At 46.6% G+C, this 70,240-nt stretch overlaps 6 protein-coding genes across 6 annotated transcripts in view; 2 read left to right on the top strand and 4 right to left on the bottom strand.

Moving 5' to 3' along the window:
• Positions 1-877, bottom strand: part of LOC101767463 (galactoside 2-alpha-L-fucosyltransferase) — a 2,571-nt gene extending 1,694 nt beyond the window's left edge. The window contains exon 1 of the mRNA XM_012845463.2: positions 695-877. Within this exon, the coding sequence (XP_012700917.2) occupies positions 695-836 (142 nt within the window). The 5' untranslated portion in view covers positions 837-877. The remainder of the gene's footprint in view (positions 1-694) is intronic.
• Positions 878-6,732: 5,855 nt separating this feature from the next.
• Positions 6,733-8,652, bottom strand: LOC101767055 (probable fucosyltransferase 7). The gene is made up of 2 exons (XM_004966714.2): positions 8,427-8,652; positions 6,733-8,337 (listed from the first exon to the last, which is right to left on the bottom strand). The coding sequence occupies exons 1-2, from the start codon at positions 8,614-8,616 to the stop codon at positions 6,866-6,868; spliced, it is 1,662 nt and encodes a 553-aa protein (XP_004966771.1). The 5' UTR covers positions 8,617-8,652; the 3' UTR covers positions 6,733-6,865.
• Positions 8,653-16,158: 7,506 nt separating this feature from the next.
• On the top strand, positions 16,159-18,029 carry LOC101773647 (galactoside 2-alpha-L-fucosyltransferase). Its single transcript, XM_012845193.2, has 3 exons — positions 16,159-16,408; positions 16,565-17,547; positions 17,737-18,029. The coding sequence occupies exons 1-3, from the start codon at positions 16,159-16,161 to the stop codon at positions 17,995-17,997; spliced, it is 1,494 nt and encodes a 497-aa protein (XP_012700647.1). The 3' UTR covers positions 17,998-18,029.
• A 3,614-nt stretch (positions 18,030-21,643) lies between these two features.
• On the bottom strand, positions 21,644-24,461 carry LOC101766641 (probable fucosyltransferase 7). Its single transcript, XM_004966713.3, has 2 exons — positions 23,341-24,461; positions 21,644-23,255 (listed from the first exon to the last, which is right to left on the bottom strand). Exons 1-2 carry the CDS (start codon positions 23,537-23,539, stop codon positions 21,793-21,795), a joined length of 1,662 nt encoding a protein of 553 aa, XP_004966770.1. The 5' UTR covers positions 23,540-24,461; the 3' UTR covers positions 21,644-21,792.
• Positions 24,462-24,623: 162 nt separating this feature from the next.
• On the bottom strand, positions 24,624-28,692 carry LOC101773237 (protein TIC 22, chloroplastic). The gene is made up of 8 exons (XM_004964840.3): positions 28,137-28,692; positions 27,985-28,047; positions 27,454-27,528; positions 26,206-26,250; positions 25,273-25,332; positions 25,125-25,196; positions 25,001-25,036; positions 24,624-24,921 (listed from the first exon to the last, which is right to left on the bottom strand). The coding sequence occupies exons 1-8, from the start codon at positions 28,539-28,541 to the stop codon at positions 24,832-24,834; spliced, it is 846 nt and encodes a 281-aa protein (XP_004964897.1). The 5' UTR covers positions 28,542-28,692; the 3' UTR covers positions 24,624-24,831.
• Positions 28,693-42,801: 14,109 nt separating this feature from the next.
• On the top strand, positions 42,802-52,751 carry LOC101772825 (trafficking protein particle complex II-specific subunit 130 homolog). Its single transcript, XM_004964839.4, has 21 exons — positions 42,802-43,063; positions 43,822-44,051; positions 44,180-44,361; positions 44,597-44,780; positions 44,905-44,995; positions 45,523-45,683; positions 46,128-46,217; positions 46,314-46,475; positions 47,015-47,076; positions 47,239-47,329; positions 47,972-48,123; positions 48,234-48,450; positions 48,583-49,128; positions 49,560-49,772; positions 49,978-50,344; positions 50,424-50,514; positions 50,592-50,676; positions 51,419-51,602; positions 51,691-51,971; positions 52,148-52,238; positions 52,362-52,751. The coding sequence occupies exons 1-21, from the start codon at positions 43,000-43,002 to the stop codon at positions 52,538-52,540; spliced, it is 3,723 nt and encodes a 1,240-aa protein (XP_004964896.1). The 5' UTR covers positions 42,802-42,999; the 3' UTR covers positions 52,541-52,751.
• Positions 52,752-70,240: the final 17,489 nt, after the last annotated feature.

Genomic DNA, 70,240 nt, shown 5'->3' with positions numbered 1-70,240 from the left:
GGTGCCCTCTTCGTCCGCGGCGTGAACCCCAGCGCCGCCGCCGCCTCGGCGTCCAGCCAGCGTCCAGCAGCCGAGCGCTGCTGCTGCTGCTGCTGCTCCTTCCACGCCGCCGTCGCGCCGTCGACGCCCACCTTGGCTTCGCGTTGCCGCATTGCTGCTAGGCCGGTGGGCGAAGTGGCCGGTGACTACCTAGCGTTGCGTTGTGCCAAGGTGTAGCGTGCAAACGCAGGAGCTCCGGCGACCGGTGTCGGTGGGGTCGAAAGTCGGTGGGCCGGAGCTCGAGACTCTCGAGAGTAAAGGGTGGATTTACATGTGCGGCTACATCAAATTTCCTAGTGCGAAGCACATCGATTACTGCTAATCTTGGGAACCGGCGTTGAATCCGCATCTGAGATTCGTCATTCGCGGGAAGAGCTATTGTTAACTGAACTGAGATCTAGACTGCAGACGATTTTAACCTAGTAGTGTTTGACTACCTGCATTTATCACCACGCATATGGTAACGTTCGGCGGTGAGCAACTACGAGAAATTCTGTGTCGGCGGCGAAAGCCCAAGTAGTAGTACTAGCGAATAAACTAGGAAAATGGCAACACGAATCCAGCAGAATGGTCAAATCCCGTTGTACATTTGGGGCTTGATTGTGCATAGAATCAATGCTATGTTTGGGGGAAAAAACGAAAGATAACAGCTTACCTCTTCTGTTTACGAGGCCGAGAAATGCAGAGTCCGGCGCTTCCAGTAGCCGTCGATCGGCGGAGAGGAGCAACAGAAGCAGGGGAACGGAGAGCAGCAGGACGATCCAGGCAACTACGGGGCGTGCCCCACGCTTCGCCATCTCCGCGAAATACTGGCCGATTCTCTCTCCCGATCCGTCCAACCGGCACCAAGCTCGCGAGAACGCTGAGCACCAACAAATTCATTGGGGAAGGGGTTTCAGTACAGGTCAACTGCGTAGGAAAAGCTCTGCCTTGATCGTGTCTTCGTGCCCGGCACTACAGAATGGTGCCCCGAGAATCGTAGGTGCATGCGGCGACGTGCGCGGAATAATGCACCGTGCGTCGTTCTGAAGGTGTTATGCTTGCAGCCCGAGCGTCAACGGTCATTAGGATTTGGGGCAAATGAACAGACATCAAACTGCCGTCGACCCGTCGTCCAAGCAGTGCAGCACAAATCTTGGTGCGACGCGAAACTGCAGCACGCGTCGGCGCCGTAGACGAACGAGACGACAGCAACAATCTCTTTCTTCACTTAATGAGGGCCACGTCAACCAAATTTGCTGAGCAAGAGGCTAACAGACTGCTCCTGTTGTTTTGCCGCATTAGATCCTAGTCTATTATCTTAATACAATAGTGTTAAAAGAAGCTACCACGTTCGCCGAGAGAGTTTAGAAATTACCATATTAATTAGAAAAAAGAAAAAAATATAAACCGTTGGATTTTATGAAGATCCAATGGCCTAGATTGATCCAAAGAGTTAATGTCAAATACGATAAAAATTAGGTTGTTGCTAGAAAAGGAAAATAATAGATATATATATAATAGAAAAGGAATATACAAGTAATAAGATATACAACTCTGTACTTTTTTTTTCATCTCATCTACGTTCGTTTAAGAAAAAAACATCAACGACCGTAAGTAAATAATAGGGAAGCAAACATCCCACCTGAACTGATTTCATTAGCCGAATTGACCAAAGCGCAAAAAGTCAGCAGGAGAGGGGAGAAAGGTTAGAGCTAACTTCTTTTTCCAGGGAGATGTTAAAGCTAAACTGAACTAAAATGAGTACTAAACGGATAGAAGCCATGTTTCTTGGAACATGAAACCTCTCACGTAACTAAATGCTTGGTTCAGTTATGTTTCTCTCCCTTTCCCGTTCCTAGACAACTACAGTAGATTCCTTCCAGAGACAACTACAGTAGAGAGGGGCGACAGGGAGGCAAAACTTGATCTGGGGCCGATTCCGATGGCTCCCCTCTTCTCCGGTAACCTCTCCGACGTCGGAGAAGAAGGGGAGCAGGGAATCGACCGCTGCTTGTGTATACTAGCCTAGGTAGGTGTAGATCTAGGTGTAGTTTGGTTTGGCCCATGGCGACGAGGTCGCATGGGTCTTTTGTTCCTCGGCGGCGGCGACTTCCTGACATGCGACGAGAATGTCTTTACTCCGACGTAGCTCTACCGACGGCATGGGTGCTGCTATTTGGAGGTTAGTGTTTTCCTTTATCCAGGCAAAGGGTGGACTGGATTCCCCTTTCATGGGGCTTCTTTCCGGGTTGTTGGCGACCTCAATAGTTGCAGATTCAATCTGCTGGATCATTGACTTCGTCGGTGTTGCCGGATATCTGCTCGTCCAAGATCTCGACAGTGATGGCCGATGCACGCTAGAGGGGAGATGTCTTGCGGCTACAAGCTGGAGGTCCCGTTCGACGTCTTGGTCAAGTTCTTATCATGGGCAACGTGCTCCTTCTTCAACTTCGGCGGATCCAGAGGAAGTGCGATGTCCAGGAGATCTACGTGAAGATCCAAGGACTTTAGTTTCAAATTAAATTTGATTTCTATCAGGATCTTGTACGCAAGTTTACACTGCGGGAGGATGCGTGCTTAGGACTTGGTTGCAATTTTTAATTCCTCCAAGGTGTTGGTTGTAAGAGCCAGGCTCTTTTAATATATGGGATCCAGCCCCTTCGCAAAAAAAGAAAGAAAGAAACATCTCGTGTAACTAAAATGAATATAATTGCGTATTAATTTTGAAAGAGAAAAAGGGGGTAAATATAATATGTGTGTCAATCAAGCGAGCATCCTAGATTTTTTTAGTTAAAAATAAGCAGCACCTAGGCTTGGCGAGCCAAAAATTAGTCTTTTGCCTTATTATTCTTTGCTGCGCAAGAGTCCTTCGTTAGATTGGTTCGAGTAGCCGAAGTCAAGATCGATACATCACAAATGTAAGGCAATGAGATGCATGTCCGCAACAGCACAACTAACAAGAGAGAGAAGTATGGAACTCATCCCGTTACTGCCCAAAGAACAGGCACAACGCACAAAACAATGCAAAATTAGAAGATGTGACTTCGGTTGATTGATTTAGGGAGTCTGAAATTGATTTCAGCTAAACGTTGGTTCGATTTACCCCTTAACAAGGGGGTGGTTAGATATTTCTTGTGGGGAATATTTAAAGATGAATGGCGACGAAAGGATGCAATGATGAGAAAGAGAAGAACGGAATTTGCTTTGGTTGATCGATTCGGGCGTCTCCACTTGATACATTTCTTTTTTTTCTTTTGAACTGAAAAAAAAACTCAATTTATTTCATGAAGGTTGGCCAGAGCTTAGCAATCATGGATGAGATTCTGAAGCACTAGGATGGCGAGGAAAGAAAGAAAGCTTATGCTAATAAATTGTGTAGGAAACACCACATTTGATGACTTCGAGCTACAATCGCTGTCATCCGCAAGGTTGGAGTGAATCGTTGAATAAACCAACGTTCTCGCCATCCTGATCCAGCGAATGCTAACCACGAGCTAAACAATAGTACACAATATATACTAGATGGGCGGTGTTCTTGTGAGCAAGTGGTGGAGTACGTGTCATGCAGCTTTATGACCATGGGCCGCCTTGCTCCCATGGAGATGGGAAGTGAGGGATGGACAGGGGCAAGTAGTGCAAAGAAATGCTTCTACTCGATCATAACACAAATTGGTATCGCAAAACCTGAATTGAATAGGACTAAAAGCTGAAAAATATGTCCACATAAAAAAGAGAAGATAGCAGGCATATACCAGTGTGCAGCAACCATGTCTATCATCGTCCCCTTCAGGAGATTTTTTTTAATTAAGGAAATTATCCGGTCTTGAACATGTCTACGGTACATCATGAAAGAAAAGAGATAGTGCACGTGAAAGTAAATTGTGAAGTAATACCTCTTTTAACTTCTATACTTTTTAAGTGATAACTTAATTATCATTTCAGAGTGATATACTCCATCATGGAGGCATTATATATAACTACTAATGCGCATTAAACAACTTGTGAATATAATAAATGCATTGTGTTGTGAGTGTTTGTCTATTCAGTGACAACCAATTATCTCCTTCTAACAGCCTTGGAAAGGTCGTACTAGGGATGCAATAGCATCTCCGATCTGGAATGTGTTACCCTGAAGTACCTAAATAAAGAGCTTATGTAAAATATAATTAATTTAAGACATGTAAAAAATTATAGTACCAGAGCAAGAGCATTATAAGATTAATTTGTAGCATCATGGTAAGGCTAATCGATTGCTCAAGGAAACGAATATCCTATTGGTCAGGATCAAGAAGCTGGAAAAGGGCGTGCACATCACAACAGATATGCAGGTAAAGCTTGCCATGATGAATGGAACATGAATACCCTGCAAATCAAGATGGGACAGGTGCATGCCATACACAGGAACCATATAAAGAAGGCAATATAATGACACATCGAACCCTAAGGCGAGGAGGAAAGAAATAAGGCACTATTACTAGCTAATAAAGCCATAAACATAGCTAAAATAGCCTGCGAATATCCAGATGTGGAGGTCTATATTCGTCTAGAACAAAAAAAAAGTCCATTAGAATATCAGGGCGCCTAGGGGAAAACAAGTTCCTTGGAATATTAAGGAGGAGAGTTTCATGTGGATGGACTACACATACATCGAGATAATGATCATTAGCAAAGAACTTGGCTTACTTAAGGTGCGAAAAAAAGGATGGTGCATTAGTAGTTGCTGAAAATGACACCAGGAGCATGACAACTCAAAAAAAAAACTATACAAAAGAAGCTAAAAAAAGTTAGAGAATAAACAAGTATAGGTCTATTTCATTGTGTGCATTGATCAGATGTGAACCAAGATCTTGATCGTGGATGAGAAAATTGGCTTGCTCGATCAAGGCGCAAGAAAGAAGATGGTATATCAATGTAATTGCTAAGGAAGATAATGGGAGAAGAACAACTCGAAAGAACCTACCAATATAGCTCATCACTATGAAAACAAAAGAAAAATGCATAAAGGAAATAAAGTTGCATGTTGTTATTACCTACCACTACAATAACTAAAACCATACTGGCCGCGCTATTAGCACGGACTACCTTGCTAGTATAGTAACGTGGTCAAATTATCATTATCAGTCTATGTGCGTGATACATTTCCTTGTTCTGTTTATTCCTTTTCCTTCTTTTAGTATTTTAGAATGGATCTTTCCGGATCTCCAGAAAAACGCATCGCCCGCCAGGCGCCACATACAACGTCCCTGGAGCCTGGAGGGCGTGGTCGGCGTCGGCATTGGCATAACCAAGCATCTGTCGCAGGCTCGCAGCGATGCCGGGACGCCGCGGAGAAGGCCGCTCACCGCGCGGAGGCACGAGAGGGTACGGTGGAGCCGGACACAAGACTGCCATGGATCGAGAGGAAGAAGGTCACGGCGCTGCCCATCTGCCTCCTCGCGCCCCGCCCGTCCTGACGACCACGGCTAGCCGTAGACGGCGGGACGCGCCGTGGAGGCCCGAATCCTTGTGGCCATAGGAGGCGACCACACGCCCACACGGCAAGGTAACGTAATCCACTCACTTCCGGTTCCGATCTATCACGTCCTCTAACATGCATCTCCTGATGTGGTGTTGAATCTTCCGCATCGCGTGTTTTGGAACGGTGATTTCGCCTGCTGCGAGGAGATCTACTTGGGGTTGGGGGGATTTGTTTTTTTAACATGATCATCGGAGAGTTTTTGTTTGCGGATAGCTGGGCACTGATTTTCCTACGTTCCCGTGTGCAAACTCCATTGCAGAGAAGCTTCTCGGCGGCCTGGTCGTCCCGGGGTTCGACAAGCGATCGAGCCTCAGGCCTCAGCCGGTACCACTCCGCGGTCCCCGTCCCCGCACCTCATCAAGCGGCTGCGGGAGCAGGAGGCGCTGCAACTACGGTGCGGCCAGGGCACGTCCAAGTACACGAGAGCATCGGAGCGGCTCGAGTCCTGGCAAACAGACTCCCCTTACCAAATCTTTATACCGCTTCTAACGAAAGCAAGATTTCGGTATGTTTGTTTCTAAACCTTTGTGATTCCATTGTCTGATGCAAGCTCTATTGCTTAAAAATTTATATTGCGTCCCTAGATCATTTCATATCTGTGTATATTGCCTGGAGAGATGCTTAATGTCATCATCTTGCAATGGCTTGGTGATTTGATATTTTTTTCGCATTACAAGTTTATTGGAGTAGATTTGCTTTCAATAACAGGTTATTTGAACTTAAAAATCATGAGCCTTTTCTTTTAATGTAACTCCCTGTAGTACTCCAAATTTTCTTGTGCAAAACAGACGGGCAAAACCATTAGTGGAACCCCAACTTGTGATGTGGGCTGCCTTCCACGTGGGCTCTGCCTACAACGCATATTAGTGGAGGAGGACATGGTATGGCATCGATGATATAAGTGGCGGAGGAACGCCTAGGGCCAGTAGCGCCATGGCCCTAGGCGTTGGGCTGAATTCCCCACCGTATAGCAGGTGTAGCTACAAGAGGCCTATACCAGCTAGAACATCTTCTCCACTAAATGGCCCTAGGCGTGGGTCTGGCCCAGCTCCACCCTAGATGATGACGGATTAGTGTGTGACATCGGAGACTTGGCCGTGGCCGGTGTTGACAAGACAAGCTAGTGCATGGAGGAGTGTAGGCAAAACTGAAGTGAAAGAATTTCTATTATTCGATTTTTTTTATTTCTACTGATTCCTTTCACTTCTATAACAGGTGTTCTTGTTTTGCACTCTATAGAATACAACTCAGGGAATCAACTGTTGCAAAGAAGGACAAAACTATGGGGGGAAAACAACTGAAGCATGCATCCACGAAGGAGCTAAATCAATCAAACAGCTTGAGACCAGAATCCATATCTTCGCAGTGGCGCAAAAATGGCACATGCACCACCGGATCAAGATCCTGCTCTGCCTGGCAGAGGAGCGACGGCTGCGAATGCAGGCACGGCTCCACCGACGCTGACCTGGAGCAAGCAACTTCGGCCCTCATCGTGGCCCAGTCCGGCGGCATCAGCAGCCATGGTCGGAGCCCAGCAAGTGAGTACGCGACGTACCCGAACGTCGAAAACGCCGTGGTCACCAACCTGTCAGAGTAGCTCAGCATGAAGATCTCGGCCAGGGCGCGCTCGTTGTGCGCCAGCGCGTCCGAGCGTTGGTCCAGGTCGTGGCTCGGCTGGTACACCGTCACGACCTCACCGGTCGCCGTCGCGTTCGTGTAGTACATGCTGTGCAGCTTGTCGTAGTACTCCGGCTTCAAGGAGACCACCAGCACGGCCTTCACCCTCGCCGTGCCGACGGTGCCGTTCGTTGGCAGGGCACCAGGTTCGCTGGTGTCCGTCACTTGTGGCAGAAGCTCATGCTCCCGAATGCACCGGATGATCTGCTCGTACATGACCTCAAATGTGATCGGAAAAGACGGCGAGAGGCGCACCTGAATGCCCAGACGCTCGTCGGCGCCGGCGAGGTACCCAACGTAGAACCTTTCCAGGATATCCCATGCTCGGTTCCCCGGGTGGAAGAGGTACCTGCCGAGGTGGTGGAAAACGGACCCTTTCGCCGGGAACATCCTGTCTAGCTCGCTGCGGTACATCGGCATGAGGAACAGCGCCACTGTGAAGTAGCTGTCCGACCTGAGCACCATCCAGTTGAACCTGTCGAGGACGCGGTGGTCTTCCTCGCAGAACGTGTGATTCTGGAGCCGGAGTGAGATTTGCTCTAGGTGGAAGTAGACGTACGGCGGCAGCGTGCTCGCATTGCCTCCGTCGTCGTAGTGGACGATGCTGTTCTCAAGCATGTTCACGTAGCTCTCGTTTGAGTCGGCCGAGAAGCCGTCTGTGTAGGGGAAGCCAGGCGGCAAGACCCACGAGGTGCCCGGGAACGGCTGGCAGAAGAGCCCCTCCATCTCGGGTGGCTCGTGGATCAGGAGGACGCGGCCGGTGAGCAGCGCGTAGAGGAAGGTGGAGACGATGCTGAGCATCCGGTTGCCGAGGCCCGCGAGGGGAACCCACACAACGTACTTGCACTCGGCGAGGTCGGCGTTGCGGCCGGACATGAGCTGCACCATGGCCTCGCGGTAGTTCGCGGTGCCCGGGCCGCACCGCCGGTGGTTCGCTTCGTACTGCCTCAGCTTCTGGACAAGGTAGGGGGTGACCGGGAACGGCGACGGCTTCCAGCGCCTGGACGCCTCGTACCTGCTTAGGCACGTCGCCGTGTCAAAGTCCGGCGAGAGGAGCCCGCCGAGGAGCCGGTCGTGAGCGCTGCCCTCCGCGTTCGGAAACGACGACGCATTGCCGGAGCCTGCCATTCGGGAAACGAATGGACACGTGAAACGGAGGCCAGTACATTGAAACACGTGTGCTAGCAGCTTCAAGGAACAGAGAAAATACCTAGCAGTTTCATGCGCTGCCAAACCGGCCGGTAATCGGCGGCGATGGAGACGACAGCTCGGTCGCTGAAGAGGAAGAATACGAGCAGCAGCGGCAATGCGATCAAGAAGACGACAGTGACGGTCCCCAGGCCGGACGGCCGGCGTTTATCCGGCTCCGGCGAGAGATCTCGCTCTCTGACGGAACCCATGGCACGCCGACGCAACCTTCGTCGAAATCTAGTACTAGATTTTTGTTGTTGTGGGTTACGTAGGTATCCAGAGGTCAGCCATGGCAGCAGATAAAAATTTGCTAGCTGTGATTCTTGCGATCTTGCAACTTGCATATGGAAATCAGAGAGGTCAACCAATGCAACGGATCAATTTGGAATTGAGAATGTGAGTCAATGAGCGAGAGTCTTTCGGTTGTTTTGATCTATAGGAACTTGTACATGTTTATACATGGATGGTGTTGGATGAACTACATTAATCAGTGACAATGGACAGAAGAAAACGTGTTTTCTGGTGCAGCTGGAAAGCTTGCTGCGTTTTCTAGTACAGTGTAGAAACTACCTATTACACGGCCGAGTGCCGTGAACTCATGGCCGTAGCGGCCACTAAAACACACCCACCATGAGCCGCAATGCCGACCCCTAAAGTCCTAGAAACAGGCATGACTTGACTCTGATGAAACTGCAACCAAACACTTAAACATTGACAGTTAATTACGAAAATTGGTAGGTTTGGGTAAACCCGGAGCATCCGGTGAAAAATTCTCAAATTATAAGTTGGATTTCACCATTATGTATCTCTCGTTGAGACAAGTGAAATGAATATATAGATCATCTAATTTAGACGCTGAATAAGAAAGTTATGATCATTATGAGATTCTAACACTGGAAAACCGAAGGTTCTGATTTTTTCTTGGCAATTCATATTACAAGTATGTTTCGTTATGCACTTGAATTCTCATGGGGCAAGATATAAATATGAAGATATTCAATCGATAAAAAATATAAGTACTATTTCATTTTATCTCTCTACGTACCCTACATTCCATCTCAAACCATAATTTTTCAATTCTTCTTTTATCTCGATGGTGGTTGAAGATGTCCTATAACTGGCCTGCCCATGAAAGATGTTGCCATTAGTTATTGTAACCTTTTGGGGTCTACTCCTGGCGGAAGCAGGATGTCAACCTAGGAGGCTTTCCTTCCTCCTTGTCTTTCTCTCCCTCCTCCTTCTCTTCTTTCTCCTCTCCTTGATCCGCCTAGATCAGGAGATCCGCCTAGATCCGCCACTGACTTCTCCGAATATTTATGCTTAATTGTATGCATATATGTTTATTTATACACATGTGAACTAATAAAAATGACAAGTGTTATTATTTTTAGCATGTTAAAAAGCTGGTTAAACAACGTCATCTTAGAACTTTTGAAAAATTGGATGTTCAAGATCCCATTTCTTACAAAAGATGAAGGCAACAGGCCCAGGAGGGCCTGGCGCCGAGTGCGGCTACCTGTCCCTGAAGGCGACATATGTGCAACCATCGCCTCAAGAAGCACGCGTAGGTACTCGCGATGGGCCGCATGTCAGCCCAATTAATTAGACTGTTTCAGCATGGTTAGTTGCTTCCCTGGACTATTTCAGCGCGGTTTGTTGCTTCCCCACGTGATGGTACAGCTTTTTGAAGTCCTATGCCACTACATGCATATATAGTTTAAGTAGAAAGAGAAGGAAGATTGCACAAGATGATTGTGTAACTCACATGCATGCAAATCCAAAACTAAAAAAAAGCATAAATCTTAAACCGAGCATCCAAATTAAATTTTGATTCCACCATTATGTTTGTGACGACAAAATCTTCAAAATAAGGCTTGACTACATTTTGAGATTATTTTAAAAAATATTTTTTAATATTAAATAATTAAGTTTGGCTAGTCTGAATGACTAATTGAACGTCACGAACAAATGATTATATTCTGCAAACAAATAATTGAACATGATGAATAAAATAATTGTAAATTGCAAATACAAATAATTAAATCACGAACAAAATTACGGCGTAAGACAACCAATAAAATTAAATATCACAAACAAATAAGTTCACGTTACCGAACAAATCATATGAACTTGCATAATAAATATGTATATCCATAGAATAAATTATATTAACTCACGGGAATAAATTTAAGTCCCACGCTAGTCCATGCATATATAGTTTAAAGTAGAAAGAGAAAGGAAGACTGCATAGGTGCATGCAAAAAGAACAAGATGACCATGTAACTCACATGCATGCAAATCCAAAACTAAAAAAAGCATAAATCTTAAACCGAGCATCCAAGCTAAATTTTGATTGCATCATTATGTTTGTGATGACAATATTTTCAAAATAAGACCCCACTTGACTATGTTTTGATATTTTTAAAAGTATATTTTTTAAATATTAAATAATTAACTTTGGCTACTCTGAACTAATAATTGAATGTCACGAACAAATGATTATGTTCTGCGAACGAATAATTAAACATGATGAACAAAATAATTGTATATTGCGAACACAAATAATTAAATCACGAACAAAATCATTGCGTAAGATAGCCAATAAAATTAAATATCACAAACAAATAAGTTCATGTTGCCGAGCAAATCATATGAACTCGCATAATAAATATGTATAATCTTAGAATAAATTATATTAACTCACGGGATAAGATTTATAATCAAATAAATTATATGAACTTACGGAATAAAATAAATATACACATCAAACAAATTTGAAGAACTCATAGAACAAATATATACTCTCATGAATTAATTATACAAACTTAGGGAACTAAAATTTGTAAATTTGAAACAAATTATATTAATTTACGGAACAAATCCATTGTACACGCCGAACAAATCGCTCAACTTTGTAGAACACGTGTTTATACACCTAGAACAAATTATATAGACTCGTGAATTAAAAATTTATAGACTTAGAAGTTAGAATAAATACACCATGAACCTAAAACATATATTGTAATTCATGAGAAAATTTAAATGGATAAATGTATAGGGTGTAAAGGAAGGAGAAAAATTAAACAAAAAAATAAGAAAATGGTAGAGAAAAATGGATAAAAAATGGAGTAAGAAATCAAGAATAAAAACAATGGATAGGAATAAGGAAATCTAGAGGGAAACATAAAAATAATTATTAAGTATTAGTGTTTTATAGCACTGAAATTTAAGTCCATATAGAAAAAAAAAGAAAGGCATCCTATGTACATGAGAAAACGAAGAAAAAAGAAAATATAAAAAAGAAGAGAAAAATAAATTCCTAAAGAAACGAGAAAGGAAAAGAAATGAAATAGAGTAAAATAAAAATATAGTAGTATTATAGAAAAGCATGAAGGAAAAAAAGAAAGAAGCATGATGGTCCGTCATCATATTGATAAAAAATCATAAAAGCAGCCACAAATCATCATGTGGTGCAGTGGTTGTAAGACTTCCTCCATAGTTGAAGGTAGGCGGTTCGAAGTGGCTGCTAAAACACACTCACAATCAGCAACAAAGTTAACACCACCCCCTAGACTCTGAAACAGACTTGACTGAATAGAAGGTACAGGCTCCAACGAAACTAAAAACTATGACGAAACCGAAACCAAACACTGATGAACTTGATGGAGGGTGTCGCGGACGCATGCGGTGGCAACAGCCTTGTCCACCCATGCTACCTCCGCGCAATGCGGGACAAGGTGGAGATGCAGGGGCGGTGTGGATGAGATCACCAAGCTCAATATTTTGTAACACTCCATCTTGACTGAATCCAACTTCATTTAATCATCCACGCTGCTCTTCGTCCGCATATGAGCTTCGTCATTCGTGTGTAGAATTGTTGATAGCGGAGATGGAGCTTGCAGAAAAGTTCACTGTAGACCTCCATTTATCACCACGCACATGGCAACGTTGGGCGGTGAACACAGCTACGAGAAATTCCATGTCTGTGAAGGCACGAAGTACTAGCAAATAAGCTAGAAAAATGGAAATACAAATCTAGCAGGACGGTCAAATCCCGTTGTGCAATTTGGCCTTGATTGTGCCATTTGACCTTGATTGTGCTGCCGTCGACGAAGTCCAGCAGCAGTGCAGCACAAATATTTGTGCGTCCCAATGCGTCGGGAAATGTGTGCCGGGAAACTGCAAAATTAGTTGGGTGCCAATCGTCTAGGGTTCGCGCGTGATACATCTATCACATTAAGCTTGTAGTTTTGCAGCGTATATGTAGTGAGAGGGGGAGCATCAGTGGAGATCACACATTAGGTTAATGAACCATGTATGGAGTATCCTTGTATTGATGGAATGATGGCTTAGTAATATTAGAAATTTCCCACAAGGAAGTACCATTTTTGGAGAACAATGAGACATTATCTCCCTACTCAATATTCATTAGGGGCTCGTTTTGGACCTTGCATATTAATTCTCAAATGAGGCATGCTATATATTCTAAATATTTGAAAAAACAAAACATCAATTTGCCAACTTGGAGGATCCAACATGTTTCTAAATTACTGGCATTATGATAGTAGAAAAATTAACGGAATTGCAATCAATACTTTGCTCATCTCTCTTATTAAGGTCCTGTTTGGGAGGAAGGGGCTAAAGTTTAGCCTAGGCTAAAGTTTAGCCCCCTCAAATAGAGTGCTAAACTTTAGCCCTTTGGGATGTTTGGGTGGGAGGCTAAACTTTAGCACATATGTTGACAAAAGACCTATTTACCCCTACTTTCTCTCCTCTCCTCTACCCCTCTTCTACTTCTTCCTGCAGCAGTGCAAGGATAAGATTTTTTTCTTCCTTCCAAGCTAATTCCATGACAGAAGATGGCAACACTTCTTCCTATGCTGCTCGCCAACCTACTCCTCCTCTGCGCCATGGCGCCACTGCCTCCGCGGCCATGATGCCGCCGCCTCTACCGATCCTGCCGGTCCCGTCCTACGTGTAGCTCGCGTCGTCTTCCACCGGTGGCTTGGGCACGCGGCCGGGCAGAGGTAGCGGCCGTGGTGGTGAGCGGTCCCGGCCTTGCAGGCGGCGGGGCCGGCTGGAGGTGGGGGGCTGGCCGGAGGAGATGGGGTCGGGCGAGGCTGGCCGAAGGCGGCGGGGTCGGGCGGGCGTTGGAGGTGGAGGAGGCTTAGCGCAGTGGCCTGGGCTCGGATCCGACGGCGGCGGCGAGGATGGGGAGCGAGGATCCGGATGGCCGCCACCGTCCTCCTCATCTCCCTCGCCGATGGGGATGACAAGCCCGGCAGCACCGAGAGAGGGGTGCGGAGGCGGCGGGCCGGGCGGAGGAGGTAGGGCCGGACGGAGGCGGCGGGGCCGACGAGGTGGAGGCGAAGTGCGGCGGGGTCAGCGAGGTGGAGGCGGCAGGGCGGAGGCGGCGAGGCCAGGCGGATGGTGCGGCGGGAGGAGAGAGAGGGAGTGCAAGGAGGGGGGCAACAGGGGAAAATTGGATAAGGGGACCACTTTTAGCCCCCTTTAGTCCATTTTAGCACCCCTTGGAGGGGCTAATGGATTATGGGGGGCTAAAGTTTGGCCCCTCCATTTTAACCCTGGTGTTTGGAAGAAGAGGGCTAAAATCTAGCTAAAATGGAGGGGCTAAAGTTTAGCCCCCCTCCCAAACACCCCCCGAAAGAAGTTAACGACATAACACCCCCACCTGCTCCTACCTTACAAGCAAACTAACACGAATAACTCAAATGCCTGCTAATAAATTACTAGCACCTACCACTGCCACTGCTATTCTCAGTGCAAAATTTCAAATTTATGTTTCCAAGAATATCACATAAGAAAGAGAGCATTTACTTTGTGATGAAATATATCACACAATGCATTGTTTCATCTTTTGTTATTTTCAAGACTACATGCAAGATACAAATTGTATTGGAAATACTAGTGTACACATGGTTGCAGGGCAGTCCCAATGGGACATTGATGATAGTTTCTATGTCTATTAATTACCTTGACAACTTAGCTTTTTGCTTATGTGGCAATAAAATTAATGTAGAGAGAGAACACACAACTAAGAAATGGTTTCCTTCTTAGGAAACTAAGTCTTCATGGGAATCAACGCACCAAGAAACCAGAGAAATGGCATTAGGGAGAAACCACCGGTTTCCAACGACCTCCTCTGGATCCAGTGCGCCTGGAACAGGGAGTCCACCAGGCACCAGGCCTCCTTTACGTGCATAGAGGATTTGGTACTAGAAGAGAGAATGATTGGTTGGATTTTTATTTAGACTCTAGATAAAAAAGTTGCATTGTGAAGGATGATTTCTTGATATAATATCCTAAACTATGGAAACTACGATGGTTTCTTCCATTGGGACTGCCCTCATCATCATGAAACTAGTTTCTTCTCTCACTTCATAAATATTGTGTCATGTCATCAAAATTGCCTACATGGCAACTCATTTGTTGCCCATAAGACCTCCAACAAGAATGACAGCTCATTTATTGCTCATAAAACTCCACTGAGAATGGCCTAAGAATTAAGAAATCAATCCAAAGCATTCAATGTCTTGCATCGTATATATAAACTGGACAAATTTCAATGAAAATAATAGTTCTTAATTTCAGTCAAATTGCTTCTAAAATTTCAAATTTAGCGGCTAATAAATATTTGATTGTAGGCGATAACTGAATGAAATATTTCACATACAACTTATTCGTATAATCAAGCACTTTGATTCTCAATGCAAGTAGAACCACGTTCTCAAGACAGGACTCGTGTCCCTTTTCCATTTGAAGATAAGGAGAATACAATTTATATCAACAAGGTATGAGTAATGGAAGAAGCAGGTTGGGGAACCTAAAACTCCATCACTACAATTTTCAAAATGGTGAACTGGTTAGATTTTTTACAAAATGAATATGTCTATCTATATTCAAGTACCAGACTTAGCATGGATGCTTGTATTTTTATGAATTTGTTTTAGGAAGGAATGATACTATTCATTCAATTGTAGGTGATATGCTCGATGGCAGTGAGACGTTTGTAGAGACTTGGTCAATCTAAGATATGAGGTCCAATCTCTCGGAGAAACTCATAGGTCTGAGCGCATTTATACTCTGTCTCTCAAAAGCTAAGTGTTTACAAGGGCTTAAAACAGAGAAAAAAGAGGACACAATCACGCTTAGTGCCTCACTTCTCTTCCTCTTCACCGTTTTCCACTTTCCAGGCTCCTCTTCTGGCCCAGAAAGAAGTGACGCCGACGAAACAGACGACTGAAGCTTCTGCACGCCACCAAATGCTCTTTAGTCTAAACCATTTGCAAATGAGTTCTACAGATAGGTTGTACGTCTAGCAGAACACTAATCAGACCTATCGGCTCTATCGGCCAGTAGTGATAATTTGATTGGATCCGATATACTAGTTGACACTAACAGTAACATGATCGAGATTACCAGTCTTCATAGTTTAGTTGTTGTATAAGTTCTATGTTTCTTCTGTTGTTATTTCTACGGGGTCGTTGTTTGTCCAATCTAGATCTTTTTCTTTATTAATATAATCAGTAGCTCTCTGTTCGTTTAGAAAAAAAAAAGATTATCAGTCCATCAGTTTATCTGCGTGATACATTTCCTTTCTTCTGTTTATTCCTTTTCCTTTTTTATTTCCCTTCCAAAAGAAAGAAGCCATGCCTAATCCCGTGGAAATCTTATTTTAGAATGGGATTTCCGCCGGACCCCGAGAAGAACGCATCGCCCGCCAGATAACAATGTCCCTGGAGGGCGTGGCCGGCATTGGCATAACCAAGCGGCCGTCGCAGCAATGCCCGGACGCCCGGCGCGCGGAGGCACAGGAGGATACGGTGGAGCAGGACACAGGGCCATGGATCGCGAGGAAGAAGGTCACCGCGCTCGCCATCTGCCTCGTCGCGCTGCCCGTCCTGATGACCACGGTTAGCCGCCGGGACGCGCCGTGGACGGCCGCGTCCTTCTGGCCATTGGCGTCCACATCCACGAAAGGTATAACGCAATCCTCGATCGGACTTCCGATCTGTCCCATCCTCCGCCATGCATCGTGTGATGTGGCGTTGAATCCAACGATTCGATTGCAATGTGATTTACTGGCGAATTGTTTAGGATGATCGCCGGAGAGTTTGTTTACGGATAGGCACTGAATTTCCAATGCAGAGAAGCTTCTCGGGGGCCTCCTGGTCCCGGGGTTCAACGAGCGGTCGTGCCTCAGCCGCTACCACTCCGCGTTCTACCGCAAGAACATGGCGCGGTCACCGTCCCCGCACCTCATCAAGCGGCTCCGGGAGCACGAGGCGCTGCAACACCGGTGCGGCCCGGGCACCGAGGCGTACAGGGCCGCGGCCGCGCGGCTCAGTTCCGGGCACCCCAACGCCACGGACGGCGACGACGCCGCCCCGGGCGCCTGCAAGTACCTCGTGCTGGTTCCGTACAGGGGCCTCGGGAACAACATCCTGGCCATGGCGTCGGCGTTCCTCTACGCCGTGCTCACCGACCGGGCCCTGCTCCTCGACCGGACGACGTCGCTAGGTGACATCTTCTGCGAGCCGTTCCCGGGCGCGTCGTGGCTGCTGCCGCAGCACTTTCCGATCAGGAACCTCCAGAACCTGACCGGCGAGGTGCCTGAGAGCTACAGGCACCTGGTGCAGAGCGACGACGCGGCGGCGTCCGTGTCCCGGCGCCGCTACGTCTTTGTCGACCTCGACCACTCCTGCACCTACCACGACAAGCTCTTCTTCTGCGACGACGAGAGGCGGTTCCTCCACCGCGCGCCGTGGCTGCTGATGAGGACGGACGGGTACTTCGTGCCGGCGCTCTTCCTGAACCCGGCGTACCAGGAGGAGCTTGACCGGCTGTTCCCGCGGAAGGATGCCGTGTTCTACCTCCTGGCGCACTACCTGTTCCACCCGACGAACAAAGTGTGGGGACTGATCACGAGGTTCCACGACTCGTACCTGAAGAACTCGGACGAGCGATTGGGCATCCAGATCAGGGTGTTCGACGGGGACACTCCGTTCCAGCACATCTTGGACCAGATCCTTGCCTGCACGTCGCAGGAGCACCTGCTCCCTGATGTGGTGACGCAGGAACCGCCCCATCCGTCGACGACCGGTGCCCAATCGAAGGCGGTTCTGATGACCGGCTTGAGCTCATGGTACTACGAGAACATCCGGTGGAAGTACTGGCAGTCGGCGACGGCCACCGGCGAGGCCGTGAGCGTGTACCAGCCGAGCCACGAGGAGCACCAGCTCTCCGGCTACACGACGCACGACATGAAGGCGCTGGCCGAGATGTACCTCCTGGGTATGACGGACAAGATCGTCACCAGTGGCTGGTCGACGTTCGGGTACGTCGGCCACGGGCTCGGCGGGCTCACGCCGTGGATCATGTTCAGGCCCGAGAACCACACCACGCCCAACCCGCCGTGCCAGCGGGCCAAGTCCATGGAACCGTGCATGCACGGGCCGCCGTTCTACGACTGCCGGACGAAGCACGGCGCTGACACGGGAAAGCTGGTGCCTCATGTGCAGCACTGCGAGGACATGAGCTGGGGGCTCAAACTTGTTCACCCCGAGTGAAAAGTGCAATGAAAATAATAGAACTCTGCGATTCGAACTCCCATGGTATTTCTGCAGATCTGTGTTTCACTTTTTTTAAAGAACGACCCACAAGATAGTTCGTGTTTCATTGATATAGTAGAAAAATACAATACTTACTACAACCTTGTTTCATTGATAATATAGCAGAAAAATACAATACTTACTATAGCCCTGGGTGGTCGTAGGCAGGAAAAGTAAAAAAAATAAAAAATAAAAAGACTCAAGCTGAGAGGCCGTAGGCAGGAAAAGTAAAAAGAAAAAGAAAAAAATAAAAAGACTCGTCCGATTGGATTGGGACATCAACGCGGGTAATCACTCAACTCAAAAACGCCACACCTGTCCGGTTGGATTGGGACGTTAACGCGGCCTACCCACTTCCCTCGCTACAGCGGCACCCACCAATATTTACACTCATTTATTTGCCAAAACCTCCAAGCATGGCCCTATGTTGACAGGGAACCGATAGAAGCAGACTGCACTGCACCGATAAGACCACCTCTATGCGGGACCCTCCACTGTAGTGCCGCTGCAACACCACACTCCACCTGACGGAGTGATACCATCCAATCCGGACCTCTCGCAGGCTGCCTCGCAGTCGCCACCACGATAACACAACGCGCAGGGGCCTCGCCACATCCGCCGTTGGACTCCACCTAGCTCTCATCGCCTCAAAGAAACACCGCACGTAGGGGCCTCGCCTCGCTCGCCATGGTACTCCACGTCACGGATCTGTTTCTTTTATCGCCGTCAAAGTGGTGAGCAATGCTGCCCCGCTCCACCAGATCACCATCGATCAACCAAGCCACCGCCACAGGTCAACTTAGCCTCGTTGCTTCCCCTGTGCAAAAGCCTCCGCCGCCAAGTCAGCAACCTAGAGAAGTCGCTTGCGCCGTCTTCTAATGATGTACCGCACCGGGTAGCCCAGCTAAGCTGAGCAACCCGCCGTGGTCCACTGCAAGCCTAGTTGTCTCACAATGCTATTGGCGCAAGCGCTGTCCCTCGACGCAGTCCCACGCCGCACTTACTATTGTCAAGCAACGCCAGCCGTCGCGGTCCGCTGCACGCAGCCAAAACCGACAACCATGCGACAACCCCTGGTCGCCATCATAACTGCGATCACCTCCACATGGCCTCAGCAACACCCGTCCAGCTTGCCATGCGGCAGAAATGACACCACCAACTGCAACCGCCCATGACTAATGGACCAGCAATACCACAAGCTGAGATGGGTCTCTAGAGATGACGCCTCCAAAGAGGGCATGACACCCATGGCACCGTTGTCGCTCGTCTAGGGTCTGGATAGGATTTTCACCCAGAGGACCCGTGCAGCAGTGTTGTAGCGCAGACATGACGCCCCCAACGGGTAGAACGATGCCCTAGGGCGACGCCGTCATCACCACCAGCAAGAACACCAGCGAGGGCTTTCACCCGGAGCATCCCAATCCTCGTTGCACGCTCACGGCTCTGCACTCCCGGTCCACAAATCATGGCGGCCCATCCAGAGCGGCGTCACCACCGCGCCTCCATGCACCACACTGCCGAATCTCCACCTCCGCTCCACTCCGCCGTACCCCACTCCTCGCACGTGGCCACCGTCGCACCGCCTCACCATCGCGCGTTGTCGGGCATCTCCTCGGTGCGGCGCCACCTTACACACATGCCTCACCGCGCGTAGCCTCCCCCTCGCTGCGCGAGCCCCTCAACACTCTCGCTCGGCGCTAGGCTGTCGCCGCCCGATCGGATTGGGACATTGACACGAGCCTCCACGGGAACTCGATCGGATTGGATCGTCGACCCGAGCCTCCACAAACTCTGCCCGGTCGAATTGGGAAGTCAACACGAGCCACCACACAGCCACCAGCTGGAACCCCTCTCTCCTTTTTTCTTTTTTTTTAAGAAAAGAGAAAGAATAGAAGGAAAGAAAAAAAAGCCCTCAAGGCAGCAGCCACCACCGAAGCCAATCCTCCCTGCCACAAATGCCTGACATCGCCTTCAGGAAGGTCACGACACCGAGGACGCTGTCGATGCCAGCCTAAGCTGGGATGGGTTTACACCCGCCTCATCCGGCAAGGAAGGCCGGTGGCCAAAGTCCACGCGAGAGATGTCCAGTGTCACCTTCAGGAAGGACACGACGCCAATGACACTGCCGACGCCATCCCAAGAAAGTTGGATTTTCACCATGGTGTAAGAGATGGCCGACGCCTCCAGACCCGCCGCCCTATGGTGGTGCTGGTGCACCTTCACACGGCAGCAGCCAACGACGCCACCACGGCGACACTAGCATGCGCCAGAGGAAGCCGTAGTCAGCCATGCCACCACGGTGTCGCCGACACACCGTCGCACGGACTAAGCAGACCTGACCCGGGGCTACACGTTTGCGCCCCCAGGTACAAGATCCAGGCACGCCCGCCGTCAGTAGCCAAAGCTGAGCCGCTGCCGCGTCAACCACGTCGTGGCAGCTGCGAACTCTAACGCTGCTGGAATGGGCCGCGCGTGCTACCACCATGATGGCGGGCCACACCATTCGCGGGTGCTGCTGCCGCCGCCTTGCCACACCGGCCATCGCCGCGAGGCCGGGCCGAGTCAGCCGCGGACACTGGCGCCTCCGCTGGACCATGCCAGACGCGGGATGCGGGCGCCGCCACCACCGTCGGGCAGTGCCAGGCCCCGCCGTGAAGACACTGGCGCTGCCACGAATCCGGCCGCGTCAGCCGCGCCCGCGGCCAGGCCACACCGAGCAGAGTGGCCCCGCACCCGCGTGCGGCGAGCATGCCGCCGCGGCACTCAGGCCCAGCAGAGCATAGATCTGGCATCAATACAAGCGGATCCGGCCTTCCCTGAGAAGGATCTGGCCGTCAGCCATGGTGCCATCGCCGAGGCAAGAAACTAGGAGGGGGAGGAAGAAGGGGCCTGGGCGAGAGGAAAGAGCAAGGTGGCCCTCTGGCCGTCAGCCATGGCACCGCCGCCGGGGCAAGAAACTAGGAGGGAGAGGAAGAAGGGGCCTGGGTTAGAGGCCGACTTTTTTGTTTTTTAGCCCTTTTTGCGAAAGATTCTCACAAATAGGCTCCTAACGGAACCAATTCCAAAAATGGACCCTAAGCTTGGCGCCAAGCTACAACGTCTTGGCGCCAGCCATCCTGGCGCCAAGGTCTATGCGTAGTTGCGTTTCGAACTAAACAAGTATAATTATTCCGATGAGTGTTCAATAAAATGTAGAAAAAAAGGTTCAACACAGGGGTTTGAACTCAAGTCTCTAGGATAAGAAGCCCACCTCGTAACCAGTTGAACCACAACTTAGTTTGCTACACACTTACACACTTCTCGGAATAATTGTACTTGTTTAGTTCGAAATGCGAAGAGGTACGGGGTAGATAGCTCGGCGCCAAGATCTACGGCGCCAAGCTTGGCGCCAAGATCCATGGCGCCAAGCCCCCGCCACATCGGCACCCGCGTCAGCAGCTGCGCATGGACCTTGGCGCCAGGACGTTGTAGCATGGCGCCAGCATGGATGGCGCCAAGCTAAGGGTCCATTTTTGTAATTGGTTCCGTCAGGGGCATATTTGTGAGAATCTTTTGCAAAAAGGGCTAAAAAATAAAAAAGTCGGGGTCAGAGGGAAGAGTGGTGTTTCACTTTTAACAGGTGTTCTTGTTTTGAAATCTGTATAGACACCAATACCATTTCCAACTCAGGGAATCAGCTGTTGACAATTGAAGAAGGCCAAAACACTGGGGGGAAAAAATCAATTGAACCAAAGCATATGTGCAGGAGCTAAATCAATCAACCAGCTTGAGACCAAAATACACATCTTCGCAGTGGCGCAAGAATGGTACATGGGCCACCGGATCAAGATCCTGCTCCGCCCGGCAGACGAGTGACGGCGGCGAGTGCAGGCACGGCTCCACCGACGCTGACCTCACGCAAGCAACTTTGGCCCTCATCGTGGTCTGGTCCGGCAGCATCAGCAACCATGGCCGGAGCCCAGCAAGCGAGTGCGCGGCGTACCCAAACGTCGAGAACCCCGTGGTCACCAGCCTGTCGGAGTAGCTCAGCAGGAAGATCTCGGCCAGGGCGCGCTCATTGTGCGCCAGCGCCTCCGTGTGCTGGTCCTGGTCGTGGCTCGGCTGGAACACCGTCACGACCTCGCCGGTCGCCGTCGCGTTCGTGTAGTAAACGTTGTGCAGCTTGTCGTAGTACTCCGGCTTCAAGGAGACCACCAGCACGGCCTTCACCTTGGCCGCGCCGTTCGACGGCCGGGAACCCGGCTCGCTGGTGTCAGTCACTTGTGGCAGAAGCTCATGCTCCCGAGCGCACCGGGTGATCTGCTCGTACATGATCTCAAACGTCATCGGAAGGAACGGCTGGAGGCGCACCTGAATGCCGAGACGCTCGTCGGCGCCGATGAGGTACCCGTCGTAGAACCTTTCCACGATCCCCCACGCCCGGTTCCCCGGGTGGAGGAGATACCTGCCGAGGTGGTGGAACACGGACTCCTTCGCCGGGAACATCCGGTCCAGCTCGCCACGGTACATCGGCATGAGGAACAGCGCCACGGCGAAGTAGCTGTCGGACCGGAGCACCATCCAGTGGAACCTGTCGAGCACGCGGTGGTCCTCCTCGCAGAAGGTGTGGTTCTGGAGCCGGAGTGAGATTTGCTCCAGGTGGAAGTACACGTACGGCGGCAGCGCTCTCGCATCGCCGCCGCCGTTGTAGCGGACGATGTTGTTCTCAAGCATGTTCACGTAGCTCTCCTTAGTGTCGGCCGAGAAGCTGTCGGTGTAGGGGAAGTCCGGCGGCAGGACCCACGAGGTGCCCGGGAACGGCTCGCAGAAGAGCCCCTGCATCTCGGGGGGCTCGTGCACGAGGAGGACGCGACCGCTGAGCAGCGCGTAGAGGAAGGCGGAGACGACGCTGAGCATCCGGTTGCCGAGGCCCTGGACAGGGAGCCACACCACGTACTTGCACTCGGCGCTGTCGGCGTTGCGGCCGGACATGAGCTGCGCCATGGCCTCGCGGTAGTTCGCCGTGCCCGGGCCGCACCGCCGGTGGTTCGCCTCGTACTGCCTCAGCTTCTGGACAAGGTACGGGGAGACCGGGAACGGCGACGGCTTCCAGCGCTTGGATGCCTCGTACCTGCTGAGGCACGTCGCCGCGTCGAAGTCCGGCGAGAGGAGCCCGCCGAGGAGCCGGTCGTGGGCGCTGCCCCCCGCGTTCCTGGACGACGACGCATTGCCGGAGCCTGCAATTCGGGAAACGAATGGGGATGAGACAGAGGCCCTTACCTTGAAACCGATGTCCCAAGCTTGAAGGAGTAGAGGAAGTACTTTGCGCTCTCACGCGCTGCCAAACCGGGTAATCGGCGGCGATGGAGGCGAGAGCTCGGTCACCGAAGAGGAAGAACAGGAGCAGCAGCGGCAACGCGAGCAGGAAGACTGGAGTGACGGTCCCCAGGCCGGACGGCCGGCGTTTCTCCGCCTCCGGCGAGGGATCTCGCTCTACTTGGATCGCTCTGACGGAACCCATGGCGCGCCGACGGCCGACGCCACGTGTTCGTCGAAATCTAGTGCTGGTTTGTTTCCTTCCGGGTAGGTGTCGAGAGGCCAACCATATGGCAACGGGCAACAGATCAACTTGCTACTAGCTGTGATTCTTGCGATCTTTGCATATAGAATTCAGAAAAATGGTGGTATCATGCATGCGACTACGGCCGCGTAATGGCGCTCCAAATGTCGGGACGGCCTAGTATGATTTGGCTGTTATTAATTCGTAAACAGATATGCCATGAGCTTGGGCGAGTTAGTACTTTCCCCCAAAAAAAATGAGTAGAAGGAAACGGCAATTTTTTTGTTGTTTCTTGTGAACTGATGAAAGAGGTAAAGCTTGAACAGCACCAAGTTTCTAACTTCTAAGTTCTAACATTAGATGACCCAACTAGAAGCTCCCGTTCAAAAAAAGAAAAAAGAAAAAAAAACTCTAGAAGCACCAAGTCGTGATTGAATGACCGAGCTTGATTCCCAGTGACCATGGATGTTTCTTCTTCGTCCACACAAAAGCAGCGGCCAGCGAGTTCCTTGGAATCTGACACTACGGCAAGCAGTAGACAAAGTTTACCTAGAGTAAAACGGACGAGTAAAATTTGACCAAGGTTGATTGGAGGAACTGTAAGCTGGAATGACGATGTAGCTTAAAAAATTCTTGGAAGGGAACTACCGTCCCTGCGAATATGAACCTAGTAGATATTATAAACATCAGTAGTGGATCTACTAGTGGCCCAAGATATTCTGTTTGTTGACCATCTCTAAGATCGAAATGTGGATGAGTAATTACAAGTGAATTCCACGACAATTATCCTCACTTACCCTTCTGTAATTGTAATTTACATCTTCACAGCAACCACGAAAACCAGCATTGTACTTAACGCAGAATGAGTAACAGAATCAAGAGATGAGTTTTGTTTCAGTTTTAGATTAAGATAACATAAGTAGCAAAGTGGGTCTTCTCAGCACATAAATGGCAGCCAGAGGATGCATCATGACTACCAAAAACAGTGCCAGTGTCAATATTTTAGTGATCAAGAACAGAAAGATTATTTTCATAAAACAAGATATTTCAAGGCAATCTAGCCATTGTGATCCGAACTTTTTGTTAGTCTTCCTGGGGAACACGTATTAGTGTTTGTGAATAGAAATAATGCAGAAACTATTTCAGACATATTTTTATCAGTTGACACGAAAATTTTCCCTGACAAAGCTAATCAAAATAAATATTAAAAAAAGAAAGCTAACCAAACTCTGAGCAATCACCGTGGAACAAAATCACGCTGATACTTCATTGATATGTTGGTTGAGGCTCTTCCCAGGGGGAATGAAGATCAAATCATCCCAACCCGAATTTCTATCATTTATCTGCAGAAGAATCAAAAGCCAGGTGGTAAGAACAACAAAGTTAGTACAAGTGCATAAGCAATTTCTATATCTATCCTACCTCCATTTTCCTCAGGACATCCTCCAAACTCCCAACCTGGAAAGGTATAGAAGCATTGAGTAGTTTTCAAGAAAGCTCAGGAAAGCAAAGGGAAAATATAATTATTAATTATACAACTACATACCATAATTTGCTTAGACAAGGCTGACCCTCTTGAAGATTTAGACGCCTTTGTAAGTTCCCTTTCTATGTCTTCCTGTACAAGAGGAAAGTGGTGAAGACCTAAACTAGGACTGTGTACACTACACGATATAAAATGTAGCCAGGCAAACCTTTTGAAAATATATTGGACAGTAGCGCTTCTTCTGCTTTTTCACAACCAGCAGATCTGACTGTACAAAATGGAAGTTTTCATTGTTAAGAATGTTTGGACAGAACAATGGCAGTTAAGATCAGCTAACACACACAAAAAAAAAGTCTAGCTGTGCAAACAACAGAACAAAAAAAATAAGGAATTGAAAAATATTCAAAAAAAAAACTGCAGAGCATTTTCAGAAAAGAGAAAATATTCTGATGAAGCATGCTATACCAAACTCCAATCATCTTGGAAGTTATTTATCTACAATGCTGCTAAATACCGTGCTGTAAGAAATTTTACTTTTCTGCTGTTAGTGTTTGTGTGCCATGTTGTGGTCACTCTTTAAAACCAGAAACCATTTATTTATACAGTTTGACTTAAACAAGAAACAGGGTTATGCTCACTTTTGGATAAAACTCAAAACTTGAGAAATATGATAAATTACCGAAGAAAAAATAGGAAGTTTGATTGCAGACAGAACAGGATGACTACACTGCTTGGCAAGATGAGACTGGAATGGGTGTGCTATTGATTTCACAATAAATAGGGATGGGCAAGTAAATCATTGAAAAAGGTAAACAATTTCAGGGTCTGTCACCATTTTTTTCTCCCAGAGCCTACCAATTAGTCATTAACTTTACCAATAGCTAAGTGTATCAGTAGTTTCTGTAGTCAAGGCACCTATCAAAAAAATTGATTAGTGCATAATCTAACCCAACAGTCACTGGTATTTAGTTTTATAGTGAGGCATTAATGTCATTTACTAAATGCAAGAATGTGTTTCCACTCAATATGCATAAGAACTCATAGCATCCAATTAACATGACTCATGAGAAACAAAATTTAAATACTGTTTCTATATCACAAAGTAAACTTCTTGGTAGAACAATAGAGCCAGAGATATTACCTGAAAAACAGGAACACCATCAAAAGCAGTTAAGCCTGATTTCAGCTGAAAAAAAAAAGGCGATATATGTCACAACGATAATGATTGGCCATTACATTGTATTCAAGTAATAATCTTGGAGACCAGATAATTCACATGCTCTGTACTCAAGGTTTCAAATTAGCTGTAGTCATCAACAAAAGTATTACCTAAAATTACAGGAAGGATTGTAGAACTACAAACGTGCACTATGGAGAATCGCTGTAGGTCAACTAATCCATCCAGGATAATCAGAAAGATTCGACGCCTTCTACTATGGTACTTCACATGTTCTATGTGCATATCTAGTAGTGAGGCATATGGCAAAAGGCACACTGTAGCCTATAGTTGGGTCACTTGATGTTGCTCAAAGTTTTGAAATTTCAAGTGAAATTTGTGGGCAGTCCATAAACTTGTTATGGAGTGCCATCCAGGTCCATAAACTTGGAAAATGCAGATAAGGGTCAAAAATACCCAATTAATTTGACTTGTCAATACGAGATCTCCAATTGACATGCCACACCAGGAACCATAGGGGTATTTTGGGCACTTTGGACCTAGATGACACATTTAACAAGTTTAGGGACCCAAATCTTTTTCAAAGTTGATCTCGATGACACTGCTCATGCTTTTTACTCTTTCTTCAAAGAGAGGTTTTCTTTCTTTAAGTGTTGAAATATAATGAACCAATAAATATGGATGTGCATTTTAGGAATACAGATCAATTGAGCAAAGATTCTAGGCAAACGTATGACAATTTCTAATGCACTAGTAAATTTGCAATTGGTCATGGCCGACCCATTGTGTGTGCCAATAATATTCAAGGAAGTTGATATTAAAATCCTTGATACGTTATGGAAACACGGGCATACATGCTCCATCCCTTTAATTTATAGAAGAAAAAATAATGATAAAGTAGTAACGTAAATATAAATACTTCGTTCCAATTGTGGAGCATATACTGGCATAATTGATGCTTTCAAAAGCAATGGCTTCTGGGAGTACAAGTTTACAGCTATACATAACCTAATGTCGCGGAGGCTGAGGAGGTAAAGAAGGAAGGTAGAGTCTGATTGGTGTCGAAAAAGGTTATCATCCCACTATTGGCTACTTCTACTTACGTCATGATGGGACTATGGGAGAGGAGGAAGGAAACTATAAATAGATCCGACCATCCAAGTTAGGATAACATAATAGAGCAATGAGCCATAAGTTCATCAAAAAGCAGACCTCCAGTGCATTTTTTATTTGAAGCGGGTCAGGTAAGAACCGGAATGCGATACCTTCAGCCTTCAACATATAAACCTGCATACAGAAGCAAATAAGATATATGATTTACATTATAAAAGACAAAAGTGCATCAGCCTGGTCAATGTTGATGCATGCACTCAAATGACTGGAGTTATGGTGGTGCTAACCTAGAGCGTCAGTGAAGCATGAATAGGATGGCTTGTAAGGCAGCCCTAAGCTAGATAAATAGGAAAAAGGCAAGCAATTCCTCAACACTACTAGAATTTGTTAGAGAAGGTTTCATTCCTCAGTATACATTTTCCATAATAAATCTACTTCTCACGTTGATATTATTAGGATGCCTTCCAATAATTACAAAGTTTCTCATGCTTCAGACAAAATCCAAACTCTGAAACACCCTATAAAATTCTTGCAGAAACCACAATATACCCATAGATTATAGATGCATATGTAAAATTGTTCATGAAGTCTGGACATGATTGATCACAAGACAAAACGAGTGAAACCCACCTGATCAAGTGTAATAGGCACTACTTTCGCTCCCCTCCCTAACACCGGTTGCCGCGTCCTCACCTAAACCACACAAGCTCCCAAACCATTAGCGGAAAAAAATTATCCAAAACAAAACGCAACGCCAACAGGGCCGAGAGGATGGGGACTACATGTGAGAGAAGGGCGTTGGCATCCTCGGAACGGAAGCAGAGCAGGCCGAGGGAGCGGAGGCCGGTGGCGGGGTCGGAAACGAGCACGAACTCGTTGTTGGAGTTGCAGACCGTGAAGACGGGCGTGCCGGTGAGCGCGCGCGCGACCTCATCAGGCGCGAGCGCGAGGGAGAGCGACGCGCCCTGGGGCCCCGGCGCGCGGGTCGCCGCCGCCGCGGCGAGGGCCGGGCGCGGGGCGGTGAGGTGGGAGGCCAGGCGGGAGAGGTGGTGGTGGAAGAAGGAGGATGCCGCGGCGAGGGGGTTGGGAGGCGGCGCGGCGGAGGTTGGGGAGGGGGTCGGGTCGGTCATCAGGGTAGCGGCGAGCGGGAGGGAGGAGCGCGTGGAGGCGGAGTCGGGCGGCGGCATCGGGTGGGTCGCGTGCTGCGTCGGCGAGAGGGGGATTCGGTGGTGGCGTGGGGTGCGAGCCTGCGAAACGTCGTGTTGGTCGGCGGCGTCGACGAGGAGCGCCGGGCGCGGGGAGGATGCGGTTGAGCCGAGCCCCGGAAGGGGCTCGCGGAGGCCCATCTCGAAATCAACATTTTAACGTATTATATTCAACATTTTATGAGAGTTGGAACAACATCCGGGGGCCGGTAGGCATCCAGATTCTCGTACAAACATTTCAATTCTCTTTAAAAATATTTCTTGTATGAATCAGAACCACTTTCGTAAAATTATTTGGTTAACTGGCTAGGTTCGGATTTTTTAAGGCAGTTAAAAATAATATATTTACATGAAAAAATATAGAAATCGATATATTAAAAGAAATATTGATCTTTTTAAGTGAAGAATGTTTAAAATGCGATCCATTTTAACTTGTTGCGCTTAAAAAGGACCAACAGAAGTGTTTATATATTAGATGGGAGGTAGGATAACTAGAATCGAAATCACAAGAAACTATTTGGGTAGTGATTCTGATCCGTAATAAAAAAAAAAAAAAGCACAAACACTAAACGTTTCTAGCTGGAACCGTTTGACAACGTTTCTTGTGATTCAAAGCCAGCCAAACAGGACCTCAGAAACAGCATATTCAACATTTTGTAAAACACCATTCAACATTTCGTGAAAAAAAACTAAATTCAACATTTTTCATGATCTATTTCAACATTTGAAAATAATATATTCAACATTTTTGTAAAATAAAAATCAAAAAAATCTTCTTCTTCTCGTGGCCGGCGGCACACGCGGCCAGCGCGCCCGTGAAGCCGCCGCCGACGGCGCGCGGGGTGGGGAGCAACGGTGGTGGGGCTGGGGCGGCGTCGGCATGCTCCGGGCCAGCGGCGGCGTGATCGGAGGTGGCAGCTTGCAGCGCGCGGCTAGGGTTGGAGGAGAGGAGAATCCAACGGACGAAAATCATGAACACGGATATCAAACAGTGGAAGTCATGTAGCTAACAGGCTACCGGAAATTGGCGACCCCCCCCCCCCCCCGGTGCAGGTTTCGCGGTTCGGTTGGTTGAATGGCTGGAAGGTTTCTGGCTCGGTCGGGCCAGAAGCCCAGAACCGCCCTGGGATCATATCATCACTATTCGAATTACGCAAGCAGCCAAAGAATAGCATTCAACCCTTACTATTACCTACGAAGATAATTTAATTTGTGTTGCACAAGTACAATGAAGATATATAACAAGTCAAATATTACAAAAGCATATTTTACCTAAATTCTTCCATACGCATGAATTGCAAAAGAATGGAGAAACAATGGTGACTTGTGTTAAATCTTGTGATAATCTTTGAGACAAAAGTATTAGCTCCACTAATTTTTTAAAATGTTTTCGTTAACTTAGCGAGAGAAGACTGGAGACATGCAAGAGTCGGAGGAGAATTCCCGGATGAAATCCTAATAAATATATATAGACAATATAATGACCATTCCAAAATAAGTATACGTGTATTGTGTTTTCCTTTTCTTGTACATTTGATGTATTCCTTATACTTCAATTCATATTGACCATATATATAGAGGTCACCCTCCTCGTTAGGGTGTGTGGTGTTTTCCCATCTACTTCTCTACATGGTATCACGAGATTAGATCATGAGCCTCCTCTCCCCGCGCCTTCCTCTTGATCCGCGCAACCCTAGGCGGCGCCCCCCTCCCGCTACACCACCGCCACTCACCCCTCGACCTGCACCTCCCCAACCGGCTGCCCATCGGTCATGCGCCATGTCCTTCGCCGACTCATCTGTGTCCGGCGACACCGCCGCTCCTATTGCTAATCCTGTGCCGCCTCCTGGACCGCCCTCTGCTACCAACGGCGTTGCATCTGTGCCGCCACCTGGCACCGGCGGCTCCTTTGGCGGTGCGCCCCAAACTCCTCCTGCCGGCGACGCGCCCGGCAACGGCGGCGGCGGCTTCATCGTGTACCCGGCACCGCCACCTGCCATCCACCCCTACGCCACCGTCTCCGTCAAGTCTCACGTCCTTGTGACGATGACGATGAAGTCCAACGCCTACTCTAAATAGGCGTCCTTCTTCAAGTCCACGTGCGGCAAGTTCGTCCTCAAGTCACACATCGATGGTACGGTGGCGCCCCATCCTCAGGACCCCGACTGGGATCAAGTGGATTGATACTCCCTTCGTACCAAATTACTATTCGTTTTGACTTTTCTAGATACATAAATTTTGCTATGCATCTAGACATAATATATACATAATATATATCTAGATGCATATCAAAACGAATTGTTCTTCGGGATGGAGGGAGCAATGTTCAACAAATATCCTAAGTACAATTATCGTACTCTTTTTCTACTACGAGTCTTTTTGAAGTTTCTCATAAAGATTCTAATAAGACAATATAAAGTGCAACTAATAAGTACAGTATGTGCAATTTTTTCTTCTAATGAACCGTTTTCCCTTCAGTTTTCAGAAGAAGTTTTAATGAAGCATAGATATTGTGATAATCAACCAAGGGAGTATTGTAAAACAACGTGACTCAGTCTCTGTTTCTAATAAAAAAAATTGAGAATCCTAGCAAAGAAAAAAGAACTAGAAATTTGTAACGACCGACCCCTAAGCCTTTCCAGTTAGTCTTGATCGCGGCCCTTAATCCTGGTCGTCTGTCTTGTTGACCGAACCTAAGCGCTCAGTTTTCCGCCAGGTCCCGACCCCTAGATCCGACCCCTTCCCGCCTCGCTCCTTTTCCGATCCCGGCGAGCTCAGCCCACCGTTGGATCCTGCTGATCTTCCTCACCCGTCCGATCTATCCACCGGTGGACCCGCGAGATCTTTTCCAGATCCCCCGCGCCAGCCGCACTCGAGTTGCATGGCCGTCCCAGAGTCTTCCTGCCGCGTGGCTCGTCTTCTCCGACTCCTGCCGCCCAGTTTTGTCTCTGGCAAGCAACAGAGTGGGTTCCCGCGCCCCCTTTTTCCCCAATAGCAGCGGAAGCCCTCTGCACCCCTTTCTGCAGAACCTCATCTCCCGCGCCCATCATCACGCCACCAGATCCCGGCCCCAGAGCCCGATGTCGCCCGTCTTTTCCGTCCCTTTCAGCCACAGTTGCTCCTGCTCTGTGTCGCAAGTTTCTGGGCTCAGGCGAACCAGTGTTGCTGTTGAACTAACCGTCTAAGCTAACCCTTGCATTGCATTCATGTAGAGCTGCACCTCGCCGACGGTTTCTACGAGCTTCACCCGGCGCCAGAAGAAGAAGCTGTAGCCGAGCTCCTGCCCTCCGAAGCCGAAGTTGCCCCCGAAGTCAAGCAGTTCCCATCCTCCTTGCTTGAAGGCAAGACCCGGTTGCATGAAAGTCCTATGTGTTTTACCAGACTTGCGCATGCCTTCTGTATCATGCTTGTGCATTTACGTATAGGAGTTGTGTGAAACCCTAGATGCATGACTCAGTGACCCATGATCTGAGCACTAGCTGTTGGACCGAGTAGCTGCATTGCTTAACCAGGAAAAACGGTAAAAGCCGAGTGATTTCCTGTCACTCGCGAGTTATAGGAGTTGCATTTTTACTCTCCTGTTATAACTATAAGGACGATGGACGGGGCAGGGTTTTGGGTAACTCTTTGGTGGTCGGATGGTCGCCCCGTCTGTTTATGAAATTTGCTAAGGCCCGACAGTGGTGGTGTTTGTGATCAAGTGTTTGAAAGTACTAGCCTCATACTTAGTATGGGATGAGGAAGCCTAGTACCGGATTGAACCTAGACGTGAGCGGTCGCCCCATTGTTCTTGGAACGGAGTTTCCCCTGCTGGTTGTCGCACGTGGTGGCAAGCGTGGTCACAGGACGGCAGAGGCCGAGTCTGTGGAACCTTGCACCAAAGGAAATGGGCCCGACACGGGTTAGGGGATTGATGGGGAAGGCCGACACAAGAAGCGACCTCCGGGTGCGCAGATGTCGTGAGGCTAGGTTCACCATGCATGGTTAAAGAACTCGAATCGATTCGTCTGCCTCTCACAGTTTGAGATTGCTTGATCGCTATGTCACCCTGAGTAAATGAGGAATCTGATGATGGCAATGTTTGTTGTTATATCTTCACATCTTGTTTGGCTCTATGATTGCTTAGAATAGGCCGCACAACCTAGATTGGTAAATGAACATAGAACCTGAGCTAAAAACTGAAATAGGGTTACTTAGTGCTTTTGGCAAACAAACCCCTCAGCCAAGAAGCCTTGCATGTCTAGAAGGAGGAGTAGCCCTTACTCGTATCGGTTAAGTCTTGTTGAGCTTAGTAGCTCAGCCTTGTTGTGGCTTCTGTTTTCAGGTGAAGTTGCTGCGTCCGACCCCTCTCTGGTTGGTGCTTGGTCGCCCCAGCTCCCGCCAGGCTGGACGGTCGAGTGGGACCCCTCCTCGGACGGCGAGGAGAGGACTCAGTGATGTTCTGGCTGGCCTCGCCCAGGACATCCGACCCCGACGAAGTCTTCCGCTAGTGTTTTCTCTGTTGTTCTTTTGAATTTTGTAAAACTCTGATGTTGGACTTTATGGTTGAACTAAAATGGGTAAAACTTGTTTAACTCAGTGGACTTGTTGTATTCTCTGTAACCACTCACCTTCATGTGGGTTTGCTAAACTCGATCCTGTTCAAGTGGTTAAATCGGATGAAATCCGACGGCACTTCGTATTAGCTCGGTTTAGGCAGGAGTGTCGCATGTTAGACGGCTTAACCTTGCTTAATCAAGCTAATCCGAGGTAGTTCCGCCACAGCTGGTATCAGAGCCGTGTTTAGCATTCAGAGAACCCAATGAGCCCTAAACACTTCTTTGAAAAGGATAAAAGTTGCAAGAAACTTTTGAAAACCTCGTACGATCATTAAGGATGACTTAGTGCGAGAGGCTCTAGGGGATTTTGGGGATGTTTTAGGTGACTAATAAGTACTTGGTTATGTTGCTAACTCTTCCAGCACTTCGCCACGTCTATCATACGTGTGCCGAGTTCCGCATCGTGAGTATGCGAGGGTTGATAGGGAGCTCCATTCAAAGGACCCTATCTTCGCGGTTGTTTTTCGCCCACGTCTATTATACGTGCGCAGGTTCCGTATGTGTTCCATACAAAGGTTGGTACGGTTCGATTCCAATGAACCTATCGGCACGGTTGTTTCGCCACGTTTGTCATACGTGTGCCGATTCCGCATCACGAGTATGCGAAGGGTTATATGGTTCTATTCGGAAGGAACCTATTTCCATGGTTGAGTGCTGTCCATGCAGCCTTAAACGCATAGGTGCCGTTCCTATAGTGAGCGGTAATGTTTGGGAACGCTTTCGTGGGTGCTGGCACGAAAGGTTCGTGTGTGGTGTTTTCTGCAGGTTGCTAACCGCGCTCGTTAAGAGACGTTGCTAGAACCGACTAGTTATTATAGGGAGAGACGTATTGTTGCCTTGTCACCGGCGCTGACCGCGTAAGACCCAAAGTTCGGGCAATTGTTTTTGGTTAGGAGTAAGGTAGGCCGTGCATGCGTCATATCTAAAAAGGTTGTACGGTCCCTTTTCTCAGCAGCAACCCTGTCCGAAAGAGTTCTTTTGATCTAAGGATTTCTAGTTTCTCTTAGTTGCTCTCGGTGAAACCCGTCTGCTTTTCTATCCGACCCCTGATCCTTGGATCTATCTCACGTGGTTTCGGTTTTCTTGGTTCCAGATGGCTGTTCCCGGACATGTTGTTTTTGGAGTGGACGATACCTTCCAGTCAACGTGCCTGCATTTCGAGGGGTTTCCCGCGATTTTGTGGGATACGCTGAAGTGGTTTGGGTATCAGTCCCCGACCTTGTATGCCGGGCGGTTATATATGGAACAGGGCATTCAGACGTGCCAGGTGCAAGCGTTGGTACCACCTCCCCTTGCACGGCCCGACTGGCCCTCTCTGGGCATAATAGCCTATGGTCTCGCTTCGGAAGACACATGAGAATCCGCCGCCCTTCAGTTGCTCACCCAGTTCTGTCAGTTGCACCCCGTGGAGATCACGCTGGACCCGATCGGTCTCTTCCCCGTCAGGAGTCGGCTGGACCCGGCCTGGCTTGACCGCGTCGGGAACATCGAGGTGTTCGCCACCACCTGCGCTATGGTCACCATCTCCACCAACGTCCGGTGCATGGCCGCCCTCTACAGGTTGATAGAGCTTCAGGGAAGAGCCATGACCCTCTTCGCCTGGACGGCAGCAGATACCCACGGTCACCTCCAGGCAGCAAGAAGAGACATGGTAGGCCAAACTTACCAGCTGATCCAGCGTGGTATCCAGATCCACGATATGCAAGATCGGATCTCCGAGCTAGAAGGAGAAGTCGCCGACCTCGTGGACGGCATGATAGAGCTCTCGGAGGAAAAGATGGAGGTGGAAATGGAGCTAGCAGTCGCCAATGCCCACCTGGAGGAGCACCAAGCCGAGCTCGAGGATATGCACGCCCTCAACATGCAGCTCGAAGCTCAGGAGGACCCGGAGGAAGATGGGGGAGCGTCCAGCATGGACATAGAAGAAGATGGCGCCCCTTCTCCGACTCATAGTGTCCATGGGTAGCTTAAGGGTTCTCAGGGAACCTTCTTTCTTTTTGTTGTACTCCTCGGCAGCCTAGATTTTGGAAAAGCTGTAATAGGTTAGCCTTGAGTTGAGTACTCCCTGTGTTGAAACATCGTTGTGTATAAAGTCAACCCGGTGCATAGTTTTATCCTTTTCGTATGGTGTGGATGCTAGGGTTGAGTAAGTTGCGCCGTAACCCTATGCTGTTTTCGGGGAGCCTGTTCAGTTGGCCAACCCTAGTTTGCGAGCCAGAGTGCGCCGACCTTTGAGGCAGTCTCCGCCTCGTCCGACCCTTTTTCAAGTACGGACCGTGTCCGACCCCTTGGTTTGAGAGGATCAGATCCTAGGAGTCTGTATGTGGCATGTGTTGCCTGAAGTGGAGTACCAGGTCAAATAGAGGTTACCTGTGCCGAGAATGGGAGGAATGTGCTTCCTCTATGAGGACGTGTGATGCACCATTGGCAAGAGTCGCATTAAGGGATTTAATTCATACGTTCCATTTGCTGGAGTACACCTAAGGTTATGAAATTAATGGGGCGTTAACTCTTGCAGATGGCGCACCGTACTAGGTCTAGATCTGTGCCCAGTGGTAGTAATCAGCGACAGGATCTTCCCCCGCCCCCACCCCCATCGCCATTGGAGGCAATCCTAGCAACTCAAACCGAGCTGCTAAGGCATCTGGTGCAAGGACAACAACAGCCACATGGTGGAAGAGCACAGCAGCAGCCGCATATCGCGCGGTATGAGGACTTTCTGGGGACACAGCCCCCGCTGTTCCAAAAGACACAAGAACCGCTCGACGCTGATGCATGGGTTCATACGATCGAATCCAAGTTCGAGCTCCTCACCGCTCCGTGCCCCGACAACAACAAGGCGCGGTTTGCAGCTCAGCAGCTGCGTGGATCCGCACGGCTTTGGTGGGACCACTACCATGCCATGCTGCCGGCTGGCCACGTGGTCAGCTGGAACGAGTTCAAGACGGCGTTCAAGGCGCATCACATTCCCGAAGGTCTCCTGGAGCGTAAGCTCAACGAGTTTCTGGCCCTCACCCAAGGAACTCGGGATGTGCTGCATTACGCCCAAGCTTTCAATGACCTATGCCGTTATGCTGGTTATCATGCGGACACAGACGAGAAGAAGCGGGACAGATTCCGCCGAGGACTGAGCTTGGAGCTCAGGGAAAGGCTGAACCCCATCAGGGTGGACACCTACAACGAGTTGGTCAACCTGGCCATCTCTCAGGAGGACTGCATGCAAGCTCTCAAGGCCGACCAGAAGAGGAAGGCCTCTGTGGCATTTCCGAGTCCGCCGACTCGAAGGTTCCGGATGATTCCTCCACAAGCCCCTGGCCGACCCCAGCAGTCAGGGAAATGGATCGCCCGACCCCCGCCGGCAACAACGCCTCGTTTTCCAGGCTTCCAGCCGCAAGTGCCCCGGCCGACCCTACCAACGCCCCTTCGCCCGACCGCCAGCAATCGTTGTTTTACCTGCGGCAATGAAGGACATTTTGCAAAGGACTGCCCCAGGAACAAGAACCAGCAGCAAGGTCAGAACCCCGTGGCAGCCAGAGGAAGAAGGCCCAAGGTACAAGTCCGACAAGGCCGACTCAACTACACCAGCTTGACCGAACTTCCCGAAGGTGCGCCAGTAATGACGGGTACTTTCCTTGTTTTAAATCAAGCTGTTGTTGTGTTGTTTGATTCGGGAGCCTCTCATAGCTTTATCAGGGATAAGGCAAGGGAAAGATGTGGGCTAAGTGTCGGTCACACTAAGGAATCCTATGTGATCGCCACTCCTGGAGGAAGGATAACGTCGGATCAGGTCGTTATTTTTGTGCCTCTCCAACTAGGCCCCACCCTCTTGAAGGAAAACCTTATCATCCTTGACCTAGAAGGCATAGATGTCATCCTTGGTATGGATTGGATGGCCCGACATCATGTTGTTCTAGATACATCAGCCCGATCTCTTTACATCAGCTCGCCCTCTCATGGCAGTTCTACCCTATCCTTGACCCATCCTGAGTCTTCGACTCCTTGTGCTTACCCTCTCTTGGGAGCCCGTCTAGAAGACCTCTCTGTTGTCTGTGAGTACCCTGATGTGTTTCCAAAAGATTTGCCGGGTATGCCACCTGATAGAGAAGTGGAGTTTTCCATAGAGTTGATTCCTGGCACAGCCCCGATATCTAAGAGACCCTATCGGATGCCACCCGCTGAGTTAGCCGTGTTGAAGACCCAGTTGCATGATCTGTTGGAAAAAGGTTTCATTCGACCCAGTACATCATCTTGGGGTTGCCCCGCCCTGTTCGTGAAGAAGAAAGATGGCAGTCTACGTATGTGTGTGGATTACCGACCCCTCAATGCGGTAACAGTCAAGAACAAGTACCCACTGCCACGTATTGATGTCTTGTTCGATCAGTTAGCCGGAGCAAAAGTGTTCTCTAAGATCGATCTTCGTTCTGGTTATCACCAAATAAAGATTCGACCTTGCGACATACCCAAGACAGCCTTCTCTACCAGATATGGACTGTACGAGTACCTAGTCATGTCCTTTGGACTCACCAATGCACCCGCCTATTTCATGTACCTTATGAACTCGGTGTTTATGCCCGAGCTGGACAAGTTTGTCGTGGTGTTCATTGATGATATCCTAGTGTACTCGAAGGACGAGGAAGAGCATGCCGACCATCTTCATATAGTTCTCCAACGGCTGAGAGATCACCAGCTTTATGCAAAGTTCTCCAAGTGTGAGTTTTGGTTAGATAGTGTCAAGTTTCTGGGACACACTATCTCCAAGGACGGTATCGCCGTGGATCCCAGCAAGGTACAAGAAGTCATGGAATGGAAGTCTCCTACCTCAGTACACCAGATCAGGAGTTTCCTTGGACTTGCAGGTTACTATCGGCGTTTCATACCGGATTTCTCCAAGATAGCTAAGCCGATGACCGAGTTGCTGAAGAAAGAGGTCAAGTTTGTGTGGGACACCAAGTGTGAAGAAGCTTTCAAGACCCTGAAGCACTTGCTGACCACCGTCCCAGTTTTGGCTCAACCCGACCCCTCTAGGCCGTATGACGTATACTGTGACGCCTCTGGCACTGAACTCGGATGTGTTCTCATGCAAGACAGCCGAGTCATTGCCTATGCCTCACGTGCGTTACGACCTCATGAGCTAAGCTACCCGACACATGACCTTGAGTTGGCAGCAGTGATACATGCCTTGAAGATATGGAGGCACTACCTAATGGGAGCTCACTGCAACATCTACACCGACCACAAGAGCCTCAAGTACATCTTCACTCAAGCCGACCTCAACATGCGTCAGAGAAGATGGTTGGAGTTGATAAAGGATTATAAGTTGGAAGTGCACTATCATCCTGGCAAGGCCAATGTAGTAGCCGATGCCCTCAGCCGCAAACCCCATTGCAACTGCTTGCTGTCGACAGCCTTCACCAAAACCCTGTGTGACGAGATGGGAAAACTAAGTTTGGAAATTGTTCCTCATGGAACCCTTGGTCACATCATCCTTGACTCAGTTTTGGAGGACCGAATTCGGTCAGCACAAGTTAAGGATGAAGGAATAAAACGGATCATCAGTAGGATCTCAGTAAAGGATGAAGGATATAAGCAATTCCGTCAGGACAAAACGGGAGGTGTGTATTATGGAAAACCGACTAGTAGTGCCCGCCGACCCCGAGTTAAGGAAGCAAATCCTAGATGAAGCTCATCTCTCCAAGTTCTCGATCCATCCTGGCAGCAATAAGATGTACCATGATCTTCGTCAAACCTTTTGGTGGAGTGGAATGAAACCCGAGATAGCTCGTTATGTTTCAGAATGTGACACCTGTCAACGTGTCAAGGCCAGTCACTTGAAGGTAGCAAGAACCCTGCAGCCGCTACCTATTCCCTCTTGGAAATGGGAAGACCTCAGCATGGATTTCATAGTTGGATTACCCCTTACAACTCAATGGTATGATTCCATCTGGGTTATAGTGGACCGTCTGACCAAGACGGCACATTTCCTTCCTGTTCGCACCACCTACACAGTCAAGCAATATGCAGAGTTGTACCTCGACCGTATAGTTTCCCTACATGGTGTACCCAAGACCATCGTCTCTGATCGAGGAGTTCAGTTTGTAGCACGCTTTTGGGAGCAGCTACAAACATCTATGGGCACCAAGCTCATCCGAAGCTCAACGTATCATTCTCAAACCGATGGCCAAACCGAGAGAGTCAACCAGATTCTTGAAGATATGCTAAGAGCCTGTGTTATCCACTACGATAAAAGCTGGGACAAGTGTCTGCCCTTAGCAGAATTCTCCTACAATAACAGCTATCAGGCCAGTTTGAAGATGGCAACGTTTGAGGCCCTGTACGGCCGGAGATGCAGGACACCCTTGAACTGGTCCCAACCAGGGGAAAGACAGGTATATGGCCCTGACTTAGTGGCAGAAGCCGAAGAGCAAGTGACAGAGTGGGTTCCCGCACCCCCTTTTTCCCCAATAGCAGCGGAAGTCCTCTCCACCCCTTTCTGCAGAACCTCGTCTCCCGCGCCCATCATCACGCCACCAGATCCCGGCCCCAGAGCCCGATGTCGCCCGTCTTTTCCGTCCCTTTCAGCCACAGTTGCGCTGCCCGGTCGCCGCTACACGACGATTCCTCCACCGCCAACCCCGACCGCGGCCGCGACAGTTCCTTTCCCCGCTTTGTCAGACGCCGCCCGACAATCTATTGTTCCGCGCTCTCTCCCGCGCCCGCGTCCGCCTGTCTTCTCACCTGTGCGCCCTCGATTCTAGCGCCGTTAAACCGGTCGCTTCTATCACCTCTTCCGCACGACGACGCCGGCTTTCCGCCAAATCCCAACCACCAGTCTACCCGCTCCTACGCCGCCCTGACGGCAGAACGCAATGATCGCTGGCGTCACCCCCGGAGTTCTGCAGCACCGCCCTGTTTGCTCAATCGCCGCCACGGCAGAGCACTCCATTGCTTCTCCCCGGCCTTCGCGCCGCTCCCCTTCTCTCTCTCCGCGCCGTTTCCGTTCCTCTGCTCCAGCAGCTATAAAAGGAATACCCCCGTCGCCGGAGTTCCCTCCGCCTCTGTTGCCTTCAGCTTCCTCTAGCTCCCTGCTCAAGCTCCTAGCGCCACCCACCCAGTTCTTGAGAAGTTCTTCTCCCAGTTCCCTCTCAGTTCCTCCAAGTCACCCAGCAGCTTGCTCCTCCGTGCTGCGAAAAAGCTCTCTTGTGATCCGCAAGAAGCAGCGCCGCCGCCGGAGCATCGCCAGTTTTAGCCCTTGCTCGAAGCTTTAGTCCCTCCGCCCAAGTCTGCTCCTTCCCGACCCCACATTTTCCTTTCAGGAAGAAGGTGAGTTGCCGACCCCAGTCCGCCTCGCCCGACCCCTCCTATCCGCCCGATCCCAGTTCCATCTCGCCCGACCCTGTCTGTTCTGCCGACCCTTATCCGCCTCGCCCGAGGGCTTGGCTGTGATCTTTTCTTCAACTCGAGGGTGTATGTGTAAAACTTGGGAACCCTTCAGCGCTTGCATCTAAGGACCCCTAGTTATCACATCCTCTAGTTCAAGGATCAGACCACTAGTTCCTTCCTACCCTTACCTTTTGTTTATCATCAGCTCTCGAACCACCATAACCTCCTGCTCTGTGTCGCAAGTTTCTGGGCTCAGGCGAACCAGTGTTGCTGTTGAACTAACCGTCTAAGCTAACCCTTGCATTGCATTCATGTAGAGCTGCACCTCGCCGACGGTTTCTACGAGCTTCACCCGGCGCCAGAAGAAGAAGCTGTAGCCGAGCTCCTGCCCTCCGAAGCCGAAGTTGCCCCCGAAGTCAAGCAGTTCCCATCCTCCTTGCTTGAAGGCAAGACCCGGTTGCATGAAAGTCCTATGTGTTTTACCAGACTTGCGCATGCCTTCTGTATCATGCTTGTGCATTTACGTATAGGAGTTGTGTGAAACCCTAGATGCATGACTCAGTGACCCATGATCTGAGCACTAGCTGTTGGACCGAGTAGCTGCATTGCTTAACCAGGAAAAACGGTAAAAGCCGAGTGATTTCCTGTCACTCGCGAGTTATAGGAGTTGCATTTTTACTCTCCTGTTATAACTATAAGGACGATGGACGGGGCAGGGTTTTGGGTAACTCTTTGGTGGTCGGATGGTCGCCCCGTCTGTTTATGAAATTTGCTAAGGCCCGACAGTGGTGGTGTTTGTGATCAAGTGTTTGAAAGTACTAGCCTCATACTTAGTATGGGATGAGGAAGCCTAGTACCGGATTGAACCTAGACGTGAGCGGTCGCCCCATTGTTCTTGGAACGGAGTTTCCCCTGCTGGTTGTCGCATGTGGTGGCAAGCGTGGTCACAGGACGACAGAGGCCGAGTCTGTGAAACCTTGCACCAAAGGAAATGGGCCCGACACGGGTTAGGGGATTGATGGGGAAGGCCGACACAGGAAGCGACCTCCGGGTGCGCAGATGTCGTGAGGCTAGGTTCACCATGCATGGTTAAAGAACTCGAATCGATTCGTCTGCCTCTCACAGTTTGAGATTGCTTGATCGCTATATCACCCTGAGTAAATGAGGAATCTGATGATGGCAATGTTTGTTGTTATATCTTCACATCTTGTTTGGCTCTATGATTGCTTAGAATAGGCCGCACAACCTAGACTGGTAAATGAACATAGAACCTGAGCTAAAAACTGAAATAGGGTTACTTAGTGCTTTTGGCAAACAAACCCCTCAGCCAAGAAGCCTTGAATGTCTAGAAGGAGGAGTAGCCCTTACTCCTATCGGTTAAGTCTTGTTGAGCTTAGTAGCTCAGCCTTGTTGTGGCTTCTATTTTCAGGTGAAGTTGCTGCGTCCGACCCCTCTCTGGTTGGTGCTTGGCCGCCCCAGCTCCCGCCAGGCTGGACGGTCGAGTGGGACCCCTCCTCGGACGGCGAGGAGAGGACTCAATGATGTTCTGGCTGGCCTCGCCCAGGACATCCGACCCCGACGAAGTCTTCCGCTAGTATTTTCTCTGTTGTTCTTTTGAATTTTGTAAAACTCTGATGTTGGACTTTATGGTTGAACTAAAATGGGTAAAACTTGTTTAACTCAGTGGACTTGTTGTATTCTCTGTAACCACTCACCTTCGTGTGGGTTTGCTAAACTCGATCCTGTTCAAGTGGTTAAATCGGATAAAATCCGACGGCACTTCGTGTTAGCTCGGTTTAGGCAGGAGTGTCGCATGTTAGGCGGCTTAACCTTGCTTAATCAAGCTAATCCGAGGTGGTTCCGCCACAAAATTCTAATCCTAATCCAGTTATTTGTTGGTTTTTATTAAAACGCCCTGTTCGCTTCAGCTTATTCAGCCGGCTTATCAGCCACCAAATAGTATTTTCCTCTCACAACAAATCAGCCGTTTCAGCTTTTCAGCCGGCTTATAAGCTGAAGCGAACATGCCCTAAATTTCGTTTGGAGCATATAGACGAGGGATTTTTTTAAAATCATCCAATTCAAAATTAAAGATTTGTACCTTGTACTTATGTCCTCGTGTTGCTTTGTGCCATTGTGATTGTTGAGAGAGGGGTGATCTGATATTGGCATCTTTCGCAACATGTCCGGGACAAATCTCTTGATCAAGAGTAACTGCTGTATCCTCTCCTACCCTTTGCTCCACTAGAAAAAATAATTTCGATTAAAAGCCGTACCTGTTTAGCACTTCCCCGTCTTCTCCAAACTGCTTACCCGCGCCCCTCCGCATCTCGCGAGCCCGCCTCGCCGGACCCTCGTCTCCGGCGACCTCCCCGGCGGCGGACAGCGCTTAATGGGGCTGTAGGGACTGCGTGGAAGCTGTATTCCCCGAGATCTCTCATCCCCCTACTCCTGCGGCGGCCATGGCGAACTACCTCGCGCAGTTCCAGACCATCAAGTCCTCCTGCGACCGCATCGTCATCGCCGGTACCTTCCCTCTCGCGTCCCCTCTGTATTCTAGCCCCCTCAGATCCGGACTGTGCCAGTTGCGCGCTGCCGCGACCTCACGAGTCGCGGCGGGGCGCGATCTGGGCAGCTCGGAACCGCGCGATCGGGCGGCGACTCGAGCTGGATTGAGGTTTTGCGTCTGCTGTTGCTGTATGGTTTAGTAGGAATCGTGGTCGCGGTTGTGTTTAGCTTGCTGCTGGTTGCATCTGACTGTCTAGTGAGGTTTAGAGTGCTTAACCTTGAGAAGAGATCTCAAATCTTCCGTAATCTCCCATAACCTTAATTCTCATAGACTCCAGTTCATGACTCGGAATATTGCTATGAGCCAACTCATATAACTTCATCCAAACAATGCTGTTGTTCCTGCTGGTAGGTAGGAGCATGCATAAGGAATGCTGTTGCTCCTAAATTGGCATCATGTCTTGGAATACTGCTGGGAACCAACTCATGCAAATCCATCCGAGCAATGCTGTTGTTCCTGCTCCTACTCAAGTAAATTCATTGATGGGGCATAGGTCCTATGGTAGGTAGGAGCAAGCACAAGCCACCCTTGCAACCTGGACATACCTGTGTAGTGACGGATGGGCAAATACCCCGTAGGTGTAACCGTTTGTAGGATCACAATTGAAGTAGCTTACATCACTTCAATTATTTGTTGTGCATCTAATGAAAAGCGATTTCAAGTTTATATATGCATATAGATTCCTTCTCATATGGCGGACTACCTTTTCTAACAGTTGAGGATGTAAGCGACTTGTGGCTCAATGTCAAGGAAAGTTTTGAGCAGAGAGTGCCAGTGAAAAAGGCCTGTCTCAACAACAAGGCGAGGAATCCTGTTTTTGTTGATAATCTACCAGCTGAGTTTATACAAACAACTGATTCAAGGTTGCGGAGTCGATTTCCACAAGAACAATACTTGTTCTGGTTCCGGGAACCATATGCTACTGTTGTTCTTGTCACTTGTGAGGTACTTCCCAATGGAACATTTTCCCCTCAATATTGCATGCTGCTCGTTTCGATTCTTCTTTTAAGCAGCAATACTTATCAAGACCATGTGGATGACCTTTACGATTTCTTCATTATAAAAATGTGCAGGATCTTGATGAATTCAAGACCATTCTTAAGCCTCGCCTCAAATTAATTGTGCAAAATGATGAACGTGAATGGTTTATTGTGTTTGTGTCCAAGGCCCATCCTAGCAATGATCAAGCAACTAAGATGGCAAAGAAAGTCTATGCTAGGCTTGAGGCTGATTTCAATACCAAAAAGAGAGAAAGGTATTATTAACACTTCTCCATGGTAGTTCTGGTAACATTTGTACGGAGAATGCACATGTTTTCTGTTATCCAGTTGTTTCAAATCGACCTTTTATTTGCTGTTATATTGCATTTAAGTTGTTTTTATGAGGACGTTTCCACTTTTCAACCCCCTAGGATTAGTGGGTTAAACTTTATCCATATTACAAACAATATTGAGTTGTTGACAGTGTAAAAATGCTTGTTTATGATGTAGATGCTGCAAATTTGATCTCCATGGACCCGATGCAGAATTCTGGGATGATTTTGACTCTAAAATGGTGGACTGCATCAGAAACACATTAGATAGGCGGGTACAATTTTATGAAGAGGAAATCCGGAGGTTAAGTGAGCAACGGTTTACTCCGATATGGAACTTCTGCAACTTCTTCATTCTGAAGGTAAACCAATGCAGCCATGGTGATGTTTGCCAAGTGTTACCACGTTTTTCAGTCGCTCTGGGTTCTACCGTTTTGCTCTTGGTCAGTGTGGCTTTGTTTATACTTGAATTGCTTGTATGTTCAGGAAAGCTTGGCGTTCATGTTTGAGATGAGTAATCTCCATGAAGATTCACTCCGTGAATATGATGAGCTTGAACTATGCTACTCAGAATCAGGTTTATCTCTAATTTTATCTGACAATAACCCTGCATTCTGTTTTGAGTTTTATAATTGGTTCTATTTGCATCACAGTTCACAAAAGACTTAGTTGGTTTAAAACAACTGCCAGGGTTTGAGTATAAAATTATTTCAAGAGTGATGAAAATTGAAGTTAGCATGACATGCATTCTTACCTGCAGCATAGAGTCCTCATTTATAGTCCATAGTTGAGACTTGGGAAAATTTTATGTTAACAATAGAGAATATTGAGTATAACTTCTGATCATCGAAGTAGATGACATTAACACCTAATATGCTCACAAATTGTTGGTACTGCTTGCAACTACCTATGTATCTATCTGTGAAATTTTCCGTGTTCTTTCTGGAGATATGTCACTGATTATTTATTTTTTGTTCATTACTTCTCTGACCTCAAAACTGTTATGGAACTATATGTATGGAATGATACTTTAGAATTTCTAATGCAATATCAATTTTATATTGATTGGCATTTTCATTTCTCTTATTTCTCCCATGAATGCAGTGACCTCTCCAGGGAAACATCGAGAATTTGGAGGATTAGATACTGGTGATGATCAGGCTGCACTGCTAAATCCAGGATTCAAAGCACTAACCCAAATTGTTCAGGATGATGTATTCAGAGAATTTGAGTTTAGACAGTACATATTTGCTTGCCAGGCTAAGGTTTGTAAATAGTGGATTATTCAGTCGCTGTGCTTTGCAATCTAGATATAGTGTCAAACATCTTATAACCGTGTGTTTACAAGCATTCTTTTGGTTTTGTTGCTAGTTTGTATTGAAATGGTTTCTGTGTAAGCATCTCAGCGTATCGTGTTTCTTTTTTTTTTACTTTTTGTTACAAGTGGGCAAAATCTTTACTATCAGGGGTTGAGTACGAAAGAACTGATGTATTTTTTTTTCCAAATGGTCCAGTACAAGCTTGTCAAATTTTCATGTCAAATCCTTGTCAAAGAGTGTCATTGTGCTCAGATGTATCATGCTATTTAGAAGTACCCTTTCATGCTAGAGTCACTTTTGCTTTATTTTTCTTGTTAGTAATTGTCAGGCCAACTGAAGAAAATCACATATCACCTTTATAATTTATTTTGATTTCACCTTTTTATGCAGCTATTGTTTAAATTGTCTCGTCCAATTGAGGTTGCTGCCAGAGGACATGCTTTTGTTGTTGGCTTTTCCAAGACACTTGCCTTGCATGAAGTATGTAACTGTGGTTTACTGTTTTCCTCATCTACTATTGCCATTGTGAAGTGCTTGTTTATTTAACCCTGATTATGCTTTCCCTTTCCCCTTCAGAACTCTCTTCCATTTTGCTTCCGTGAAGTATGGGTGATAACTGCATGTTTGGGTTTGATAAAGTCTACAACTTCGCATTATGATGGTGGAGCTGTTTCTGTGGACTCAGAGAAAGAATTCTATCGTCTTCAGGGTGACCTTTATTCTCTCTGCCGTATTAAGGCAAGCTGTTGTACTTCTGTTATTCGACTATTGATTCGTCTGGCATATTGTTATTCTGTCTCGAGTTTTGAGTGTTCTGCTTTCATGTCTGTAATTAAGGACCTCTAAATTTTTTTAAGTATTGTTTGATAGTTCGTTTTTTGGGCTTTATGTTCATTTTAGGCATGTAGGCTTTAATGAACAATTGTAAAGACTCCTGTACTTAATACAGCTTATGCTTTGCCAGCTTTGATGTACATGTAGCAGTTTATTAGCTTGTTTGTACGATGGTGTTCAAGTGTGTCATAAAGTTCTTTTTTCTTACCTTTTTGATTTTGTTTCCCAAATCTGTTTACGACATACAGAACTGTCTGCTTATCTATCACTCTTCAATTTTGCATTCAAAACATATAGAACCCAACTGTTATTAGATTTTTTGTACAATGGAATTCTAGTGTGCCATCGAGTTCTTCTTGCTTACTTTTTAGATCATGTCGCCCTAATTTATTTACAACATGCAAAACTTTCTGCTCATATGTCACTCTTCATGGATATCACAGTTTATGAGGCTTGCTTACTTGATTGGCTATGGGGTTGAGATAGAAAAGAGTCCAGTCAACAGGTATAAGATCAATACCTCTATTTTATTTACCTAATCCACCTTTCCATTGGACAGTTAAATTAGATTCCAATCCTCTCCTTTTTAAGTCTTAGTAGAGCTTGCAGCATTTTAGTTATTCAATACAATCTTGCATTCAAACTGTCATTTTTTAAATGTTCACAGTGCATCTTTAAGCATGCTACCTTGGCCAAAGCCAGCTACATGGCCTTCAATTCCACCTGACTCATCAGCAGAAGTAATGGAAAAGGAGAAGGTAATTATTTGTCAGCTTTGCTTTTCTTTGGCTTCTAATTATGTTTCATGTTGCACGAATAGTCATATGTGCATCCTGTTCTGTCTAGTTGCCCCATATCCTTCCCAACTGATAACATCAGCATGTTGGAAGTAGGTCACTAAACTTTGTTTTCCTCTCTGTATACAAAATATTCCCATGTGACTGCTATTCCATGTTAGTCATTGCCTCATTGGTACCATTCCAGCTTGTTTAGCATGTAAGACCTGGACCGCTTATATTTGTCAGTGAAAGTGTGTATTTTCACGCACATGGAAACTCTGTTACATCACGGCTCACAAATGAAAGAAAATATAACTGTATGTTTGATGGAAAGAAGGAAAAAAGAATCTGGATATCTGGGATACTGGTAACAGTGATGAGCATCCAACAGTAAATGACAAAGCTATTGCTGAAATTTCCTATATCAAATAAATTATGGGGTGCTGTAGATTGTATAATTTTAAGAGGTGCAAATACTGGAATTTGATAATGCAAAGGCGTATACTGGCTCATATTTCCGATTAATTTTTTGAATCTATTTTTTACTATCCTCCGTGTACCTAATTATAAAATACATATCGTGAACTGTATCTTAAAGTTGTGGTACCTTTTCCTTATTAGATGGTTCTTCAAGCAAAATCAAGAGAAAAGCTCTTCAACATTCACAGGAAACCTCTGCCATTAGAACCTTCTTTACTTCTACGTGAGGCTAATAGGCGCAGAGCTTTTCTTTCTGTTGGAAATCTGTCTGAGTTATATGACTCAGCTGATGGGTAAGAGCTATTGTTTCACCCCTTTTGCTGTGCATCTATCTTCCACAGTAAAAGACATTGGATTGTGATTATTATTTACTTATACACTTTTGCATATTTTGTCCGGGCAGTTCAGGTTTAGATGCAAATTCAAAACTTTCTCCCAACAGATCTGCTTCTAACTTCATGGCAAGAACAATGTCAGGTCCAGCAACGTCGGAAACTTCTCTGCCAGTTGATCGACCCATGAGGTTGTCGGAAATTCATGTTGCTGCTGAACATGCTCTGAAACAGACGATATCAGATCCTGATTTTATGACATCACTTTCATCAGTAGAAGAATTTGAGGTAGTGTATTCATTCTCATCATGATAGATTCAGACACCCATTATATGTTAAAAAGGTTCACTGTGATGCTTCCCTCTTCCTGAACTAATAGATTTAGAGGTAATGATTCAGTAATTTTTTTCGGTGTTACAGAAAAGATATATGGAGCTTACCAAAGGTGCAGCTGACAATTATCACCGCTCTTGGTGGAAAAGACATGGAGTTGTGCTTGATGGAGAGATTGCAGCTCTGTTCTTTAAACATGGAAATTATGACCTGGCTGTGAAATCCTATGAGAAAGTTTGTGCTATCTATTCTGCAGAAGGCTGGGAAGAGCTGTTGGCAGATGTTCTTCCTGATCTTGCAGAATGCCAGAAGATTCTTAATGATGAAGCTGGTTATTTGGCATCCTGTGTAAAGTTACTTTCTGTGGACAGCACCTTGTTTTCATCTAAAGAGAGGCAAGCTTTTCAGTCAGAAGTCGTTCGACTTGCTCACAGTGAAATGAAGCATCTTGTGCCACTTGATGTCTCATCACTAATTACATTTGCTGGAAATGCTGGTCCACCTCTAGAATTATGTGATGGAGATCCTGGTACACTATCTGTAGCAGTTTGGAGTGGCTTCCCAGATGACATCACACTGGAGTCTCTCAGTTTAAGATTGTCGGCTTCATCGAGTGCAGATGAAGGTATCAAGGTATTACCATCTTACTGATTGCTACCTTATTTCCTTTGTGGTATACGACTTATCCATGTTATGGGTATACAGTTTCCAAGTTTGTTTCGTTCTTGCATGATGGCTTTCAGAAATCAAACTATTACTGCCTAAAATATAAGTTCATTTAAAATTGTTGTTGTTGACCATGATATATCTAAAAGAGATCATAAAGACTGACAACATAAGGTTGATGTTACATAAAACAGACTTGTGGAATACGTGAATCCTTTTTCTTGAAATAATGCATTTTCATATATATTGTTAGTCAAAAAGTGTGATATTGGAAACCATGTTGATGTTCTAATGAACTTGTATTGGGGATTGAACAGAGTACTATAAAGTACATGCAAACTCTAGTCCATAAACTATTCTTCATTCACCTAACAGGTTAGTGTTGGCATGTCATGCAGGCAATAAAGAGTTCAGATTCTCATGTTCTCAAACCAGGTAGAAATACCATCTCTTTTGACATTCCTCCTCAAAAGCCTGGTTACTATGTATTGGGTGCTCTTACTGGACACATTGGCAAGCTGTCATTCAGGTCACATGGATTTTCTCAAGATGGTCCAGTGGAAACTGATGAGTTCATGAGCTTTGAGAAGCCAACAAGACCTGTTTTGAAGGTAATTGCACTAAAATGAGCTGAAGTATTTTATAAAATCGCAGTCCCTGTGATTCATGTCATTAAACTGCCACTAAGAGATACTAGCTGTCTTTTTAAAACAAAAGCAGGGCACCTAATACATAGTTTTCTTGTAATGTCATTGGACGTATTTAGTTATACTGTTTGTAATACAGCCTTGTTCTACCTTTGACTCTCCATTGCAGGTGAGAAAACCAAGGGCTTTAGTTGATATTACTCCTGCTGTGTCCTCTGCATTGCTCATGAATGAGCTCCAATGGATTGGATTAATCGTCAAGCCAATAGATTATTCTTTAAAAGGTGGCATATTGCATATAGATGCTGGTGCTGAACTGAAAATAGAGGAGTCTCAGATGATTGAAATTGAAAATTACAGAGGTGATATGGAGCATGCTAGTTCTGCTAATAGCTCTGCTGAAGCCGGAAGGGTTGAAAAGATCCCAATTGAAAATGGGAAGATAAAACTTCCAGATTGGGCTAGTGATGTGACTACTCTTGTTTGGTTTCCTGTTCGTGCTATTGATGATACTATTGCCAGAGGAGAATCCCCAGGTTTGTACATAACAAGTGATAAATTCATAAAGATTGTTATGATGTCAGTTGACCTTTCTTTCTGTCTACTTTTTTCCAGCATCTCCTCAGAAGCAGAGCATAGTTGATGGGATGAGAATGATTGCTCTCAAGCTTGAATTTGGAGTTTTCCATAATCAAGTATTTGAAAGGTGCTCTTCTCTTCTTAATTCTAATACATTGCCTTTTACATATGGCAAGTTAATAAGTTTAACCATTGTGATTTCAGGACCATTGCAGTACATTTCACTAACCCATTCCATGTAAGCACACGTGTCATAGACAAGTGCAATGATGGAACCCTACTTCTACAGGTACAGCTTTCTCCGGTCTAGCACATGTGACGTGTATGTGAGTCTTTGTGTACATGTAAAAGTGTGCATTCTTCGATGGGCTTGGCATTGTTGTGGGTCTTTATACGGCATTAATTTTCATGAAACATCTTCGAATTGCCTAGGCTTTGTGGTTCCCATGGTTCTTTGGTGCTGATCTGGTATTGTGGCAACTATAATTTTGATGACATGCATCTACAGGAAGCCATGAGCGATTATTTGCATGTACACCTACATGTTAGTTTAAAACATGTAAGAAGTCGTCATTTTAGGCCCTTAAAAAGTGTATTTTAACATCAACTTGGCTTGCGACTTGCATAGACATCAGGGACACATTCTTCTTCAGAGTATATCTTGAGCTTTCAAATTCATTAGAGCAATAGCCAGAAATTTCTTGCTCAATAACTTGATCAAAACTACCACCTTTGTTCCGTTGCAAAAAAGATATATTAGTGTCAAGATATTGTGCATTTTTGAAAAAAATCTTGAAGCATGATATTGCAATAATGTCTTTCTGTGTTAGCATCCTAAGTTGGTTTATTAGACATGTAAATTCTATTGTCTGTTGATGACCTTGTTGCAAAAGGCACCATAATATGTTTTCATATTCTGTTAGCAGCAGAAATCTTGGCGATGATAAATAATGTATATTCTTGCAAGTTCAAGTGTTAATTGTCAATATTTGTGTGAGTTTCTTGATCTGAGTCTTTTGATGCCTTTTTAGGTGATACTGCGTTCTGAAGTGAAGGCCACTCTACATGTAAAGGATGTACAGTTAGATCTTCAATCTGGATTTGAGCACTTGGGCAAGGGAGATGGCCGACCAGCGTCAAGTTTATTCCCTCTGGTTATTGCTCCTTCTTCCAGGGCTGGAATTCTATTCATAATACGGTTAAGTGGCACAAAAGGTAAGTGTATTTTAAACTTGCAGGAAAGATGAAGTCCCTTAGGAGAACAATTTTCTGTGTACTGACTTTTGGACTACATGTTTTTCAGTTCTGGATGAGGGTGAAAATGTAGACAGCATGCTGAATATCAAGTATGGAATATCTGGTGACAGAACAACTGGAGCACATTCTCCAGTTCCTGTCCAACCTGGTGATTCTGAAGAGCTCCTGTTTAAGATTGCTCTCAGACTGAAGCGACCTGTCCTGGATCCATGTCTAGCAGTTGGATTCCTTCCATTTTCTACCGATTGCCTCAGGGTTGGGCAGTTAGTTAATATGAGATGGAGAGTTGAAAGGCTGAAAAACCCGGAGGATGCATCCATATCTGGCGTAAGTCTGCAGAACATTCTTCACTCAACTTTGCACTTCTGTTGTACTACCTGTCCTATAATGTCAATTATCCTGTCGCAGCGTGCCATAGTGTTATGCAGTTGATAAGTAAGCTTTAAGGATAAAAATCATATACACAATTTTCTTTACAACTAAACTTGGACTTTGTGTGGTAGGACGAAATACTTTATCAGGTTGACGCAAACCCGCAGAACTGGATGGTGGCCGGGAGGAAATGTGGTCATGTATCCTTGTCAAACGAGCAAGGTATGAACCATGATACCAGATGTTTCAATCCATGCTCAGCACTCTGTTGCACAGAGAATGCCGACTTTCAATTAAAATGTCTAAATAAGAACGCCATTCCTCACACCGCACTCTTGTTCACAGGATCGAGGATGGAAATAACGGTGACATGCATCCCGCTGGTGTCCGGGTACGTCCACCCACCGCAGCTGGGCCTGCCGGAGGTGGGCGAGGTGAACATCAGCTGCAACCCGGCAGGACCCCACCTGGTGTGCGTCCTCCCTCCGGCCCTCAGCACCTCCTACTGTATACCGGCGGCGTGACTACCATATATATATTTTTTTGAAAGACTTCCATATTTCGCTTACATGAGCTGTAGAGTCCGTTTCGGAATGGGCGAGATGCCCTTTGTGCAGACGTTTCTCTGGAACGATTTTCTTGTGCCGTGATCACACGTACGATTGTACATTATTCACTGATTAGTCGAACTGGGTTCTCCTGATACTGAGAAATTCGTGAGTGATTTATTCTGCAGATTGTGTGGCTACGGATAGATAATTGTTCCTATTGGCACCTTTGAACCTTTTTTAGAAAGGAGCTCCATTAGACAGGTGCACGAGACAAATCACCGGTGACTAAAAACTCAGGTTATGAAGACACTGAACTAGCAGCAAATACAGAAGGGAGCTAACCTTACATTAGATACTCCCTCTCCCTCCGTTCCAAATTACTACTCGTTGGGTATATAGTTTTTGATAGGCAAAATAGCCATAACCTTACATTATATACTCCATCCGTTCCAAATTACTACTCGTTGGGTATATAGTTTTTGATAGGCAAAATAGCCATCTTGGTCCCTAAACTTTGCAGCGAGGATCAAAGTTTCGTCCCTCAACTTCAAGAATGGCCAATTTAGTCCCTCAACTTTTATTTTTGGATTAGGTGCTAGTCCCTGAACTTTGCAGCGAGGATCAAGTTCGTCCCTCAACTTTAAGAATGGCCAATCTAGTCCCTCAACTTTTATTTTTGATCAAACATGTCCTTATGCTAATATGGAGCTTTCCATATTAACATGAAACTAATGCGAAAAGTCATTTCTGCCCTTAGCTCCTTCTTTCCCTCCTCAATTTCTGTTGTACATTAATAGTATTATCCAAAATAAATATGAGCGTATATATATGTTTATCGAGAGAGTATGAATACATGGAGCATGCATACCGTACCACGAGAATATGAGCACGTGTCAACTTTAAAGTATGACATACATTAAGTTGTGTATATCATGAAAGAATATGAGTACATACATTTTGCATATCAAAATTTAATCCGTATGAGCACTTGCATTTTTTAAAGGGTACGAGTATATACATTTTTTAGAAACTATATTTTACGTCAGTTAAAAAATTATATTGACGTGTGTCAAGGGAGTATGAGCATATACATGTTTGACCTACATGAGCCAAGGTAAAATGGACGTTTCACATTAGTATCATACTAAGATATAATACCACATCAGCATAAGGATAAGTTTGACCTGAAAATGAAAGTTGGGGACTAAATTAACCTATCTGAAAGTTGAGGGACGAACTTGACCCTTGGTACAAAGTTCAGGGATCAAGATGCCTATTTTGCCTTTTTTGATATGTACCTATATATATTATGTCTGATACGTATTAAAAGTTATGTATCTAAAAAAACCAAAACGAATACTAATTTGGAACGGAGGGAGTACTCAGCGGGCACAAACGCATGTAAACATCATGTACCTTGTGCATCTGATCTGAAGTCACATAATAGTTTAGCTTCGGAAAATGATCATTTCGCTTTTGCCAACGCGATTGCTCTGCTTGGAGAGGGATATCCTAATTAAAGAGTATCCATCGTTCTCCACCTAACACTTCAGTAGACCTTCTACTAGTCCCCCCTCTTTTTTTAAGCCTCCAGATTGTCCATCCACCTTCTATTTCTAGGGTCTCTAGGAGTCATTTATAAATTATAGGAAAAAGCTATTTGATGACCGTTCGTGCAAACGCATGAGCGCACGACTGATTTGGCTTGCTGCGGCCCGATGGGAGGGAGTTGGGCTGCTGTGGCCCACGCTTTTCTTTTCTCGTTTCACCTCTAAAAAATGTGATAATTTTCTTTGAGAGTGTCAATTTTAAATTCCGTGTGCACCATTGCATTTTTTATGATAAGATCTACAAAACAAGATCCATGATGCATATGTTTTGAAATTTTTTTTATTTACTAGCAACTTATATTGAATACACAGTAGCTACTTATGTATTAATCATATAACAACTTATATATAAACCTCTCAACAAGTTATGTACATAAATTGCTGCAACAATAATTTTATGTTCATATTGCTTACCTATAATATCTAAATAAGTTGCCACATTATCTCTACAAAAGTTACTATCAGGCATATACTACATTAGTTGTTATATTGTCTACACAAGTTGTTACACAGTCCTTTACATATGTTGGTACATTTGTATCTATATAAATTACAAGTAGACATACAATATAAGATTAAAGGTTTATACATAATCTTTATGTAAATTTGATATATTACATGTGCATAAATTATTACACCATATGTATAAAAGTTGTTTCGTAGTCTATACATATGTTTGATACATAAATTATCACACCCTTTGTACATAAGTTACTACAATACAATCAATATGAGTTGCCAGTTACGTAAAACAACTTCAAAACATATCAAATATGGATCTTGTTTTGTAGATCTGATTGCAAGAGACATAGTGGTACAAACATATTTAAAAATGGACACTCGGTGGGAGAGTGATGGTCATTTAAATGAAGTACAATCATTTTTTGCTGATGACATCATCACCGAAAGCGACGTCCTCCCACCCAACCTGCACGCTGCTCCTCCCATTGAATTGATAAGGTCACGTGTCAACAAATAATAGGCTAACAAAGTAAACCACTCGCCCTGTACAGACCAGGAGACACATGCAAGCGTTGTACAGGGGGCGCGTTACTGGTTAGCGTGACCTATCGCACATTAACCTCATCCTAAGTTATACATAGGCCCCAGCCCCTAGCCATCCATCCTTCTTCCTTCTCACATCCGATGTCGCCCCCGATGCCCTCCGTGCCTCTTTGGTTCAGCCTTGCCCACCTCCGTCGCCACTATTGACCATTGCCCCCATACTAGCGACCAGATCCACCAGCAGGGTCTAAGACCCTTTGCCCATTGCGGTGAACCGAACTCGCCGCCTACTCCGCCGTTCGTCACCGCAATAAGGTCTGTTGCTGAAACTCATCCGCTCTAGTCCAACAAGATTTCCTCCGCCCCCAAGTCCTAGAGCGTTGCTGCATCGGCCAATTATGCCTGATCCGTCGATGTGCCTTGCCACACGGATGGCCGCTTTGTCCCAGCATGCCACATCCTGTCAGACCAAGCGTGAAAGAAAGAGGGAGTAGAATGGAGAGGAGATGGAAGAAAAAATAAAAATAATAGAATCTTGAGTAACTAATGTGCCACATTTATGTGAAAAGGTAAGATGCCCCCGCGCACTTTGCCCCTAGCGGTAGTGCCCCCGACCGCACCGCCAGCCAAGCTCCTCCGCCGTCCCCATGCCGCACCTAGGGCCTTCGCAGCCTCCTGGCCGTCCACGCCGACGGCCATTACCCCGTCATCCAAATCAATCGCGGATCTAGTGGCGCTCTAGGAGGAAACACCACCACCCCCTCCCCACAAATCCAAGGTCAATGCTGAGATCCAGGTGAGCTCCATGGTGCAGGATACGCCGGAATCCCAGCAAGGACGCTCCCTTCCACTGCGCCGCACCTTCGCCCAGGTTGTCAGGGGATCAACCGAGGCCCTTGTTTACTTCACCCCCAACTTCCAACTTTAGCACTATGCAAAAAGAAGATTCCCCATCATATCAAACTTGCGGTGCATGCATACAGTACTAAATGTAGATGAAATTAAAAACTAATTGCACAGTTTTGTTGTACTTTGCGAGACGAATCTTTTGAGCCTAATTAGTCAATGTTTGGACAATAATTCACAAATACAAACGAAACGCTACAGTGTGCTACAGTGCTGTAACAGTAATTTGGCACCTCCCAACTTTGACAAGTAAACAAGGCCGAGGAAGATTTGAATCCGGTTCGGCAAGCACAAAAGCTGAACTCCACCATTACTATGCCCGTCCGGAGCACTTACTACTCCACTCGCTGCAAGTCACCTCCGCCCACCTACTGCTTCTCTGCCTGCGAAGCCACGCCTGAGGTGACTGGCACGCAGTGCAAGTCCGCCTCATTTACTCCTTAGGATGCAAGCTGGGTGCCGGTCAGGCAATCGTACTGGTGGAGGAAGGAGTGGCATTCAAGTCCGACGCAGCGGCCAGCTGCAAACCGAGGTGATCTGCATTCACGGTGACTCTACACAGCTTATCCCCAGCACCAGCTCACCCTAAGTCTACGCGTATTCCAGGCCAAAACCGACGGGCGCTGCTTCATCTGCTTGGCTACCGACCACCGCGCCTCCTCTTGCCAAGATCCTGTCCATTGCTTCCTCTGCCACCGCTCCAGCCACTGTGCTCAGGACTGCAACAACAAGCACCGCAAGCAGAGAGATCCTCCAGTTGCTCACCGGTGGGCACGCTGTCCCCCGGAGCGCGTCGCCAGTCAACAGCCGGAGCCCCATCCAAATCTGCCGCCACCACCGCTGCCCACATCCTCAGCAGCCATGTCAAGGCTCGACGACCCTGCGACGAGATCGGAGCAAGTGGACTGCCTCATCCAGTCCACCAGAGACATCGACACCAACCTGCGGGAGTGGGACACAACAGCGGCCGTTACCTGGGCGGTGCGTGGCCTGGAGCCAATTGAGCCGTGGGACGTCGAGAAAGCAATCAGGGAGGAGTTCAAGCTACACCACGCCATTTCCCTGAAGCTTTCCTCATCAAGTTCAAGCACGACCACCACTACACAGAGGCGCTCCAGAAGGGCAAAGTAACGGGTGCCAGCGTCGAGGTCTACTTCAGCAAATGGCGGAGCCTTCGCGATGCAGAGGGTGCCGCGCCGCTGTTCCGGGTTCAGCTCTGCCTCGATAGCGTGCCAATGCATGCCTGGATCAGCTAGAAGAGACGAAGACCATCAACCTGTGGGCATGGACGGCGAATCCAAGCTCCATCCCCAAGTGCGTCTGGCTAACGTTCACCGGCCGAGCGCACGACGCCAGGATGGAGTCCGTGTTGGTGTCTAAGATGCCGCTAGGACATTGGCAACACGGAGTCAAGCACTGCATCATCATCCACCTTGAGGAGATCCAAGACTACACGCTCGCGTCTGTCAACCTCGACGACAGGACTTCATGCACCCCAACAATCTCCCAGCTCCCGCCCTAGCACCTCGGCTGCATAGGTGGGGAGACGACTCCACGCCGAGTAGCGGAACGCGCCGCACGTCCACAGTCGCAACCGCGCCCGGAACAATCGTGCCTTGGTCGGAGCAGGCGACGAGCAACGGTGCGAAGATAGGGACGAATGGGAACACCAATGCTGGGGCTACAACAACGACCACCCGGGCAGAGGCAACGCCTGGCACCGACGAAAGGATGACAACGATGACGACCGTGACCAGCACGGTCATGGTGATCGCTCTCACCGTGCCCACGACACGCGTAAGTAGACGTGCGGGGAGAGCTACCGCGAGCGGGAACGCTCGCCCAGGCGCAGGACGTGGGGGCGGAGGGAGCAGGCATAGGGGGCGTCATCACCAGGATGCTGCCCAGACCGGTGGTGACGTTGCTACGACCATCATCAACTTGCCTTAGTAGCTGCCCCAACTTGGTGCTCTCCGCGACAAGAAGGTGATTGAGCTCCAATTCCTTTTCGCTAATCAAGCCTTGACAATCCAGGAGGTGGCCAAGAATTTCTTGCACAGGCAGCAGGGGATGGCGGACAGGGAGCTAGCACCTCTTAACACGCGCTTCTTTGACTACATCGACAAAGCAGTAGAGCTTGCAGACAAACTGAAACTACTTCATGAGGGGACTGAAGTCTGGTCCGAGGGTCGTGGACACAAGGCAAAGAACAAGGAGGCGCCCATGATCAAGGTGGCAGATGTATTTGCACGCATCCTAGAAGACATACCAGCTGCAGGGAACAAGCATGACGGTGGCACCTCTATGTCCGTCCAGGAGGTTGATGCAGCCTTGCAGAAGCTTCAGGTGGAAGCTGTTCTGTACGGCCAGGAGCCGGCTGCCTTGCCTGCTTCGCCAATCTTGGCCTCCGGGCATGACTTTGCTCTAGATCAAAACTTCTCTAACATGTTCAATGCTACACAGATGCTGCCCGACCTCACCATCGACACCGATGACACAGCATGCGTCGACGCCGGCCACACCGATGGAGCTGGGAACGGCACGGATACCCCCTCCACCACGATGCCGGCCAACGCGGAGCACAGTAGCCTGATTGGCAACACGCTCGTCAGGGCCCTCTTCAGTAGGCCCGAGCCAATCCTCCACAGTGTAGAGCCACTAATGGAGGAGCAGAACGTGCCAGCACACATGGAGCTAGCTAAACATCATCGTCCATGACGCGTCTTTGACATGTCTACGGTACGCCGCAGTGCGAGACTCTCTACCCGTCGGCGATTCAACGCGCGCAACAAAATCTATGTCACAAACTTGGTCTTCTAAATGGTGATCTGCAGCCCATCAAGGCTGCACTGCAGGAGTTCTTGGCAATGTTCCAGGGGCCACTACCTCAATATGTGATTGTAGCACTGACAATGGCCTTCAACTTAGAAGACATTGATGCTGAGGAGCTCGACGAAGCTATGGCCACGGTGGCAGAAGAAGCCATCGCCGACATCCAAGAAGCCAACAATAGCTTGCAAGTAGAAGCTCTACAGGCGGCCACCTAACTATCAGCTCAGTAGCTGATTCAGAGTCCTCCAGTTTGTTATGTTAAGTGCAACTTCTAAACTTTCAAGCAGTGCAAGGCACCACTACAGCAAATTTCAATTATTCAGTGACTTAGCGTTCAATTGGGTTGTAATCCTAAAGCCATAATAGATTCATGGCTGCTTAACTCTCTCTGCATGGTCATTTCTTCACTTGTTGACTGTGCTTCTGTTGGCTGTGCTCTTGTTGATGAAGCCGGGCATCATTCTGTGTGTTTGTTCATTCCTCTGCTACTACGAAAACCATAGCTGCTGACCTGCCCGGGCGGTTCTGCTGATACAAGAGATGCACCACTTTCCTTTAATGGAAGGAATGAACCTTGAAGTCTCATGTTGGAATGTGAGAGGTCTCAACCAGAGAGCTAGGACAGGCATGGTTCGAGAGACAATTCCGCCACACTCTGCCACATCGCATGTCAAGAAATGAAGCTAAGTGAGATAGACCAATTTACGGCCGCGTATCTGGGAGGGCACAGGCTTGACAATTATATTTTCAAGCCAGCGGGGGGCCTCAGTGGCACGAGAGGTGGCATTCTTCTAATGTGGAATAGCAACCATGTCAAGCTAACCGACATGGTCATAGGAGAGTTTCATATCACGACAACGGTAATAATGCAAGAAACGACAAACAATTTCACCCTTTCAGTGGTGTATGGCCCAACTAGAACTAGCAGGAAAGCAGATTTTCTTACAAAACTTCAATGGCAAAAGCCCCAAACCAGTTCTCAATGGCTCGTCCTAGGCGACTTTAATCTCATCTACAAAGCGAGCAACAAAAACAACAATAGGCTAAACTTGAGGCTAATGAATATGTTTAGAGAGGCCTTATATGTTTGTGACCTCCGTGAAATTCACCTACAAAATAGAAAATTCACTTGGAGCAATGAAAGACTCAACCCTACTCTTGTTAAGCTTGACATAGTATTTGCCAATGAGGAATGGGATCATGCTTTCAGTAACCATGTCCTGCACACCCTCTCCACCTCATTATCTGACCATTGCCCACTATTGCTCTCCAACCAATGTGGACCGAGATGCCAGAAATCCTTCAAATTTGAGAATTTTTGGACAATGCTGCCGGGATTCAAGGAGATAGTAACTCGGGCATGGAATACGCAATCATCACATGTTGAGCCATTTCACAGACTTTACCACAAGCTCCATGACACGGCCATTGCACTGCGGGAGTGGAGTAGCCATCTTATACCAGATGCAAAAATGCAACTGTACATGGCCCTAGAGGTTATCCTAAGGCTGGACATGGTGCAAGAACACTGAACACTCTCGGAGGCCGAACACCTCTTGCGTAGCCGGCTCAAGACAAGGGCCATGGGGTTGGCCGTGATTGAACGAGCACGTAAGAATCAAGCTAGCAGAATAAGAAACCTAAAGTTAGGGGACGCCAACACACGTTTCTTCCACCGACGAGTCAACTCCAGGCGCCGAAAAAATTTCATTCAGAGACTCAAGAAGGACAATGGTTGGGGATGCACACATGAGGAAAAATCAACTGAGATCCAAAATTTTTTCAAAGCGACCATGCAGCAACCTCAGCCTCGTCAAGCAGACTTTAATTGGGGCCTTCTCGGGATTAACCAACACGACCTATCCTCGCTAGACTCCCCTTTCTCAGAAGCTGAAATTAAAAGAGCCATTGATAAAATGCCGTGTGATAGAGCACCAGGACCAGACGGATACACGGGATTGTTTCTCAAATCAGGCTGGGATATTATCAAGCACGATGTAAGGCAGCGGCAAATGCTTTCTACTCTCTTTGCTGCAATAGCCTCCAACTAATCAACTTAGCCAATATTATCCTATTACCAAAGAAAGAGGGGGCGGACACTGTTCAGGACTTCAGGCCCATAAGCCTAATTCATTCTTTCATCAAAATCATCACTAAAGCGTTAGCAATAAGACTACAACCACACATGAACTCAATTGTCTCCAAATGCCAGAGTGCATTCATAAAGAAGCGGAGCATCCATGATAACTTTGTGACGGTGCGCATTACGGCTAGACGATATCATCGAAACAAAGTACCTGCCATTTTCCTCAAATTGGATATTGCAAAGGCTTTCGACTCCATTAAGTGGGATTATCTACTCTCCCTGCTACAACGCCTAGGCTTCCTGACATGTTGGCGCGACTGGATCGAGGTGCTACTATCAACTTTCTCCTCCCGCGTTCTTCTAAATAGGGTCCCAAATCAACCGCTGAAACATGGCAGGGGCCTACGTCAAGGTGATCCCCTATCCCCGCTCCTCTTCATCATAGCAATTGATCCACTGCAAAGGCTACTGGAATCGGCAACTGAGATGGGAATTCTTAGCAAACTACGTGGATGTGCACCGTGCTGCCATATATCAATGTATGTTGATGATGCGGCAATGTTCATTGCACCAAGAAAAGAGGAGATTGATGCGTTGGTCAACATCTTGAATATGTTTGGAGAGACAACGGGGCTGAAAACAAACTTCCACAAGTAGAGCAAGTTGCCTCACATGATGTAGATGATGAAGAACCTCCATCACAAGCTATTGAGAAGATAGCCACAGGAAAAATCAAGCCTCAATAGAAGAAAGATGATTGTGTCACAAGTCATCGGCCTACAAATCAAGAAACCGCTGCGAGTTCTAGAAATTCCAAAGAATCTTGCGGAAATTCCGCAACTTTCGGAAATTCCGGAGAAACTTCCGGAAACTCCGCAAGTTTCGGAAACTTCGGACAAACTTCCGGAAATTACGGAAATATTGATGAAATTGCACAACATCAAGCTGAGAATGAGGATTTGATACAACATCAAGCTCCTAACCCACATCCAAGAGTTCATGAAAGTGTTCAACGTGATCATCCCGTTGACAACATTTTGGGACACATCTAAAGAGGGGTAACCACTCATTCTAGATTAGCAAATTTTTGTGAACATTACTCGTTTGTTTTCTCTTTGGAACCTCTTAAGGTAGATGAGGCATTGGACGATCTAGATTGGGTGGTGGCCATGCAAAAAGAGTTGAACAACTTCACTCGGAATAAAGTCTGGTCCTTAGTGGAACGCCCCAAGCAAAATGTCATTGGAACAAAATGGGTGTTTTGCAACAAGCAAGATGAGAATGGCGTGGTGACAAGAAACAAGGCAATGTTGGTTTCTCAAGGGTTCACTCAAATCAAGGGATTGGGTTTTGGAGAAACATACGCATCGATGGCAAGACTTGAAGCTATCTGAATATTACTAGCATTTGCTGCCCATCATAACTTTCAAGCTATATAAAATGGATGTCAAGAGTGCATTCTTGAATGGACCAATCACCGAAGTGCTTTATGTTGAGCAACCGCCGGGCTTTAAAGATCCAAAGTTACCCAACCACATCTACAAGCTCCACAAGGTGCTTTATGGGCTTAAGCAAGCTCCAAAAGCATGGTATGAATGCCTTAAGGATTTTCTCCTAAGGAAAGGCTTTGAAATAGGTAAAGCTGATCCTACATTCTTCACTCGCAAAAGACATAATGACTATTTGTATGCCAAATATATGTCGATGATATAATATTTGGTTCTACTAACCAAGTGTGGTGTGATGAGTTTAGTAGGATCATGACTAAGAGATTTCAGATGTCCATGATAGGAGAGTTGAAATTCTTTCTTAGTTTTCAAATCAAGCAACTCAAGGATGGCACGTTCATTAGTCAAACCAAGTACACTCAAGATATTCTCAAGAAGTTTGACATGGAAAATGCCAAGCCCATCAAGACTCCAATGCCAATAAATGGACATCTTGATCTAAATGAGGATGGTAAGAGTGTGGATCAAAAGGTATATCGGTCCATGATTGGCTCCTTGCTTTTACCTTTGTGCATCTAGACTCGATACTATGCTTAGTGTGTGCATGTGTGTAAGGTTTCAAGCTAATCCTAAGGAATGTCATTTAATGGCTATTAAGAGAAGCTTGAGATATCTAGTACACACTCCTGACCTTGACTTGTGGTATCCCAAAGGCTTCACTTTCAATCTACTTGGCTATTCCGATTTGGATTATGCCGGTTTCAAAATAGATAAAAAGAGTACATCCAGGACTTGTCAATTCCTTGGTAGGTCCTTAGTGTCTTGGAGTTCCAAAAAATAAAATTCCATTGCCCTATCCACTGATGAGGCCGAGTATGTTGTAGCTGGTGCTTGTTGTGCTCAAGTACTGTGGATGAGGCTCACATTGAGAGACTTTGGTTGTGAGTTTAGCAAGATACCTCCCTTGTGTGACAATGAGAGTGCCATTAAGCTAGCAAACAACCCCATGAACCACTCTAGGACAAAGCACATTGACATATGACACCATTTCCTAAGAGACCATGAAGCCAAAGGAGATATCGCTCTTAGCCATGTGAGCACCGAAATGCAACTAGCCGATATCTTCACAAAGTCCCTTGATGAGCAAAGATTTTGTGCTTTAACGAGTGAACTAAATATTTTGGATTCTTGTAACATAGCTTGAAATCATGTGCATGTTTGAGTGACTTAGGATAGATTGCTTTCAAATGAAAAATCTTTTTCAAAATTGAAGTGTGCTTTTACTTTGAAAATATTTGGAGTTAATTTAGCTCTATCACTTGGATCATTGTTCTCATTGATTGTGTGTTGGCTGATCTCAAGTGATAGAACTACTCATGCTCATATATATATATATATATATATATATATATATATATATATATATATATATATATATATATATATATATATATATATATATATATATATATATATATATAGAGGTGTTTATCTATGACTAGCCATAGAATAGTTATCCTGTGGCCGGATCAAATGGTTCACCTGAAGCAATTACTGGCGCTATCATTTTATCGGCTTGGCTCAATCTGGCGTCCTTCCATCGGCTTGGCTCAAGCAGGCAAGCAGGCGCCCACCCATCCTGAGCTCCATCCGCAAGATATCCACAGCCGCACAAAAATCACCGTTACCCATCCCGCCCGCGCCTCCCGGCCGCCTGACCCTTCTCCAGCTGCCGCTGCCCTGGTTCATCCCCGCTGACGCAGCCACCGCCAAAAATCGCGCCCGCCGCCCTGGTTCGTTCGCCGGATCCGGGATGACCAAAATCATCGTCGTCCATCCCGCCCGCGCCGCCCGGCCGCTTGACTCTTCTCCAGCTGCTGCTGCCCTGGTTCATCCCCGATGCCGCCGCCACCGCCAAAAATCGTGCCCGCCGCCCTGATTTGTTCGCCGGATCCGGGATGCGCAATCTACCGGAGACGCGGCCGATTTCGCATCATGGGAAGATATTCTCCCCGATTGCCGAAGCTTCCTCAATCCACGGCATAAAAAGCTGGCCCCCGACCCCCCCCCAAAGGAACATCGCATTGTTGCTGCTGGAGGCGCCCCAATCCTCCACCGGCGACGCTCCTGGCCGGTTCCAACCTTTGCCCTCACGCCAGACTGTTGCTGCCGGCTTTCTTGCAGGAGAATCCCAATCCAAGCCAGCGTAGGGACCCTGAGGTAAGCATCTCGTAATCCTGCCTCAATGGTTCACCATTGTTATGTTAACATCAAAGTTAGCTGCGAGTGTTGACAAAATTAAGATGCCAGCATCTCAATTTGAACTGATTATGATGTTGTCGCCACGGACCTAGTTGGCTTCTGTCGGCTGATTATGATGTTACTGCACAATCCTGATTGCGAAGCTTTTATTTATTTGTCTGATTAGCCCGGTTGCATTGCGAATTCCAAATGCAGCCATATCTTGTGAATGACGATGTCATGGAAGTCTCTGCATTTTTGTTTGTTTCAATGGTCTGTATATAGATGCAGGTTGCCTAGCACCCATATTTGTTCGGTTCCATCTATTATCTGTTTATGAACAAGTAGGTCTACTACTCCAGGTACCATGCACCATAGATAGCTACTCTATGTGGTAACTCTTTGTAGTTATGGTAAATAACCATTTGTAGTAATGCCTGGTTGTGGTAACTCTATGTCTGTAGCACACCCTTTCGCTCAAAACATAAGATTATTGTAAATAACGTATAACGGGCATATCAATTATAAAATCATCGTTACCAGACTCTTACAAATCGGTTGTTGGATCTACTAAGTTAGCAAAAGCGGCTATTCTTTTTTTTTGGAAAATCCAAAATAGACTTATGACTGAATACAACTGACAACCATGGCCGTCTGACTTGTGTTGCAGATTTGATTGGACCAACGTTGCTACTCCTGAGGCAAGACATTCACCAAAACATCCAGCTAATTCATCTGTACGAACCTGGTAATTACCCAGCAGCATATATTTTATGTACATATTAGCTTTGTTTAATGATGCATCATTGTTACAGCATAGATATTATAGTAAATCCACAGTACTCCAATTACCAGGTTACACAGTACTCCAATTTCTTTTTGCCATTTTTTTTATGTGTGCACCAATATTATAGTAAATCCACGCTGGCCTATCGTACATTCATAGTCAGATTTCAATACTTACATTATGTGGTTTTACTACTGCAATGCATGAAAAAACTTACACTACTTTCACCTGGTTATAGCATGGAAGCTCCGTTTCAATGCTACATTAGGTTGCAAAATATCTATACAATTTACCACTTCTTCATATTCATGTCGTCTCTGCATTTTTTTGTTCACTGCATATATCATGTGGTAAGTTAACCATATATTTTAATATTTATTGGATATAGACTGGAAGTTCCAGCAAAGGGTGTTTTTCCTGCTGCAGTTTTGACAGATACATTAGGTTATGCAAATATCCATGTTACATTGTTTCATGGATAATAATATCTTCCTTTCTAAAAAACAGGACATGAAGAAAATTCAGGGCAGATTAAAATCTTTCGGGATCCACACCACACAAGGCGAATGGACCTTTGTGTTAGCGCGGTCACCGGGGCAGCCGATGCACAGCCAGTTGCAGGAGCTGATGCACAACCACAACCAACAGCACCCCCTCAACAACCTGGTGGCCAAGATGCAAATCTTGCAAATAATATTATCAAACCACCGACCAGAAATGGGCAACAGTTGCACAGCGAAACAAGCAGCGACAGGGATCTCCCTCGGCGTGATGTTAATGACGATGACGATGCCTTCATGGAACCCCCACCGAGGCAACCAGTAGCGAAGAAACAGTGTATCAATGCAACTTCCAAGGTACAATAGTAAATCAACCTTCTCTTTTTTTACTTTCAAGGTACAATTTACTTCATTTTCAATTTTTGTGGTAAATTACCTGATTCAGCCTGCCCAATGCTCAACCGTGGCATTTTACTATATTTTGACATGTGGTTCATTTACATACATAAACATTTTGAGAACCGATTCTTCCACCACTCACACTTACTACAGCCTTTTCATATCTTCATTTGGCAGCTTGCCAAGAACCCTGTCAAGTATGCTCACGCACCTACAGTTCGATGTGCACCATCAACATTTAACTCCTTTGTCGACCACCTAACACTTTGGCAGCGTAGGCAAATCAAAGATATGGGTTTTGGTGGACTCCTTTGTGTTGCAGCAGAGAGGTTAGAGAGCAGAGAGCTATTGAAGTTCCTGTTCGACAGGCTAGACCCCAAAACCATGGTACTGAATGTTGCAAAAGATAAGGGTATCCATGTCACCCCGTTCGTGGTAAAGCAGGTGCTTGACTTACCAGAAGGTGGTGAAGATATTGTGTTGAGTACACACATTCAAGCATCCAAGGCGTTATCTGCTTTCAAGACTTTGTTGGGTTTACAAGAATCCCACGACCTGAACGCTAGCCATCTACAGAAGACCCTGAAGGATGATCTGGAGCTAGGGTCTGGCATGATTACTGATGACATGGCAATAAGATTTTTCTTTATCATTGCATGCAACAAACTTCTGTTCCCAAGCACCGACAACAACATTAGGTGCAAGGATGTTTACCTCACTAGAGATCTGTCTTGCTTACCAGCTCTGAACTGGTGTAAGGCTGTTGTGGATGACCTCCGAGAAGCTGCACTCAATTGGCAGTCCGACAAAGCAAAGAAATCATTCTCAGGATGCGCAATATTATTGATTGTAAGTACACCATCTTGCCATCCATATGCATGCCGTGACTGGAGTAAATTAATTACTAATTTATATTGCTGTAAATTAATTATTGATTTATATTGTTGTAGATACTGTATTTGGACAACCTACAATGCCAACATCAGGTTCAGCACATGGACACTCCTCGTGCAAAGTACTTTACTCAAAATGTGATAAAAAAGATAATCAGTGCCGATAGGACCAAAGATCAACAAGGGAAGGCTACATTTGGGCTGTTACCGGTTTGGTCTATTCACACATGTCCTCTTTTTATTATGTCAAATATTCTCCAGTATTTCCCCCCTAATACACTTCGTGTGTGCAGCTTAGGAACATCATCGATACTTGCTACCATACAACTGAGAACCCATCTTCAACTACCCCACCAAGCATTGAACCATTGCCCACAACACGTATCCATAGTATGCAAGCAGAACTGCGTGGTATAGTTCATCAGATTAGTGCCGAGCCTAGGAAGACGCAGGCAATGCAAGCCTTGGCAAGTTTTGATGCCAAAGCCAAGGAAGCATCCAGATATGTAACCATTGCACAACAGATGCTATCAGATGCACATCAGTCAGCCACTCACATTCTACAGGCAATTTTGAATGACGAGATTCATGGCAATAATAGTGAAGATCATGACAATCAAGCCCACGCTTCTGATGCAGGTACTGAAAAACATATTGGTTTACTATTTACCAGGTTTTAATACTAAAAATATTACTGCCCACTGCCATCATATTGATTTACTATTTCATCATTTTCCATATACTATCTTACTATATGCAGCGCAAGCCAATGATGTCGATATGAATGGACACATTACACATAATGTCGGATCTGAAAATGTATTTGGTGCAGCACATGACAACATAATGGAAGGCGACCTTTCACCCGTTTGTACTCAGGTTTCTAATGCATTGTTCAGTAACAACACTACTATTTTAGCACCAGCAGTGCCATCTTCTGAACACATATTTGATTCTTCATGTATAGGTTCACACAGATGTGATGATTGATCACATCGTGCCTCATGTTCCGGCTAAAGGAGACCCTGTCGCACCTTCACCAAATGGCAGTATGGATTCTTTTCAAATATTTCCATCATCCTTTTCTCCTGCTACTTATTTTAGTTCAGTTGTACACACTCACACCTGTATTTTTTATGCATCAACCTTACAGTAAACTATTTGTTCTTCAACCACACTTCTGTGTGAACCTATATATGAATATGTAATATATTATATATTCTGCTTGCGGGCAGCAACAGGATTAAAATTAATGTCTTCAGAATATAACATTTTCTTAGTGACATCACAACAGTACTGATTGCCTTAGATTACAAGAGCAAGTTGCACATGATCAGCAGCTACCTGCTACGTTTAGTAATTGTTGACTATAATATCACAAAGTTATTAGTCCCTGCTTACCATGACATGGTCTGGGATTTGTGACAGATAAATTATGTTTATGTACTACCAGATTTATTATGTTGTGCAAATATACATGTTAGTCTCTTTTTCCAAAAAATAACAGGAGATGAGGAAAATATTCAAGCTGCAACCAACAAAGATGATGCACTTGGCCCTATTCTTCTACAGCCTTGCACACAAGATGAGTTCATCCATCGTCCAGCCATTGCTCCAAGGCCACAAAGACTTACAAAACGACCAGCCAGGTATGTGTCCCCTTTCAAAGGGGATCCACAAAGAGCTAAAGCTCCACAGTTAACAGCACATGCTGTTAGGAAAAAGTTCAGAACTGACATGAAGTGCAAAAGGTATTGTTTACAACCTACTCCTGAAGATCCAATGCTGCATGCACACACTTACGAGTCATTTCTTTGCATACCAGCGATATTTTCATTCGCACCGGCTTGAGAGAATTCAGTGGATTAGATATAGAGGAGTCTTTCCTTGATGGCGAGATGCTTTCCACTCAGTTCATGTCATACCTTGTGGCCTGCATGAGCTATGATGAATGCCACATGCCTGATGGTGGTGGGTATAGGGTCTTTCTATCTCAAGAGCTTGGGGTGAGCGCGTACCTAATCCATTCACTACACAATTCAATAAAAAAATTTACACCCTCTAATGCCATTATATTATACATCCAGGAATATGTCAATATTGAGGAAGATGAAGAGTTCTCTCAGTGGGAATCACATCAGGCACTAGCTGTCTTACAGCGAGATATTGGAGATCTTGACGCAACCAAAGTGAAACTAGTAAGTACTATATACTCCCGACAACCACATCAATGTACTACAAAAAAAGGCTGCCAACTGATTTTGAACTTACAGTTTCCGCACTTCATTTTACCTCTGTCATGTCTAGTTCCTTTTGCCGGTTATGGAGGAGGAGCACTATACCATCTACTGCATCAACTTCATACATGACCGCATTGATGTAATTGATTCTAGTCCAGACGACCACACAGATTACCACCAAGTCCTTGGTGACCGAATTATTCGACGCCTTAATCTCCTGTTCCAGTTGGTAACAGATTTTGAAATGAAGCAATTTACTAGATTCAAACGTCCTATCATTGTTCCATGTATGCATACGGACGACAATGATTGTGGATTCTATGCCATCAAATCCATGGAGCTATGGAACGGTGACTCTTTCCACGTTCCAATCCTAACAGTACGACTAACCACTCTTACCAAAACTCAAGGTTTCTAATTATTAATCCATCTACAATAGTCCTGATTGTTGTTTACCTATGCATTGCAGGAAGACATTCGGCATTATAGGTCCCAGCTCCTATTCTACGGCATCTACCATCCAATCAACGAGATCAAGAAGCTCCCTGGAGATCTAGTAGCACACAGGCGTCGCATGTGATCCTAGTGGACTAGAAACATGTTTACTGTCCCTTCATTTGTTTACTGTCCCTTCATTCTCGACAACTTCCAGACATAGACATTCCGTGTGGTCGCTTGAATTTCATGGATCCCAAATAAGTTTAATTATGTTCTTCACAAATTTGA

The sequence above is a fragment of the Setaria italica genome, chromosome IV, assembly GCF_000263155.2.
Source record: "Setaria italica strain Yugu1 chromosome IV, Setaria_italica_v2.0, whole genome shotgun sequence".
Lineage (NCBI taxonomy): Eukaryota > Viridiplantae > Streptophyta > Magnoliopsida > Poales > Poaceae > Setaria > Setaria italica.
Note: the sequence above shows the minus strand (reverse complement) of the source record. Positions and strands in the feature narration are given on the sequence as shown.

Coding starts and splice junctions, on each gene's coding strand:
- LOC101773647 (XM_012845193.2), top strand. CDS start 16,159: ATGTCCCTGGAGGGCGTGGCCGGCATTGGCATAACCAAGCGGCCGTCG. Junction 16,409..16,564: donor GGCGTCCACATCCACGAAAG/GTATAACGCAAT, acceptor ATAGGCACTGAA/TTTCCAATGCAGAGAAGCTT. Junction 17,548..17,736: donor CCGGTGCCCAATCGAAGGCG/GTTCTGATGACC, acceptor ATGACGGACAAG/ATCGTCACCAGTGGCTGGTC.
- LOC101766641 (XM_004966713.3), bottom strand. CDS start 23,539: ATGGGTTCCGTCAGAGCGATCCAAGTAGAGCGAGATCCCTCGCCGGAG. Junction 23,256..23,340: donor GCAGCGCGTGAGAGCGCAAA/GTACTTCCTCTA, acceptor CCCGAATTGCAG/GCTCCGGCAATGCGTCGTCG.
- LOC101773237 (XM_004964840.3), bottom strand. CDS start 28,541: ATGCCGCCGCCCGACTCCGCCTCCACGCGCTCCTCCCTCCCGCTCGCC. Junction 28,048..28,136: donor CCAACGCCCTTCTCTCACAT/GTAGTCCCCATC, acceptor TGTGTGGTTTAG/GTGAGGACGCGGCAACCGGT. Junction 24,922..25,000: donor ATGTCCTGAGGAAAATGGAG/GTAGGATAGATA, acceptor ATTCTTCTGCAG/ATAAATGATAGAAATTCGGG.
- LOC101767055 (XM_004966714.2), bottom strand. CDS start 8,616: ATGGGTTCCGTCAGAGAGCGAGATCTCTCGCCGGAGCCGGATAAACGC. Junction 8,338..8,426: donor GCAGCGCATGAAACTGCTAG/GTATTTTCTCTG, acceptor CCCGAATGGCAG/GCTCCGGCAATGCGTCGTCG.
- LOC101772825 (XM_004964839.4), top strand. CDS start 43,000: ATGGCGAACTACCTCGCGCAGTTCCAGACCATCAAGTCCTCCTGCGAC. Junction 44,052..44,179: donor TTGTTCTTGTCACTTGTGAG/GTACTTCCCAAT, acceptor AAAAATGTGCAG/GATCTTGATGAATTCAAGAC. Junction 51,603..51,690: donor ACGGTTAAGTGGCACAAAAG/GTAAGTGTATTT, acceptor CATGTTTTTCAG/TTCTGGATGAGGGTGAAAAT.